Source organism: Oncorhynchus tshawytscha, linkage group LG19 (genome assembly GCF_018296145.1).
Source record: "Oncorhynchus tshawytscha isolate Ot180627B linkage group LG19, Otsh_v2.0, whole genome shotgun sequence".
In the NCBI taxonomy this organism is placed as follows: Eukaryota; Metazoa; Chordata; class Actinopteri; order Salmoniformes; family Salmonidae; genus Oncorhynchus; species Oncorhynchus tshawytscha.
The window spans coordinates 33405281-33466228 of record NC_056447.1 but is presented as its reverse complement, the minus strand read 5'-3'; the positions used below and the strand labels follow the sequence as shown (position 1 = coordinate 33466228).

The 60948-nt window shown below is 42.3% G+C and overlaps 4 protein-coding genes across 6 annotated transcripts in view; 2 read left to right on the top strand and 2 right to left on the bottom strand.

Moving 5' to 3' along the window:
- Positions 1-7467: 7467 nt before the first annotated feature.
- On the top strand, positions 7468-8313 carry LOC121840024 (putative uncharacterized protein DDB_G0271982; the record flags this gene model as incomplete). Its single annotated transcript, XM_042301168.1, has 1 exon — positions 7468-8313. A coding segment is annotated over exon 1 (672 nt), but the record flags the coding sequence as incomplete, so codon positions are not given.
- Positions 8314-8372: 59 nt separating this feature from the next.
- Positions 8373-13814, top strand: LOC112218984 (mucin-5AC). The gene is made up of 2 exons (XM_024380223.2): positions 8373-10990; positions 12241-13814. The coding sequence occupies exons 1-2, from the start codon at positions 8422-8424 to the stop codon at positions 12948-12950; spliced, it is 3279 nt and encodes a 1092-aa protein (XP_024235991.2). The 5' UTR covers positions 8373-8421; the 3' UTR covers positions 12951-13814.
- Positions 13815-26002: 12188 nt separating this feature from the next.
- On the bottom strand, positions 26003-57935 carry fbxl13 (F-box and leucine-rich repeat protein 13). 3 transcript variants are annotated; one of them, XM_042301611.1, is made up of 22 exons: positions 57896-57935; positions 56297-56597; positions 55995-56101; positions 55323-55416; positions 54987-55054; positions 48959-49113; positions 48122-48231; positions 47373-47477; positions 42116-42211; positions 41763-41898; positions 38526-38578; positions 33198-33298; positions 30360-30489; positions 29338-29439; positions 29073-29193; positions 28464-28626; positions 28250-28369; positions 28028-28154; positions 27858-27941; positions 27584-27718; positions 27348-27511; positions 26003-27233 (listed from the first exon to the last, which is right to left on the bottom strand). In XM_042301611.1, exons 2-22 carry the CDS (start codon positions 56369-56371, stop codon positions 27020-27022), a joined length of 2460 nt encoding a protein of 819 aa, XP_042157545.1. In that variant the 5' UTR covers positions 56372-56597; positions 57896-57935; the 3' UTR covers positions 26003-27019. The 3 variants fall into 3 exon arrangements, with proteins under 3 accessions (XP_042157545.1, XP_042157544.1, XP_024235421.1); XM_042301610.1 differs by having other exon boundaries at positions 56297-56600; positions 57896-57933; XM_024379653.2 differs by having other exon boundaries at positions 29338-29436; positions 56297-56600; positions 57896-57933.
- A 1646-nt stretch (positions 57936-59581) lies between these two features.
- The window catches only part of LOC112218983 (zona pellucida sperm-binding protein 4-like), a 5518-nt gene continuing 4151 nt past the window's right edge, over positions 59582-60948 (bottom strand). Inside the window, exons 6-8 of the mRNA XM_042301159.1 lie at positions 60462-60615; positions 60046-60118; positions 59582-59744 (exon numbers count right to left, since the gene is read on the bottom strand). Coding sequence (XP_042157093.1) covers positions 59647-59744; positions 60046-60118; positions 60462-60615 — 325 coding nt within the window. The 3' untranslated portion in view covers positions 59582-59646. The remainder of the gene's footprint in view (positions 59745-60045; positions 60119-60461; positions 60616-60948) is intronic.

The following is a 60948-nucleotide window of genomic DNA, read 5'->3' as shown; positions in this document are numbered from 1 at the left end:
CTCCAGCCACATGAGGTCTAGCATTGTCTTGCATTAGGAGGAACCCAGGGCCAACCGCACCAGCATATGGTCTCACAAGGGGTCTGAGGATCTCATCTCGGTACCTAATGGCAGTCAGGCTACCTCTGGCGAGCACATGGAGGGCTGTGCGGCCCCCCAAAGAAATGCCACCCCACACCATGACTGACCCACCGCCAAACCGGTCATGCTGGAGGATGTTGCAGGCAGCAGAACGTTCTCCACGGCATCTCCAGACTCTGTCACGTCTGTCACATGTGCTCAATGTGGACCTGCTTTCATCTGTGAAGAGCACAGGGCGCCAATGGCGAATTTGCCAAACTTGGTGTTCTCTGGCAAATGCCAAACGTCATGCACGGTGTTGGGCTGTAAGCACAACCCCCACCTGTGGACGTCGGGCCCTCATACCACCCTCATGGAGTCTGTTTCTGACTGTTTGAGCAGACACATGCACATTTGTGGCCTGCTGGAGGTCATTTTGCAGGGCTCTGGCAGTGCTCCTCCTGCTCCTCCTTGCACAAAGGCGGAGGTAGCGGTCCTGCTGCTGGGTTGTTGCCCTCCTACGGCCTCATCCACGTCTCCTGATGTACTGGCCTGTCTCCTGGTAGCGCCTCCATGCTCTGGACACTACACTGACAGACACAGCAAGGAAGCATAGGAACTGAGAAGTGGTCTGTGGTCACCACCTGCAGAACCACTCCTTTATTGGGGGTGTCTTGCTAATTGCCTATAATTTCCACCTGTTGTCTATTCCATTTGCACAACAGCATGTGAAATTTATTGTCAATCAGTGTTGCTTCCTAAGTTGACAGTTTGATTCCACAGAAGTGTGATTGACTTGGAGTTACATTGTGTTGTTTAAGTGTTCCCTTTATTTTTTTGAGCAGTGTATATATAGCATATAAGTTGTACACAATAAAGAAAATATATTACGGGTCAACATCTGAGAGTGCACAACTTGTAAATAGTTGCTTATGTCAGATACAGTGCCTTGCGAAAGTATTTGGCCCCCTTGAACTTTGCGACCTTTTGCCACATTTCAGGCTTCAAACATAAAGATATAAAACTGTATTTTTTTGTGAAGAATCAACAACAAGTGGGACACAATCATGAAGTGGAACGACATTTATTGGATATTTCAAACTTTTTTAACAAATCAAAAACTGAAAATTGGGCGTGCAAAATTATTCAGCCCCTTTACTTTCAGTGCAGCAAACTATCTCCAGAAGTTCCGTGAGGATCTCTGAATGACCCAATGTTGACCTAAATGACTAATGATGATAAATACAATCCACCTGTGTGTAATCAAGTCTCTGTATAAATGCACCTGCACTGTGATAGTCTCAGAGGTCCGTTAAAAGCGCAGAGAGCATCATGAAGAACAAGGAACACACCAGGCAGATCCGAGATACTGTTGCGAAGAAGTTTAAAGCCGGATTTGGCTACAAAAAGATTTCCCAAGCTTTAAACATCCCAAGGAGCACTGTGCAAGCGATAATATTGAAATGGAAGGAGTATCAGACCACTGCAAATCTACCAAGAGCTGGCCGTCCCTCTAAACCTTCAGCTCATACAAGGAGAAGACTGATCAGAGATGCAGCCAAGAGCCCATGATCACTCTGGATGAACTGCAGAGATCTACAGCTGAGGTGGGAGACTCTGTCCATAGGACAACAATCAGTCGTATATTGCACAAATCTGGCCTTTATGGAAGAGTGGCAAGAAGAAAGCCATTTCTTAAAGATATCCATAAAAAGTGTTGTTTAAAGTTTGCCACAAGCCACCTGGGAGACACACCAAACATGTGGAAGAAGGTGCTCTGGTCAGATGAAACCAAAATTGAACTTTTTGGCAACAATGCAAAACGTTATATTTGGCGTAAAAGCAACACAGCTCATCACCCTGAACACACCATCCCCACTGTCAAACATGGTGGTGGCAGCATCATGGTTTGGGCCTGCTTTTCTTCAGCAGGGACAGGGAAGATGGTTAAAATTGATGGGAAGATGGATGGAGCCAAATACAGGACCATTCTGGAAGAAAACCTGATGGAGTCTGCAAAAGACCTGAGACTGGGACGGAGATTTGTCTTCCAACAAGACAATGATCCAAAACATAAAGCAAAATCTACAATGGAATGGTTCAAAAATAAACATATCCAGGTGTTAGAATGGCCAAGTCAAAGTCCAGACCTGAATCCAATCGAGAATCTGTGGAAAGAACTGAAAACTGCTGTTCACAAATGCTCTCCATCCAACCTCACTGAGCTCGAGCTGTTTTGCAAGGAGGAATGGGAAAAAATTTCAGTCTCTCGATGTGCAAAACTGATAGAGACATACCCCAAGCGACTTACAGCTGTAATCGCAGCAAAAGGTGGCGCTACAAAGTATTAACTTAAGGGGGCTGAATAATTTTGCACGCCCAATTTTTCAGTTTTTGATTTGTTAAAAAAGTTTGAAATATCCAATAAATGTCGTTCCACTTCATGATTGTGTCCCACTTGTTGTTGATTCTTCACAAAAAAATACAGTTTTATATCTTTATGTTTGAAGCCTGAAATGTGGCAAAAGGTCGCAAAGTTCAAGGGGGCCGAATACTTTCGCAAGGCACTGTATGTCAGTCAATCAGGTGGCTAGCTGCCAACAGAGACTTCTATTGCAGCAACGTTGAAGGGGTCTCTGGCTAGTATTACTTAGCCAGCTAGAATGATGAAGGAAGTTAACATTTAACGGAGCCTACCTCAGCAGGAGCAAAAAATACACTAGACAGTTCTCATAATAATCTTGCTTTACAGAGTAGGCTACTGAGACAGTCAGAGATGTAACACTGAGGGGTGAGGCTGAGGCAGGCTGCAATGTATGCAGGAGGAAGCAAAGTAGACCGAGAGAGAGCGAGAGAGCTTAAGCAAGCAGATGTGTGGGGTCACCCAAGACAATATATACTAATCTTACCAGAACTTTGAAATTAGGAACTTATTAGGAACTTTAAAAAAAAGGACTTTCAATATGAACATCTCCACATGGCATATCTTCCCTATAGGCCTACATTAAAATGCAATCAAAAGGCAGAAAATACAGTTAAAAAAATATTATATGTTTTAGTTTCAACACTGATGCTACGTGTTAGTGTTAATAATGTATCATATTTTCCCCCTTTCAGAGGTATAACATTACAATTGTATAGCTAATAGGCTATGTGTTTGTAGATCGACTGAGGTGAATAAGCCTACAGCAGCCAAGGTGATAATGTCTGGGGTCATTTTTGTTTGTTTTTCGCTTTTCTCTAAATATCATTTAAATTTTTTTTAATTGTATAGAAATGCAGCAAATGAGCTTCAAACTCAAGTTCTGGTTACGGCCCTGTATGCACTATGAAACTAAATGGAGACATGCACAGTTGAACAATAACAGTTATACAGTATAGTGGTCCCTCAGGACACACAATGAGGATTATAAATATAGAATGTCCCGTTGTAAATTAGCTGGCAAACATAAAGGTACAGACACACTGTTTTCCAGGACACCTCTCCTTCAGGTGAAAAATATCAGGATTAGGATTATATCCATTTAAATTCAAGTCAATTCAGAAGTAAACCAATTTCAATTCCAAATGTTCCCATTTTTTTAGGTATTTAAACAGATTTGGAATTGGAATTTCAGTGTACTTCCTGAATTTATTGATATTGAAATTGAATTGACCCAACCCTGAAAAATATAAACTTTGTTTTATAAAGATTGTGTGGGTGGTTGAGTCAGTCCAATCCAGTCGTACGTTGAAGCCCACCAGACTCCCCTGGGTGAGAGGTGTTAGAACCAAACAACCCACTCTCTCTTTAAAGCACGTTTTCGAAACCCTGCATCGACTCAGGGAATCTTAGAAAGAATTTTCAAACCATGTGTTAATGAGGTCCAAGCTCTTGGAAATGGAAACAAAAATGACCTGACGTTATCTGTTTTTGATGCTGTGTAGGAAATTGAGCCCAGATGTGTGGGACTCTAGGTCCTCGCTTTCCCATTGGAAAAAAAATCTGTCCACTGACCAATGAATAATTGGAAAACTTTCACACCGACGAGCAGGAATCTATCAGTTACAGTATGTACAAAGGTTTGACTGTGACAGAGGCTGGGGAAGATATGAATTCATTATTACTGATTGTGTGTATGTGTGTGTGTTTTGTGGATACTAGTATAGTAATTAGTTGACAGCTCCTGTCAGAGTACTTAATCTCACCTTGTCCTATCTAGCCAGAACTCAGCTGATCAGCCTCAACAACAATTTCTAGACTGAACATAACCTCATGGCAATGACAGGTGACTTGTCATGCCTAATACTTCATTATATTACTGTGTTTATGCTATCAGATCCACAGACCAAGTGCTGCATTACAGGGGCATGGTGTCACAGACAGATGAGACTCTGGTTGGTTTGCTAAGGAAACTTAAGCATAGAGCCGGCATAACTGCCACTTCTCTCTATAGAGTTGGAGTGGCCTACCAGGAAGTATGGCATTACAGGGAAGTGGCATGGCGTCACAGACAGATATGTGACTTCAGCTCAGTCAGGAATAGGGCACTTACACACAGAAGGACATACAGGCCAGACGACCGTCACTTCTCTGCCCAGAGTGGATAGAGATGGAGAGGCTTGCCAGGAGGCCTGATCTATTAGTCTAGTCTAGGCAGCGAAGCCTCACTGATGGTCAGATGTTTATTTTAGCCGGTTTATGGAAAAAATACAGTGCTGCGTAGTGCTTACACAACCCAGGACAGAGAGTGGGCCAAGCCAGCTTACCAGGGGAATTCAAAACACTGTTCAGAGAGAGGGCACCCTGAAGATAAAAAAAAAAAAACTCCTGACCATACATGGCTACAGCCACAGCAGAGGGTATTAATGGCTTGGATATAAAAAATGATAAAGGAAATTGTCTGTGCAGTGTAGTGCTATCGCTCTGGGTAGAAATTGCCCTTAGGCACAGATCTAGAAGATCAACCTTCTCTTACCCAAATCCTAACCTGAGCCATTGGGTGAGGAATCTAGTCTAGGGTCTCAGGACAACTTAATTCTTCAACTATGTAGGCATTGTGAGTGTATACCAGGTTGTGTTATAAATAGTCTGTTCTTGGTTGTTAAATGAATACCCATCAGTCAAGGGATTAGGGTTAGTACGTACAGTTTTGTTAATTAATTCAACCATTTTAAAAAACAAGCAGACATAAAACTTGAAAAAGCCATACATGTACGTGAGTGTAAAATCATCGAGGAGAACACACAATAAAGTCTTGGACTTATTTCCATTATGGTCCTCTTGAGAAAAGATGGCTAGAGTGTAAACAGTTCTCTCACACCAATCCTTGAGAGACGGCTGGATTTGCTTTTAGCTTTTCAGCTAAGTGGTGGCAGGATAACTGGTCCTGGTTTGTGTCCTTGTCATGGCCACTTTGAAAGAGAGAATGCGGCCAAGCATCCCTTTTATGTATAGTTGTTTATTTGAAATGTACTACAGCATCAGTGAAGAGGAGTAAACCTTTATGGAACAGGAAGGCAGTGGTGGAAAAAAGTACCCAAATGTCATAAAAGTAAAAGATACCTGAATAGAAAATGACTCAAGTGAAAGTGAAAGTCACCCAGTAAAATACAACTTTAGTAAACGTCTCAAAGTATTTGGTTTTACATATACTTAAGTATCGAAAGTAAATGTAATTGCTAAAATATAGTTAAGTATTAAAAGTAAAAGTATAAATCATTTCAAATTCCTTATATTAAGCAAACCAGACGGCACCATTTTCTAGTTTTTGTTTTATTTATGTTTAGCCAAGTGCACAATCTAACACTCAGCCATGATTTACAAACCAAGCATGTGTGTTTAGTGAGTCTGCCAGATCAGAGGCAGTAGGAATGACCAGGGATGTTCTCTTAGATAAGTGCGTGAATTGGACTATTGTCCTGTCCTGCTAAGAATTCAAAATGTAACGAGTACTTTTGAGTGTCAGGGAAATGTATGGAGTAAAAAGTACATTATTTTCTCTAGGAATGTAGAGAAGTAAAAGTAAAAGTTGTCAAAAATATAATTAGTTAAGGAAACTACAGATACCCAAAAAATGACTTAAGTAGTACTTTAAAGTATTTTTACTTAAGTATTTTACACCACTGCAGTGTGCTGTAGTGCAATGGTTCAAATCCTGTTGTTGCATTCAATCACTATAATAAGTGATATATAGGATTGGAGGTTGATTACATGGCAAGAAATAGTGACACCACCAAAAAAGTATGTTTTTTAACACTTTAATTCATCACTATCATTTGACACATGAGCCTGTGATATCTTCAGATACTCCTTCTCTTTTCCCTACATCCCTCAATGTCTCTCTCCACACCATCACACTGTCCCTGTCAAACAAAAGGAAAATACAACTTCTGGTTGTCTTTGCTGAAACACATCTGAGAAGCATACTCTCCATCATCAAATAGCAGAGGTCAGTGAGAGCAAAGAGGTACAAAGTCATTGTTGTGTTATCACCAGGGGACAAACTGGGACTTTAAATGTGGTGAAACTCTAGGTCCAGGTAAAACCTACTCCTGGACTAAAAAGCTCAATGTTGAATCTTCAGAAATTGGCTTAATCTTGGACCAGGAAACCGGCCCAAAATGTATTGTTTTTCCATATTTATTTGTAAACAAAAATCAGAAGTACAGTATTGTATTTCACATTCCAAAGGCAATAAAACTATTTTATTTCCATGAATAGAATGTGTAATAATTGGCCTACAATTCTTCTAACTAAGACAAATCATTACCCATACACTGTATTTAGCAACCACAAACCCTCTGGGATAAATATGTGAAGATCAATTCTTGCCTGCGATTTCTTTGAAGCCTGAGAGAACCGAAGACAGAAAGATATGAGACATAGTATTAATGAACAGTAATGCAACAAACATTTGTCTTACCGCCCAGGATCTGACAAAGTTGTGCTTTAAATGTATATTTGGACCTGTCTCATCTGTCATTCACATGTGTGTCAGCCCTATTGTCAGGAAGCATGGGTAAATGCCAGCCAAAGCAACTGTCACATATGCATATTCACAGAAGTGATACACAAGGAAAGAAAACAATGTGTGCTTATCATTACAGCATGTAGTGAGAATCCATTGCGAATGGCCCTCATTAGATGTTTTGATTACGTTAAAGACCATGTGGAAAATAATAATAGGGATTACAATATGCTGTATTAATGCCTTTCACTTTTAAACATTTTCCGTGCCTTGTTCTTTTTAGGACCGATTTAGCTCTGTACCTGTTTGTTTGGTGACATGCTGAAGCAACCAAAGACTACTTTAATCCCCCAAAACTCTTTCCCTTCTCCTTTCCTGTCTCTCTCGCAGACATGGATACCCCCTTGAAGTGGACGCCCAATTCTTTATCCCTCATGTCCATTCCGTTTTTTTTTCTCTCTCTTTCTCCATCCCTCTCACATATGCAGACACCACTCTTAAGAAATCCCTCAGCCCCCTCCTCCTTATTCCCCTCCTTTCCTTCCTCCCCCTCTCTGTCACAGCTTCCCACACACCGAGGTGGGGCTTTCACCCTCTCACCCTCTCATCATTCTTATAACTCAGGATAGCGATGGGATTAGCTGTGCTTTACGTGTGCGGAGCCCTGCTGGCCATCTCCATGACCCCTGGGAACTATGCAAACCCCAGCGAGGGAAACTTCCAGTGGGGTACAGAATCTGGGAGCTGCCTAGTAACTCTAAAGCCTGCAGGGAAGTGTGGGGGAGAGGGGATAGAAGAGGAAGCATGCCCCTACCGATTTATCTTGCCTCCACTGGACATCATGCTGCCCTGGCAGCTCAGGGAGTTGGAGAGGACGGTGAAGGAGGTGCAAAGGCTAAAGGAGACTGTGGAGCAGCTGAAGAGAGCCTGCATGGAGTGCAAGATGAGCCAGAGGGAGAGAGAGAGAGAGAGGCTGGGGGACAGAAAGAGGGAGAAGGAGAAAGAAGAGAAGGAGAAGGTGAGATTGGGAGACAGAGAGAGGGAGAAGGAGAAAGAGGGGGAGAAGAAGTCAGAGAGACAAGGGGGCAGAGAAAGGAAGATGGAGATGGAGAAGGATGGAGTGGAAGAAAGGGCCATGGAGAATGAGAGAAATATTGTAGAGGAGAGAAAGAGAGAACGGGAGAAAGGGTGTGAGAACGAATGGGAAAGGGAAAAGGAGAGCGATAGGGAGGAAAACAAGGAATGGGAGATAGAGAGGGAGAGAAAAATAGAGGATGAGACTAAGAGAGAGGAAGAGGAGGACAGGGAGACAGAGATGGAGAAAGAGAGCATTTTAGAAGGGGAGAGGGGGAGAGGGGGTGAGATAGACAGGGGGAGTGAAAATGAAAGAGAGAGGTTATGGGAAACAAAGATGCAAACTGAGAAGGAGAGTCAGGGGGATAAGGTAAGGAAGAAGGAGCTGGAGACTGAGAGAAAGCGTGAGGGGGATAGAGAAAAAGAGGAGGAGAGAGGGAGGGGAAATAGAGAAGAGATCCAGAAGAAGGAAGAACATCAGGTGGTGATAGAGAGGGAGAGGAAGATGGAGAAGGAGAGGCAGAGTCAACATCCTTGGCAAGGGAAGGAAATAAAGAATGAGAAAAAGAAAGAGAGTGATCAAGAAAAGAAAGAAAGTGATCAAGAAGAGACCGGGAAGAAGATAGAGAAAGAGGTAGAAAAAACTGTCCAAAGTGTGCAGAGAGACAGCATAGGACCAGTGATGACAGATGATCAGGACACGACCTCACCCAGCCCAAGCACTGGTTTTAAACATGACTCAATCCCCAGACCTAACTCCTCAGGACCAGATCAAAAATCAAACTCCATCCCTAGACCTGCCACCAATCCCAGCCCAAGATCTAGCTCAGACACCAGCCGTGGATATATTTCAAGTCCTTCCTCCAACTCAACCTCTAGCCCCAGATCTTCCTCCATCTCCAGCACAAGGACAAGCTCAAGCCTTAACACAAGCTCCAGTCAAAGGACCATCTCCTCTTTACCTCACCAGGGAACCACCAGGTCTGACCCCATCACAACCCCAAGTTCAGGCACCAGCTACAGGACTGCCAGAACCAGCCCAAGTATCACAACAAGCACAAACCAAACAACCACCAGCTCATCAAAAAGGACTACTAGCCCAAGAAACAGACCTGTCCAGAAGCACAAGCCCAACCAAGCTAAACAGGCCATCAGACCCAGACTTAAGTCCAGACCACCCAGCCCAACTAGCTCCTCCAGTTCAACGGCCAGCTTCACTAGCCTCAGCTCATGGACAACCACCACCAGCTCCAGCCCTGCATGGACAAGGACAAAAACAACAACAGGACTCAGCACTAAACCTAAACTAAAACCTAAACCAGGCCAAAAGCCTATTCCAGGCCTAAGACCTAAACCTGGACCAGAACAAAGGCCTGTTCTAAAGCCCAGCCCAACCAGCTCGTCCAGCTTCAACTCTAAGACCACTCTCAGAACTGGCTCAACTTCAACCCCTACTTGTAGCCTTAGCCCTGCAATCAGCTTTACAAGACCCAGTCTACAGTCCACTAAGACAAGTACCAGCCAAATCAGCACCATGCTGGGACACTCTTCAGCCACCACCACTAGTCCTAGCTCAAAGATTACCAGCCCAAGCTACAGGACCACTAGTTCCAGCAGTAGCAGTAGCTCAACTCCAGGAACTACAACCACTGCTAGACCTAGCCCAAGGAACACCAGTCCAAGCTCCAGAATTGGGTCCCGGTGGACCCCCAGACCTGACCTAAAGCCAAAACCAGGCACAAGGCCTATTCCAGGCCCCAGACCCAAACCTGGATCAAAACCAAAGCCTGTCCTGAAGCTCAGACCATCAAGTCCAACTGGCTCCTCCAGCTCCATTCCAGAGGCCAATCCCAGAACTGGTTCTCCTCCAGCCACCACCATTAACCTTAGCCCACAGACCATCAGTTCAAGCATCCAGGCCAGCACTTCCAGCTCAAGTTCAACTCCAGAAACAACAACCACCACAAGCCCCAGCCCAAGGACTGGCTTCACTTCTCTCAGCTTAAGGTCCACTAGTACTAGCTCCAGCCCTGAGAGGACATATGTCCAAAACCCTGAACCCAACACAACGACTACCAGACCTAGGATTAAGCCCCGACCTGGCCTGCAGCCTAGACCTGACCTACAGCCCAAACCCGGCCTAAAACCTGAACTACAGCCCAAACCAGGCCCAAAGCCTATTCCAGGCTTAAGGACTAAACCTAGACCACAATCAAAGCTCATCTTAAAGCCCAGACCACCCAGCCCAACCAGCTTCAATCCAAAGACCAGTAACATAAATGATGCAACTTTAACCCCCACCACTAGCCTCAGCCCTGGGATCAGAAGCCACAGTCGTCAGACCATGACGACAAGCCAAAGTAGCACCACACCGGGCCACTCTCCAGGCACCACCCCAAAGATAACTAACCCAAGTTACAAGACCACTAGTTCCGGCCCTGGGGCCAACCTCAGCAGTAGCAGTACCCTAACTCCAGGAACTACTACCTCCGCTAGACCTAGCTCAAAGATCACCCGTCCAAGATCCAGAATTGGGTCCTGGTGGACTCGCAAACCCGGCTTAAAGCCCAAACCAGGCACAATAACAATTCCAGGACCCAGACCCAAACCTGGACCAAAGCTCAAACCTGCCTTTAAGCCCAGACCACCCAGTCCAACCAGCTCCTCCAAACCTGGCTCAACTCCAGACACCAACACTAGCCTCACCCCAAAGACCACCAGTCCAAGCTCCAGGACTACCAGCTCCAGCACAGGGATTAGCTTTACCCCCAGTCCAGGCAGTCTCAGCAGAACCACACCAAGTCAATCTCCATCAACCACCACTAGCTCTAGCTCAAAGATCACCAGTTCAAGGATCTGGATAGGCTCTTTCAGCTCAAGCATCATCACACTAAACCAAACCAAAGGTAAGATAAATCAATTTGACTTTACCTGCTATTGTCTGCTATTTAAATGGGTTATGATAATGACATTGCAGTTGATGAATACATACAGTGTAGTTTGAACTTAACGTTGGTTCATGTGCACTGTTCCTGTAAAAATACAAATAAACTGAAAGTCAATCTTTCTTAAGGCTTCACAGAATCAAGCCATATCAAAACATATTATGTACCATTTGTTACCAGGTAGGCTATAGTAGATAGCAAATGTGCTGACTTATTAATAGTAAGATAAAAACAATGTGTAAACTTTATATGATCAAGCTATAGAAATATGGCGATTAAAAATTCAGAATACTGTCCACGAAAACCCTATTGCTATCCTCAGTGGTTAAGATAAATTATAAAGTTCTATTGACACTCATTGCAAAGGTATTCAATACCTTTTGAATAACAAGGGCTGTTAAATATGATTGGTGTTTTCCTTGTTTACCATTTTGTTCTTTCTACTCCTGGTTGACCCTTCAAAGACCAGTGAAAACATAAAACAAAAGGTATACACCTCACACACATGGTTATGGGCTTAAAAAAAATAAGACACCTGTACCATGTCAGATATAGAGTTGAAATGTATTACATTTTGAGTTTGCATCCCAATATTACACTGTATATACATCACAGAAGACTGAAATATAACAAAACTGTTTGACATAGCATTTGTCTGTTTAAAAAAAAAAACATTCCACGCATGAGGCCAAATCTGGCACGTTCGGTCATTGACTGCAGGAAATGACCGAACGTAGGCCTACAGCAAGGCCTATAGTAAGAAAGGACTACAGTAAGGCCTATAGTAAGAAAGGCCTACAGTAAGGCATATAGTAAGGCCTATAGTAAGAAAGGACTACAGTAAGGCCTATAGAAAGAAAGGACTACAGTAAGGCCTATAGTAAGAAAGGACTACAGTAAGGCCTATAGTAAGAAAGGCCTACAGTAAGGCATATAGTAAGGCCTATAGTAAGAAAGGACTACAGTAAGGCCTATAGAAAGAAAGGACTACAGTAAGGCCTATAGAAAGAAAGGACTACAGTAAGGCCTATAGTAAGAAAGGCCTACAGCAAGGCCTATAGTAAGAAAGGCCTACAGCAAGGCCTATAGTAAGAAAGGACTACAGTAAGAACATTTGTGTTTGTGTTTACGCACCAAAGCACCTTTTTTCAGAAAGGATGACGGACTACTCTAAGCTTATTTTCTCATTCCATTATCCTTCCACTCAACAGTTACCATGGCACCCAGAGACTGCTCTGACCACATGGCCAAGGGGGAAAGGAACAGTGGGGTCTACCAAGTGACCCCTGACCCTAAGAATGTAACCATCGCAGTGTTCTGTGACATGGAGTCTCATGATGGAGGGTGGACCATCATTCAGCTCCGTCAGGACGGCAGTGTGAACTTCAACAGGACATGGGCTGAATACCGGACGGGCTTCGGTAACATGAGGGCTGGGGAGTTCTGGCTGGGCAATGACCACATCCATCTCCTGACCCGACACAGGGAGATGGTCCTCCGGGTGGAGCTGGAAGACTTTAACAGAGTGAGGGAGTACGCAGAGTACAGGCTCTTCCGTGTGGCTGGCGAACGGCTGCGGTACCGCCTGTCTGTGGGTGGGTACTCGGGCACGGCGGGAGATGCACTTCAATTCAGCAAGATTTACAACCACAACAACAGGTTCTTTACGACTCCTGACAGGGACTATGACCGCTACCCTTCAGGGAACTGTGGTGCGTACTACGACTCAGGCTGGTGGTTTGATGCCTGCATGGCTGCCAATCTCAATGGGAGATATTATGTGGGAAAGTACAAAGGGGTGAGGAATGGGATCTACTGGGGGACGTGGCATAATATATCTACAGAGTACTACCCAACAAATGACAGACAATCTTTCAAGACTGTCAGAATGATGATCAGGCCGAGAGGCTATGCAAAGTGAGCTAGACAGCTGGCTCTTCGTTTGGCGTACTCAGCTGTTGCAATTGTCAAACAGCGGGGCTGGGAAACCCTATAAGGCCTCAGCAATTTTTCAATGGGTCTGCGACATAAACAGGAAACATATGTATTTTTTTGGGAGGAGCACTGTGTATTAATGTGCAAATGCAGACATTCAGATTGTACTGCTGTTTCCTATTTTGGGTGTTTATAGTGGTTGTTATTTAACAAGCAGTTTGAATATATTGTATCTTATGTACTCTTTGAAATATTATAGTGGGTCAACCCCTACATCTTCTTGATTTCTTCACACAGTTTTTTCCCCCAATCGCTTTGGTGCTATTTTCTCAAGAATGTGGTACATTTTCTAAAAATTTTGAACAAAACTCCAAACTGCTAATACATATAACACAGCAAGTATTTTATTCAAAACCTTTTATTGTGCATTCATTTTGTTTGGAGACATCTTTCACCACACAACCATTGAGCCAAAATATAAGTTTACAGTGAAATACCATGATAACATTGATTTAATCACCAAAATACAACATAATGATATCTTCTCAATTTAGTTGTTTTAACGACCAGTTAATTAAATAGCAAAATATGCAAGATACATGGTCCAAAATTGCCCTTTGAATGTAATATGCTACAGTACTGTAAATGACAGTACGTTACACTGTTTTAGCAGAAGGTAATACATTTGCACTACCCATCACAATTTACAAAAAATCGAATTTCTATCATTTCTATCCAATGTGTGATCAAAAGTGTGATCAACTCTTCAAAATCATTGATGCAAAAAATAAATATATTGTTCGGATACAATTACAACATAAACTCAGCAAAAAAAGAAACGTCTCTTTTTCAGGACCATGTCTTTTAAACATAATTCGTAAAAATCCAAATAACTTCACAGATCTTCATTGTAAATGCTTTAAACACTGTTTCCCATGCTTATTCAATGAACCATAAACAATTAATGAACATGCACCTGTGGAACGGTCGTTAAGACACAAACAGCTTACAGACGGTAGGTAATTAAGATCACAGTTATGAAAACTTAGGACACTAAAGAGGCCTTTCTACTGACTCTGAAAAACACCAAAAGAAAGATGCCCAGGGTATTGCTCATCTGCGTGAACGTGTCTTGGACATGCTGCAAGGAGACATGAGGACTGCAGATGTGGCCAGGGAAATAAATTGCAATGTCTGTACTGTGAGACGCCTAAGACGGCGCTACAGGGAGACAGGACGGACAGCTGATCGTCTTCGCAGTGGCAGACCACGTGTAACAACACCTGCACAGTATCGGTACATCTGAACATCACACCTGCGGGACAGGTACAGAATGGCAACAACAACTTTCCGAGTTACACCAGGAATGCACAATCCCTCCATCAGTGCTCAGAGAGGGTGGACTGAGGGCTTGTAGGCCTGTTGTAAGGCAGGTCCTCACCAGACATCACCGGCAACATCGTCGCCTATGGGCACAAACCCACCGTCGCTGGACCAGACAGGACTGGCAAAAAGTGCTCTTCACTGACGAGTCACGGTTTTGTCTCACCAGGGGTGATGGTCGGATTCACGTTTATCTTCGAAGGAATGAGCGTTACACCGAGGGTCCGTCATGGTCTGGGGTGGTGTGTCACAGCATCATCGGACTGAGCTTGATGTCATTGCAGGCAATCTCAACGCTGTGCGTTACAGGGAAGACATCTTCCTCCCTCAGGTGGTACCCTTCCTGCAGGCTCATCCTGACATGCCCTCCAGCATGACAATGCCACCAGCCATACTGCTCATTCTGTGTGTGATTTCCTGCAAGACAGGAATGTCAGTGTTCTCTTGTAAGGAAGAGATGCACTGCAGTACTTCATACAGCTGGTGGCCACACCAGATACTGACTGTTTCTTTTGATTTTGACCCCCCCTTTGTTCAGGGACACATTCAATTTCTGTTAGTCACATGTCTGTGGAACTTGTTCAGTTTATGTCTCAGTTGTTGAATCTTATGTTCATACAAATATTTACACATGTTCAGCTTGCTGAAAATAAACACAGGTGACAGTGAGAGGACGTTTATTTTTTTTGCTGAGTTTAGGTGTACTGTAATCAAATTAAACAAATTCAATTAATTAAATAAACATGACATTTAACATAGACTAGTTTGCATCAAGGATGTCTTGAACGTTTGGCCAAAGGTTCTCATTGACATCCCAGTAAATGTCATCATTGTTAATCCACATGGGAAAAAACCTTTTGGCTTGGTGAATATAAGCCTGACATACACTACCGGTCAAAAGTTTTAGAACACCTACTCATTCCGGGGTTTTTCTTTATTTGACAATTTTCTACATTGTAGAGTAATAGTAAAGACATCAAAACTATTAAATAACACATATGGAATCATGTAGTAACCAAAAAAAGTGTTAAACAAATCAAAATATATTTTATATTTGAGATGATTCAAATACCCACCCTTAGCCTTGATGACAGCTTTGCATACTCTTGGCATTCTCTCAACCAGCTTCATGAGGTAGTCACCTGGAATGCATTTCAATTAACTGCTGTGCCTTCGTAAAAGTTAATTTGTGGAATTTCTTTCCTTCTTAATGCATTTGAGCCAACCAGTTGTGTTGTGACACGGTAGGGGGGTATACAGAAGATAGCCCTATTTGGTAAAAGACCAAGTCCATATTATATCAAGAACAGCTCAAATAAGCAAAGAGTAACAACAGTCAATCATTACTTTAAGACATGAAGGTCAGTTAATACGGAAAAATGTCAAGAACTGTTTAAGTTTCTTCAAGTGCAGTCGCAAAAACCATCAAGCGCTATGATGAAACTGGCTCTCATGAGGACCGCCACAGCAATGGAAGACCCAGAGTTATCTCTGCTGCAGAGGATAAGTTCATTAGAGTTACCAGCCTCAGATATTGCAGCCCAAATAAATGCTTCACAGAGTTCAAGTAACAGACACATCTCAACATCAACTGTTCAGAGGAAACTGTGAATCAAGCCTTCATGGTCGAATTGCTGCAAAGAAACCACTACTAAAGGACACCAATAAGAAGAAGAGACTTGCTTGGGCCAAGAAACACAAGCAATAGACATTAGACCGGTGGAAATTTGTCCTTTGGTCTGGAGTCCAATTTGTAGATTTTTGGTTGCAACCGTTGTGTCTTTGTGAGACGTGGTGTGGGTGAACTGATGATCTCTGCATGTGTATTTTCCATCGTAAAGCATGGAGGAGGTGTTATGGTGTGTGGGTGCTTTTCTGGTGACACGATCTGTGATTTATTTAGAATTCAAGGCACACTTGACCAGCATGGTTACCACAGCGTTACGCCATCCAATCTGGTTTGGGCTTAGTGGGACTATCATTTGTTTTTCAACAGGACAATGACCCAACACACCTCCATGCTGTGTGTGGGCTATTTTACCAAGAAGGAGAGTGATGGAGTGCTGCATCAGATGATCTGGTCTGCACAGTCCCCTGTCCTCAATCAAATTGAGATGGTTTGGGATGAGTTGGACTGCAGAGTGAAGGAAAAACAGCCAACAAGTGCTCAGCATATGTGGGAACTCCTTCAAGACTGTTGGAAAAGCATTCCAGGTGAAGCTGGTTGAGAGTGTGCAAAGCTGTCATCAAGGCAAAGGGTGGCTTTTGAAAAATCTAAAATCTCCAATATATTTTGATTTGTTTATCACTTTTCTGGTTACTACATGAGTCCATATGTGTTATTTCATAGTTTTGATGTCTTCACTATTATTCTACTATGTAGAAAATAGTACAAATAAAGAAAAACCCTTGAATGAATAGACCTTCTAAAACTTTTGAACGATAGCGCAGGTCTGGAGGGTGGACACTCATGGGGATGGTGATCATACACCTTCCTCCTGTATCGTAATCATATATTGTATTTTACTGTATTGTAGTCACTTTAGATAAAAACGTCTGCTACGTAAATGGCATATATTACTGAATTACAGTACTGTATTGGCCAATGCAATTTTAGTAAAGCAGTGTGAAACCCCCACACAAAAGTAGGCCAGTGATTTTGGAGCCATGTACTGTATAGGGGAATTTATTACATACAGCACATCTCTGAACTTGTCAATATAAAAATGTTTTAACCTACAGTGAAGTAAAATCATAATAGTTATCATCATAATAGTACATTACAGTATATCATATCATTACAGTATATATCACAAACATACATTTCCATTATGTAGTTCTCAAAATCTGTTGTAGACAAACCAGTGTAAAATCTATCGGTTTACCAATCGGTTAAGTGATTATCAATTCATAAGAGCAGTCGGATTGAGTAATAGTAAAATGTATTTCATAAAATGAGAAGGCAAATCATATCAAAAGTAATGTGAGCATTGCATTATGAAAAGCAATTACTTTATATGAACATGTATTGCAATATGTAACATGTATTACTAGATTAAACATTGATTAAGTTGACTAAATTATTTTGTGTGTTGTACTTAGGGAATTTAAAATGTGCTTAGAGTTTTGAAAAAACGGCCTTTTTAAGTATCTGTTTTGACATTTGTACTAAGCGTTGTGAAAATTTACCACATACTTGTGAAAATTGCACAGAAGGGATTGAATTCTTTTTATCATTGGGTTTCGGAAAAGCCTGCTTTGTTGGTACAATACTGCCACATAGTGTTCTGAAATGAACCCACTTTTTTATGGATTAAAATGGGACAATTTTAATCTGTGGAAAAGATGTAGAGTTCCTGAAGTAATATATTATAAGATACCTTATTATCTATGGTATGTAAGGTTACTGTGTGAAAGTATTGTTGGAAAGCGGTTTCGTAGAAGTCTTTCGCCTGTGACGAGAAAGGAAAATACTCAGAGGGTGGTCCTGTATGGCTCAGCTGTTAAAGAATGACACTTGTACTGCCAGGGTTGTGGGTTAGATTCCCAGGACCACATCAAATGTATGCATGCATTGCTGTAACTCGCTTTGGATAAAAGTCACTGCTAAATGGCATATATTCTTGCAATGAAAAGATGTAGAAAGACTTGTTCATTTTACTGGAATGATTGATGATTCTCAGTCATTTTTACAGGGGGAAAATGTAATGCGGTCAAAAAAACATAACTTATTTTTCTTTTTTGATGTGTTCAGTCTCTTGACTTTCTATACAAACATGTTTGAACTAAGCCCAGGAAATGAAGTATACCTATTAATCTTCTGATTCAAATACCTACTATACAGTGTGAATTTTAGCATGTAAATCTTGGTGGGGCAAAAAAAGAAAATGTGGGATGCATGCCAGCAAAGCTACACTACACAACACTAAACAAATCATGAACTGCACTATAACGGTGACAAACGGTGCACACAAACTGTTTGGGCCTATATAAAGCTGTCCCAACAGCAGAGTCTCAACAGCAGTAACAACACCTTACCACTGCTACACCTTGCTATCAGCAGAGCCTTGTCTGGCAGCGAAACAGTTCATTCAGACTCATTTATTGAGACTCATTTATTTAAAAACCATAGCTGATATGGCTGACTTGCTTAAACAAATGTGGTTTCTACTGTCAATTGAGATGTTCAAGCTATGGCATAAGGGGACAGCAAGTAGATAAGAGGCAATCTGTCATTTCAATTAAGACATTAATGAGCGAGCTAGGACGGATGTAGTCAATATAACTAAACTATTTGTTCAGCACTTTTGAAATGTACAGTGACAGAATTCAGAACATGGGCCATTCTTACAATGTTCTCCCTGTACACCAAGTCAGAACCATAGGATAAATAAAGGGGTCATATAAGCAGACAAAGAAATCTCTTACAATACTCGATGATTACATCTCTCAAAAACAGGTTGCAGGCTACACGTGCACCACCAAGTCAGAACAGCAGGCGAAATTAAGAGGTGAAAATAGACCAAATTATTATGGTGAGGCACATGGGCTACTAACAGCTTACTACACAACATACACTTAGTATTACTTTCTTAGCTACAGTATACATATCTACCTGGCATATTACATCATTTATACAGCAGCATACAAGACATTGTTGAACTCACCTTGTTGTGCTGTGCTCACTTGAACAGGAAGGTGGCACTGTCTGTGAATTCTGTCATCATACTTTGTCATCAAAGTCTAGCATTCTCTGGATTTATGGTATCACGGCTCCTCCTCTGCAGTGCAGGGGCGGTTCCTCCTCTGCAGTGCAGGGGCGGTTCCTCCTGCAGGCAGAGGGTCCTTAGTGATTGGAGTCACCTGGGCTCAAAGTATTTAAACTGTTTCACTAATCACTCTTGTCTCTCTCTCTGCTCCTCCAGGTATGATCCTGTTTTGTTTGTTCCTTTGTAGTTGATCCTATTTTGTTTGTTCCTTTGCATAGTTTTCACTCAGTCATTCACACACAGATTCATGCATCCCTGCACTTTACATACACCTTACATTATGATACTTTCACACCTCATTCCTTTTTCTTTGTTTAAAGTTAATAGTTTTGGTTTACAATAAAGAACCTTTTTGATTGGCCTATACCTGTTGTTCGCGTCCCCTCATTTTTGCCACAGGCTATGAGTCGGCCTGTGACAATGGTGCTTTCAAGACTGGGAACTTGAAAGCATAAAAAAAAGGTTGAATCATGATGATGTCAGTGATCTTCAGGTCCTAGCTCTAGAAAGAGGCAGAGATTCCGCGTTAGATGAAAGTTCAAAATGTATTTTCCCAGTCATACCTAATTTTTCCCGAGTTCCCAGTTGTCTTGCATTCACTAAAGTCAGATTTTGCAGTTCCGAATTAACAGTTGTTTTGAGTGCATCACAAATCATGCTCCATTGGCAGCATGGCCAATGTTGAATGTTTATCATTTAAACTCGGAAATGAGACCCGTAATCTTATACATGGGACCACACAGCCACTCCACTGAATAGCAGACTAATGGTTGCTTTGCAATGCTTGCAGTTAGCCACTGATTCCTCCCAAACCATTCATTGTTGAATTTGCGATTTCCAACTTGTGTAATGGACGATGAGCATTGATACGTTTTATCTGTAATTTCTCTTCATGAGGAGGATTAAAAAAGGATTTGCCAGTAGATTGTCACCTTTATTCATGATGATGACTGCTAGCTAAGATTTTCAGTCCAATCAAAGCTACTGTAGATATACTGTGATTTGACTTCATTTTATTTGTGACCAATGACCTTGAGCCTTCTTGGATGGGCACTTCTAATGTAACTCTTTGGCAGCACCCAATGGGCTAGAATTCTTTTGCTTTACCCTTAGACTTGGCGGTGACGTTGTATCCCCATGAGTGACAGAACACTGAGCCAATCACAGCGCAACGCTCCATATTTTCTGCTGGCTTGCCCCACCACCATTGAAAGCACTGAGCTATGCTGAAACACCTCCATTTTGGAGCTGCCTTGTTCAAGAAAACAAAAGAGACCAACTTTGTATGCGGCTCAATTGTATATATATTTTGACATTGTTTGCAAACTGATATGTATTAATGCAAAACAGGCAAGCTATAAATGTGGCGTTCAGAGCCCCAGCTGCCCTGAACGACGGGTCGCCCCTGCTACTATATATACACTTCTCTAAACACTATCACACTTGTTACATTCCCCAGATTATGTGTTGTAGTTTGTGTATTTGCATGTGTTTATTTCAGGAAATGGCTTCCTGAAATCCCTCAAGCAGCTGATTGGTCGACTCCAGGGCTAATTGGAGAGCTGACCCCGCCCCCTCGTCAAGACACAGCTGTCTCCAATTACCCATTCCTTCAGAAGCTATATAAAAGCCAGTGTTCTGTTCAGGAGGTCTTTTTGTAGAGGATTTTGCTGGAGGTAGATTTGCTAGAGAGATTTGCTAGAGAGATTTGCTGGGAGGTCATTGTAGAGATTTTGCTAGAGGTTGATTTTGCTGAGAGTTGGTATGTTTTGTGAGTTTGTTGCTCAGATAGAACTTATTTGATGTCCTTTTGTCTCTTAGTTTGTTTGTGAAATTGTTTAATATTCTGTTTCATTTGTTCCCAGGGGGGAAGGGGAAGGCACCTAGGGAGTGCTTAGGCAAGAGGCCCGCGGGCATACATATACCCGTAGCATATTCGCTGTCTAGGCACACTAGGTAAGACCTGGGCGGACCACCCCTTGTATTTTGGTTAGGGCACCAGGTGGTGCTAAATTAGGTAAGTAGTGGGTAGGCAGGTAAGATAGGAGAGGGGGGGGCTTTGAGATTTACTTTCTTTGCTTTGGTTCCGTCCAGCCCCTTTTCCCCATATTACCGTGTAAAGGAATAAAGTCCTTGTAAACGGTACCACATTCTGCTTGTTGTCATTTTTTACTCGCACCTACAGTGCATACCTTTTTCGCTTCACAGAGAGTTTAGTTGTAGCAGGGTGTTGCATTCCCTCTTCATAGAGGCGTGCGTAACAACACTATCCAAATGTGTCTCTGTGTGAGAAGCCAAACAGTCTCTACCAAGAGGTCTGGCTGCACCCTATAACCATAGTCCCAAATCCTGCGATTCCCTCTCAATCACAACATTGGTGGCAGCAGTGGGATAATATCTCAGGTCTTCTTTGTTCGTCTTAATTTGGAACTAAGTTAATTAACATTTACAAAGTGAAAGTCTTAGGGCAATGAGTCTGCAGTAACGAATAGGTAAAGGAGCCACTGGATGGCAATGTTCACGCCATCTTTCAATTATCTGGGACTACATTTCCAAACACCCGGAGATATTTTAGTGAGCCTCCTGGCCCATTCACTAGACGTTTTTGATAGGACAAGGGCGTATTCATTAGACGATTCTGTTTCACAATGGTAGCATACTGAACGAAACTGGGAGGGACTTACATGAATGTGTCCAAAAGAAACGTGCAACTGTTTGGACTAATGATTACACCCCAGGGCTAGAAGATTACCTAGTAAAGGAGTTGGAACCTTTTACAGTCTATGGTTGGAACCTGTCCTTGACCAAAATAGTCTTGTCTTTCCGCAGGACGTGGAGCGCATCAAATGGTTTCATATTTCTACTCAACTCCACAGTAAGCACCCCTCGTGCGATGTTTATGTTCAGGATTGTTTATGGTCGGTGACCATGTTGTTCTGCGAACCAATGTGTCGGTCTCTGACTTTTACGTTGGTGGTCCCTGGCAGCATGTCCAAATGTTCTCGACCTCTCCCTGCGCTTCAACCACGAAAGAGGTGAATAAGCACTCGAAGCAGTGGACTCTAGTTGTTAACCCCTTTAGCAAAGTGCGGGTTCAGCGCCAATGTAACATCTCCATACGACGTATAGACCCGCACGCTTTTCCCGAGGCGAACCGGGCCTTCATCACCATTCACGGTACCAAACTGTACTAGGATCAGACTGTCAGCTGATGCTCATAATTACATCATTGATCTGATGACCCGTAACCAAGCACTTCCCCTAACTCTTATAAAACCAGTGATCAGATAGATATCACATGTCCTACTCTGTGTGTGTGTGTGTGTGTGTGTGTGTGTGTCAGACCTTTACATCACCACTCAAGGAGAGGGCAATGTGCGTGTCAAGAAGATGGAGTGTGATACCTGAAGGTTGAAGACAGAGTGGAAACTGTGCTGCACGCAGTCAAAATAAATATGAATGGGATTAAAGCTGTACTGTCAAGATAAATATGAATACGATTATGTGACTAAAACTACAGCCACGTCGTCTTGTTATAATGCCGGAGCCCCTTCTCCCTCTGTGAATGCAAGTATAAGGAGGAGACAGCTGAGCATAAGAAATAATGATGGCCCCACCCAAAGTCAAATGGTTCTGGCCTCATGTAGCTTTCTGTGATGACATGCTTTAACCCCTTACCTATATCCCAAGGCTCTTATAGATGTGAAAAGATTAGATACCAATAAATTCAAAGTTAGAAACTCCTAGCCTATCCGTGGGCAACATACACTACATTGTCAAAAGTATATGGACATTCCAAAATCATGGGCATTAATATGGAGTTGTTCCCCCCTTTGCTGCTATAACAGCCTCCACTCTTCTGGAAAGGTTTTCCACTAGATGTTGGAACATTGCTGGGGGACTTATTCCATTCAGCCACAAGAGCATTAGTGAGGTCGGACACTGCGATTAGGCCTGGCTCACAATCGGCGTTCCAATTCATCCCAAAATTGTTCAATGGGGTTGTGGTCAGAGCTCTGTGCAGGCCAGCCCAGTTTTTCCATACTGATCTCAACAAACCATGGTGATCTTAGGCTTGTGTGCGGTTGCTCGGCCATGGAAACCCATTTCATGAAGCTCCCGACAAACAGTTATTGTGTTGACGTTGCTTCCAGAGGCAGTTTGGCACTCGCTAGTGAGTGTTGCAAACAAGGACAGACGATTTTTACGTACTTCAGCACTCAACAGTCCCGTTCTGTGAGCTTGTGTGGCCTACCACTTCGCGTCTGACCTGTTGTTGCTCCTAGATGTTTCCACTTCACAATAACAGCACTTACAGTTGACTGGGGCAGCTCTAGCAAGGCAGACATTTGATGAACTGACTTGTTGGACAGGTGGTATCCAATGACGCTTCCACGTTGTAAGTCACATAGCTCTTCAGGAAGGCCATTCTACTGCCAATGTTTGTCTATGGAGATTGCATGGCGGTGTGCTCGATTTTATACACTTGTCAGCAACGGGTGTGGCTGAAATAGTCGAATCCACAAATTTGAAGGGGTGTCAACATACTTTTGTATATATAGTGTACAGTTGAATTCATAAGTTAACATAACACTTGTTTTAGCCAAATATATTTATACTCAGTTTTTCGTAATTCCTGACATTTAATCAGAGTAAAAATGTCCTGTGTTAGGTCAGTTGCTATCACCACTTATTTTAAGAATGTGAAATGTCAGAATAATAATAGAGAGAATTATTTATTTAATATTTTATTTCTTTCATCACATTCCTAGTGGGTCAGAAGTTTACATACACTCAATTAGTATTTGGTAGCATTGCCTTTACATTTTTTACTTGGGTCAAATATTTCAGGTAGGCTTCCACAAGCTTCCCACAATAAGTTGGGTGAATTTTGGCCCATTCCTCCTGACAGAGCTGGTGTAACTGAGTCAGGTTTGTAGGCCTCCTCGCTTGCACTCTTTTTCAGCTCTGCCCACAATTTTTCAATCTTTACTAACGACATGCCACTAACTTTGAGTAAAGCCAGAGTTTCTATGTATGCGAATGACTATACACGTCAGCTACTACAGCGACGGAAATGACTGCAACACTCAACAAAGAGCTGCAGTTAGTTTCAGAGTGGGTGGCAAGGAATAAGTTTGCCCTAAATATTTCTAAAACTAAAAGCATTGTATTTGGAACAAAACACTCACTAAACCATTAACCTCAACTAAATCTTGTAATAAATAATGTGAAAATTGAACAAGATGAGATGACTAAACTGCTTGGAGTAACCCTAGATTGTAAACCGTTATGGCCAATGTCACGCCCTGGCCATAGAGCGGCTTTTATTCTCTATTTTGGTTACGCCAGGGTGTGACTAGGGTGGGCATTCTAGTTTCTTTATTTCTATGTTTTCTGTTTCTATGTTTTGGCCGGGTATGGTTCTCAATCAGGGACAGCTGTCTATCGTTGTCTCTGATTGGGAATCATACATAGGCAGCCTGTTTTTCCACCTTAGTTGTGGGTAGTTGTCTTTTTTAGTGGCCTGTATAGTCGAAGTAAGCTTCACGGTCGTGTCATTATTCTTTGTTTTGTTGGCGACATTTATAAATAAATGCTGCACCTTGGTCCGGTCTTTTCCACCATGACGATCGTGACAGTCAAAACATTGATGCAGTAGTAGCTAAGATGGGGAGAAGTCTATAATAAAGCGATGCTCTGCCTTCTTAACACTACTATCAACAAGGCAGGTCCTACAGGCCCTAGTTTTGTCACACCTCGACTACCGTTCAGTCGTGTGGTCAGGTGCCACAAAAAAGGACTTAGGAAAATTGCCGTTGGATCAGAACAGAGCAGTACGGCTGGCCCTTGAATGTATAGAGAGAGCTAATATTAATAATATGCATTCATCACTACTTTTATTTATGAGAGGTATTGACATGTATAAGACATACCACAAGAGGTCTCTTCACAGTCCTCAAATCCATAACAGACTATGGGAGGCACACAGTGCTAAATAGAGCCATGAATTCATGGAACTCAATTCCACATCAAGTAACTAATGCCACCAGTAAAATGATATTTAAAAAACTGATGAACACAAACATTGGCACACACACACACACACACGATATACATACACATGGATTTAGTATGTAGATATGTGGTAGTGGTGGACTAGGGGCCTGAGGGCACACAGTGTGTGGTGAAATCTGTGAATGTATTGTAAGGTTTTAAAAATGGTATAAACTGCCTTAATTTTGCTGGACCCCATGAAGAGTAGCTGCTGGATCCATAATAAATACAAATCCAAATAGTCATAAATATTCACGATTCATTCAGGATTATCTGTAATCATGGTAACATCCACATTTAATGTAGAAGTGTTTAGAAACATATTCTTACTTATAATAAAAGTGACTCCAAAATGACACATTATTTACCATTAATTTCTTCTGGGCACAAAATAATCTGAAACACAACCAAAACTAACTGCAAATGCATCCAACAAGATTGTAGAGTCACAAGCTTGATGTAGTCATTGCATGCTAGGGATATGGGACCCAATACTAAACTTTTGACTACTTTATTCATAAGAGGTGTCAATAATTTTGACACCTACCCTTTTGAGGAAAACTATTACTTGTTAAACAAAATCTCTTTCTCTGAGAAATTGTATTAGTATAACATATTAATTTCCCCCCAAAATATTACATACAATATCACTCAGTATTTGATTTATTTTATGACAAGGAAAAATCTGTTATTTTGCCCCTGACCAAGGCAGTTAACCCATTGTTCCCCTGGCGCCGAAGACGTGGATGTCGATTAAGGCAGCTCCCCCGTACCTCTGATTCAGAGGGGTTGGGTTAAATGCGGAAGACACATTTCAGTTGAAGGCATTCAGTTGTACAACTGACTAGGTATCCCCCTTTCCCTTCAGTTATTATTGCTCATCTTTATCAAGGGTGCCAATTTCTTACCCAAGCAAACGGTCTACAATTGATTTCTGTTCTCAATCTATTGTTTTAGAAGTGAATAACATGCCTGAAAGTAAAGGCTATGATACATATGTGATAACGGAAACTGCAGGCTATATTATATGTCTATATACAGTTGTAGCACATGATCATGGTTAGAGTAGAGGTAACTCAGTCATGTTTCTGTTTTAGCCAACTGTTGTTGTCACGAGAGGGCTCAAGCAGAAATATAGTGGCATGCTGGCAGCCAGGCTAGTTCAGTCATTGTCTTTGTGGTCATCAGCAGAGCTCTTAGATTGAAACACTGAACAACATTCAGGTCTCACATATTCAGTTTCAGTATTGAGCTTGAAGTCTAACTGGACTTTTGAGAAGTTCAGAGACTGCTGTGGTTAGTGTGTGTGCAACAGGCAATGCAAGAAGAACTCTAAAGACTTTCTTAGCACAGAGAGGAAACTGCAAAATGTATAAAATAGGCTTGGGGGGATCAATTTACTGCAAATAAAAAAAACTGGGAAAAGTGTTGACAATGACAAATAAATCTAATCATATTGAGGACATTTTTTAATGATTATTTCCAAGCTAAAATTGATGTAATTATGAAATTCAATCATCTGTCTTGTGTTGCAATGCATAGAAGAAAGCTTTGAAACAGTATGATGCAGAAGCTTTGCATAAATGTATATTCTGTATAAACTGCATAAATGTATATACTGTATATACTGCATTGATTCTCAGATACAAAATATTGTTTTATGGTTATTAATCTTTGGCCATTCCTTTCCGTTGCTTGATATCTGAGCTAGAGTTAATGTAAGGTGCAGTGTATGTGTTAGGGATTTGATTTACCGTAGATTGTGAGGCGGTGTGTGTGTACTGTATAAACTAAGTCGTTGTGTGTTTGTTTATCTTCATGGACTGTGTGTGTATTCATGCTGTATTCATTCGTAGTCCTCTCCACAGGCCTTTATCAAATTCCTCTTTTTGTTGTTTCTTGGTGCTGGCTCCTCTTCCTCCCAGGTATCCTGGATCTTGTCAGGTCGTCCAATTGGCTGCAGCAGCTGGCCAAGACTGTCATAGCCGAACCAGTAGGGGGCGTCATCGTTACTGTGCTCCCACTTCTCAACACAGGGCTGGAGCCTCAGAGCCGCCTGCCTACACACACACACACACACACACACACACACACACTGCTACTGTGCTCCCAGTGTTACATCTTTAGTTTCTAAACATTTCATTTCAGTTGAAGTGTGTGTATGCGTGTCTTACTTGGATATTCCCCTGCAGTAGACCATGTTGATGGTGTTGAGCTGTGGGCAGCCTGTCTGTAGGAAGCGTGGTGTGCGATCAGTCAACAGAACACAGCCACTCACGTCCAGCTCTCTCAGGAAGTGACGCCCTACTGTCAGGTACTGTACCGCCAGGTCTGTCATCTGATAGGGGAAGTGCATAGACAATAGGCAAGATATTTTGGTAATATTGTTTGTTTGTGTGTGTGTGAATACCTTTGGGCAGCCAGGCATGCGTAACGTGACTATAGTCCTGCAGTAGAAGGACAGAGCCTTGATGGCCTGGTCAGATAGAGCTACACAGTGAGACACGTCAATATACTCCAGACCTCTCGCCTGCCTGCAGAACTTCTGCTTTCACAGGGAGAACAGGAGAGAGAAGAGGAGGAGGGTTACTTTAAGAAGTGAATTCCTTTAACACTCTTTCAATGAGGTGTCACAGACAGTCAAAAGGTACTGTGCAGACTGCAGAACACAAAGTAAACAGTACCTCTATGCCAATGTCAGTGATCCAGACACACTCAGAGGCAACCAGCTTCTTCAGGCCAGGGTTCCCACCTAGAGCAATCAACCCCTGAAAACATAAGTTGTGTTGTTGGAGTGTTTTAGATAGCTAACTGTAATACGACACACCTACACGGCAACGTATGGGAGCATTACCTGGTCCATGATGTTGCAGCCACTGATGTCCAGAGAGAGGAGAGAGGAACAGCTACTGAGCCACTCCAGACCAGAATTAGACAGGTTATCACAGTAAGACACACTCAGGTGGTTCAGCTTACTGCACCTGTACACACACACACACACCACGCCAGTCTGTCAGTGTGTACAGTACTTGTGTGTAATATATGCGTGTGTGCGTGAGTTTTTATATGACCTTACTTTTGAGCCACCCTCATGATAGCTAAGTCGTTGATGCGGCTGCAGTTGCTCAGATTCAGCTCCCTCAGTTTAGAGGCAGAAGGCCCCTCAGTCAGGTACCGCAGCCCCATGTCACTCACCCTACGAACACACACGAGCGCACACACAAGCAGTCAGGTAGCACAGCCCGATATCATCTAACGTAGAGAAACAGACCACACGTGCACACACACACCTGCTGCAGTGTGAGATGTTGAGGTAGACCAGGTTTTTGAGGGCGCCCATAGACTTTAGGCTGGAGTCAGTCATTCTAGGGCAGTCAGCAGCATGGAGTCTCGTAAGGCCTGGAGAGCTACGACACAGAGCCCTCCAACTGATGTCTGACATACGACTGTTACCTACAAAAACACACGGACAACTGTAATAACACGCACCATAACAAACAAAGTGTGTGTGTTGATACTGCCCCTGAACCATTTGTCTTACATGACTAATCACATCCTCAGAAACAAACTGACCATCTCCTTTGGCTGAAGAGCTATAATGATTGGCTAATCACTTAAGTGACTTGTGCCAGATACAGAACTGTATAAGGCCAAGAGTTAGAGGATAGCAAAAGTTTCAGGGTTGACCAACTACATGACCTGCTGGCGGCTGCATCATGGTTTGATGTCACAGACCAATCACATGAAATGAGGCCTAGCGCCTCACTCAGTTACCCAATCAGAGCTCCTGTAGACGTCACCCTGGGAACAAGACTCACCACAATGATTGTTGCCAAGACAAATAAAGAACACTAATAGATAGACATGGAACATGACACAACTCAGGCACACACACTCACCATCAACACTGAACTTGGAGAGGTTGGCCACCTCAGCGATGGCTTTGAAGGCGGAGTCTGAGAGATGGGGCGTGTCCCATAGGGAGATGGCAGACAGAGAGTGACACTTAGAGGCCAGCTCCTATTGCAAGAAACCAGACTAAGTGACAGGCAGAGGTCCATTCACTCATTAATGACAGGTAGCCAATGGAGGTTAAAAATATGGTCTTACTCCCAATCATTTTGTCCAGAGCCTAAATGAGTTGTCTGGTAGCTCCATACGTACCAGCACACAGCTGTCTGACAGAGTAGGCATGTCATTGAAGACTATCTGCTGGAGCAGAGGGCAGCCCGCTGCTATGTACCTGAAACCTTCCACTGAGATCTGCTGGGACAAAACACCACACACAGAGTACATTAGAGAGTAGGTGGGTGAGAGAAAGATGGAGGGCCAGTGTGTACACTTTGTAATTTAAAACAAACAGGTTGGCTGCAGTCTCTCTCTCTCTCAATTCAATGGGCTTTATTGGCATGGGAAACGTGTTACCATTGCCAAAGCAAGTGAGGTAGATAATATACAAAAGTGAAATAAACAATCAAAATGAACAGTAAACATTTTTCAAAACAATAAAGACATTACAAATGTCATTATGTATATATACAGTGTTGTAACAATGTACAAATGTTTAAGTACATAAGGGAAAATAAATAAGCATAAATATGGGTTGTATTTACAATTGTGTTTGTTCTTCACTCGTTGCCCTTTTCTTGTGGCAACAGGTCACACATCTTGCTGCTGTGATGGCACACTGTGGTATTTCATCCAGTAGATATGGGAGTTTATCAAAATTGGATTTGTTTTCAAATTCTTTGTGGATCTGTGTAATCTGAGGGAAATATGTGTCTCTAATATGGTCATACATTGGGCAGGAGGTTAGGAAGTGCAGCTCAGTTTCCACCTCATTTTGTGGGCAGTGTGACCATTCTCTCTCTCTCTCTGCAGAGTACAAACACTCAACCAGCTGGAGTTGGACCAATGCTGGCTCTGGTGACTGTTGCAATCTAAAACCAGTGTGTTAGCTGTAGCCACGTCCTTCTCTCTTAGAGTCAGAGAGAGAACCTCTCTCAAATCCCAGTATCAACCTACATACTTGTAAATGAGAGGAGCACGCAAACTGACTTCAGTACAGCAGGGTAGCAGAGGACACAGACGTGTTGGAGAAGAGAGGAGCATACAAACTGATCTGGATATAGTTGAAGCAGATGGAAGAGGAGACATACAGATCAGAGAGGACCATAGGAACTGACCTGAGTGCAGCCAGAGAGGTCAAGGTGGATGAGCTTGTGGCAGCCCTTCCCTGAGGCCAGGTACTGTAAGCCTTTATCAGTGAACCTACGGCAGCATGCTAAACTCAGGAACTGCAGGTTCAGACAGCTCCTGGACAGACAGACAGGGGGGGGGTTAAGATCTATATGTGGGCAGTACTGGGCAACAACTGGCTGTGTATTAGCCTCATATCCATACTGGATGTGCTTAAGGCACCTCTAAAAGTTCCATGATTTGTATTGGAAAAGTAATACTCCAGAGTATTTCTAAAGCCAATGTGCACCTGCAGTCTGTTATCAGCCTGATTTCACTAGTTCTCACAATCTTCAGTTTGTGAAGGTGTGGGGGTTGGATAGTGAGGATATGAATGATTATTTGACATCTGGCCGGGTTGCAGCAGTTGAACGACCAAGGTAGGATGTCAGGAAAGGGGTTGAGAGGGTTGGTGAGACGTGAGGTTGGCAGAGTTGTCAATTGACTGTGGCATCTGATTGGGAGAATCTTTTCTTTCGAAACCTAAGTTTAGACATTGTTAATCAAGAGAAATCCCACAAGAACAGCAGAGATGAAGGGTGGACAAAGAGACAGAGAGGAGGAGAGAAGGGAACTGCCATAGAGAGAGAATGGCGTGTAGGAATGTGTTGACAGCAGCAGCTGAGGGTTGAAAGTCTTTGCAATTGAACTGAAATAAGACTATTTCTCCAGGTTAATTCTCAGCCAGGTCTGTGAAGCATTTTCACACTGCTAGGTTCCAATGATTTCTAGTCTATAAACTCATGAGGTTTAAAAGAAAACTGAGCCTATGGAATTGCTTTCAGGTGTAACATTCTTTGGATACAAAGGATACAAATAAACATGGTCAAGGTCCTGCATGCGCTCACACAAACATTTACTTTCCCTATTTCTCATTCTGTTTCTCTCTCTGTTCCTCTCAGTATTTCTGTTTCATCGTGCCACATCATTCCACTACATCACTGGGATAACAGTGTTGGGTAATTCTTATGACATGAATAATAGCTGTGGCCTGGGATTTAAGTGACTATTTTCCATTCAGAAGAGAGAGAAAGAGAGAGAGAGAGAGAGAGCCAAATGGTTAAGATTAGGAGATGAGAGAGAGAGAGCCAAATGGTTAAGACTAGGAGATGAGAGAGAGAGAGCCAAATGGTTAAGACTAGGAGATGAGAGAGAGAGCCAAATGGTTAAGACTAGGAGATGAGAGAGAGAGAGCCAAATGGTTAAGATTAGGAGATGAGAGAGAGAGAGCCAAATGGTTAAGATAGGAGATGAGAGAGAGAGCCAAATGGTTAAGATTAGGAGATGAGAGAGAGAGAGCCAAATGGTTAAGATTAGGAGATGAGAGAGAGAGAGCCAAATGGTTAAGATTAAGATGGAGAGCCAAATGGTTAAGATTAGGAGATGAGAGAGAGAGAGCCAAATGGTTAAGATTAGGAGATGAGAGAGAGAGAGCCAAATGGTTAAGATTAGGAGATAGGAGAGAGAGAGAGAGCCAAATGGTTAAGATTAGGAGATGAGAGAGAGAGAGCCAAATGGTTAAGAGAGAGAGAGAGCCAAATGGTTAAGATTAGGAGATAGAGCCAAATGGTTAAGATTAAGATGAGAGAGAGAGAGCCAAATGGTTAAGATTAGGAGAGAGAGAGAGAGCCAAATGGTTAAGATTAGGAGAGAGAGAGAGAGCCAAATGGTTAAGATTAGGAGATGAGAGAGAGAGAGCCAAATGGTTAAGATTAGGAGATGAGAGAGAGAGAGCCAAATGGTTAAGATTAGGAGATGAGAGAGAGAGAGCCAAATGGTTAAGATTAGAGAGATGAGAGAGAGAGAGCCAAATAGGAGATGAGAGAGAGAGAGCCAAATGGTTAAGATTAGGAGATGAGAGAGAGAGAGCCAAATGGTTAAGATTAGGAGATGAGAGAGAGAGAGCCAAATGGTTAAGATTAGGAGATGAGAGAGAGAGAGCCAAATGGTTAAGATTAGGTTAAGATGAGAGAGAGAGAGCCAAATGGTTAAGATTAGGAGATGAGAGAGAGAGAGCCAAATGGTTAAGATTAGGAGATGAGAGAGAGAGAGCCAAATGGTTAAGATTAGGAGATGAGAGAGAGAGCCAAATGGTTAAGATTAGGAGATGAGAGAGAGAGCCAAATGGTTAAGATTAGGAGATGAGAGAGACCCAAATGGTTTAGATTAGGAGATGAGCGATAGACCCAAATGGTTAAGATTAGGAGATGAGAGAGAGACCCAAATGGTTTAGATTAGGAGATGAGCGATAGACCCAAATGGTTAAGATTAGGAGATGAGAGAGAGACCCAAATGGTTAAGATTAGGAGATGAGAGAGCAAGAGAACGAGAGAGAGAGAGACAGAAGGAAAGAGACAGACAGACATGCAAAGACAGAGATAGACACAGTACAGGCTCTGTCTGCTTGGGCCAATGGGTACTTCAGCACAGAGGGAACAATAACAGGCCCTTATAATGGCTTTGCTGACAAGAGGTGGTAAAAGCAGCAACTGACATTAACCCAACAGGTGTTTGGGACATGAAACAATAACTGCAGCCCAAATAAGTGCTTCACAGAGTTCAAGTAACAGATACATCTCAACATCAACTGTTCAGAGACTGTGTTAATCAGGCCTTCATGGTCAAATTGTTGCAAAGAAACCACAGGACACCAATAAGAAGAAGAGACTTGCTTAGGCCAAGAAACACGAGCAATAGACATTATACCGGTCGTGTTCTACCTTGTGTTCTAATGAAATGGGAAACATTTTCCATCACTGGAGTAGCTGTGGTCTATGGGTGTTTACCTGGAGAGCTCTCTGAGAGTCCCATTGGCCACATATGAGAAGGACAGGTTCAGGTAGAGCAGAGTGGGGCAGCCTTCTAGAATCATACACACCATCTCATCCTGGTGAAAGACAACACAAGGTTACATTTTATTCATACCATCTCTGTATTTACATTTATAGTGCCTCTGGTCCTATCACATATCACACATATTATAGCATTATATGACTATATAAGCATGCATAACAGCCCATAGCACATTACAAATGAGCCCTCAGAGTTCTTTATATGTCTCATAGACAGTGTTATCCAATCTAATCTAAAAACAAACAAGGCCACCATTTTTCATGGTACTCAGCTGTGGCCAAAGGCATGTAAAGAAAATCCCCAACAGCTGCAACCACCTAGATGAGCCTGGTACCCCTTGACTTATTCCACATTTTGTTGTATTACAGCCTGATTAAATATATATATTTTTATCTCACCAATATACACGCAATACTCCATAATGACAAAGGGAAAACATGTTTTCAGAATTGTTTTCACATTTATTGAAAATGAAATACATAAATATCTAATTTACATACACGACAGTTCAAAAGTTTGGGTTCACTTAGAAATGTCCATGTTTTTGAAAGAAAAGCTTTTTTTTTACCATTAAAATAATATCAATATGATCAGAAATGCAGTGTAGATACTGTTAATGTTGTAAATGACTATTGTAGCTGTAGCTATTGAGTACAGAGGCCCATTATCAGCAACCACCACTCCTGTGTTCCAATGGCACATTGTGTTAACTAATCCAAGTGTATCATTTTAAAAGGCTAACTGATCATTAGAAAACCCTTTTGCAATTATGTTAGCACAGCTGAAAACTGTTCTAATTAAAGAAGCAATAAAACTGGCCTTCTTTAGACTAGTTGAGTATCTTGAGCGTCAGCATTTGTGGGTTTGATTACAGGTTCAAAATGGCCAGAAACAAATAACTTTAGTCTGAAACTCGTCAATCAATTCTTATTCTGAAAAATGAAGGCTATTCCACGGGAGAAATTGCCAAGAAACTGAAAATCTCGTACAACGCTGTGTACTACTCCCTTCACAGAAGAGAGCAGACTGTCTCTAACCAGAATAGAAAGAGGAGTTGGAGGCCCCGGTGCACAATTGAGCAGGAGGACAAGTACATTAGTTTACATTAGTCCTCAACTGGCAGCTTCATTAAATAGTACCTGCAAAACACCAGTCTCAACGTCAACAGTGAAGAGGCGGCTCCGGGATGCTGGCCTTCTAGGCAGAGTTGCAAAGGAAAAGCCATATCTCAGAATGGTCAATAAAAATAAAAGATTAAGATGCCTTGTTGATAGTGTTGTTAAGAAGACAGAGCAGCTATTTATTATAGAAGACTTATCCCTATCTTAGCTACTGTTGTATCAACATGTTTTGACCATGACAATTTAAAATCCAAGCAGGTTAGTCACAACTTGCTAAATTTTCAACACTGGAGATCCCCAGGGGTGCGTGTTCAGTCCCCTCCTGTACTCCCTGTTCACCCACGACTGCATGGCCAGGCACGACTCCAACACAATCATTAAGTTTGCAGACGACACAACAGTGGTAGGCCTAGACATCTGCTCTGGAGAATTCCTGATTCTACCTGGATTATGTTGTTCCAGACTTCCATTAAAGAACACCCTCTGTGTTTTATTAGACAGGTAACTCTTTATCCACCATATAGCAGGGGTTGTAAAGCAATAACACATATGTTTTTTCAGCAGCAGACTACGATCAATAATGTCAAAAGCCCCAATGAAGTCTAACAAAACAGCTCCCACAATCTTCTTTATTATCAATTTCTCTCAGCCAATCATCAGTCATTTGTGTAAGTGCTGTGCTTGTTGAATGTTCTTCCCTGTAAGCGTACTGAAAGTCTGTTGTCAATTTGTTTATTGTAAAATAGTATTATCTGGTCAAACACAATATTTTCCTAAAGTTTACGAAGGGTTGGTAACAGGCTGATTGGTCGGCTATTTGAGCCAGTAAAGGGGCCTTTTATTATTCTTAGGTAACGGAATGTCTTGAGCTTCCCTCCAAGCCCGAGGGCACACACTTTCTAGTAGGCTCTGATTGAAGATATGGCAAATAGGAGTGGCAATATCGTCCGCTATTATCCTCGGTAATTTTTCATCCAAGTTGTCATAGGAATCAATACAAAACTTATTGTATGTCTTCTTATATACTATATATATATGGCCTAGCCTTTGGAACTTTGGTTTTCCTAGATGTGGCTACTATATTGTGATCAAACCATCAAAACAACAAGGCTATATATGCTTAGTTGAATACACTGAAAACAAACTTGAAGATACCAAAAACTATTCAGTCCAATCAATGTTGCTAAATATCATGTGGCTGTCCATGGTACTGATTTATGTGTGTGTGTGTGTGTGTGTGTGTGTGTGGGCGGTGGGTGCACAAGTATTATTATTTTTTGACTCACCTTACTTGTAGACTAGTTGAACGGCAATGCCATCCTCCTCTCTTTCATGTTGGCAAAACGGTCTATGGCTCTGTCATACAGTACGCTTTTAGTTTTGTTGTCATAGGCTACCTCGCTAAAATCCTTGATAGCCTAACTTCCTAGCATGGGCAACAATGCACCAGGTAAGTTAGCTAGCTAATTAACGTGAGTCTAAAATGGCCAGGCTACAAATTGAACTTCAATCGTCTCAGGCCAGTGGCACACCATATTCATTTATGGTTAGATCAGAATTGCTGTCATAATCATTGGCCTGTCCAGAGAATTAAGTCAAAACCACAAGTCCAAATCCCCCCCATGGCTTAGGAAAGGGACAATTTAGCAAGCTAGTTATTGCAGGACATCAACACAAACATACCAGAAACTAAAATGATGTTTTGCTTAGGATGTGATTTGATTGGTGTGAAGCCAAATCCAAACTGGCCTCACTTGGGGGTGTTTTGCAGCACCAGGACAACCCACAGTTGAGCTTAGCTCAATTCTGATTGGCTAATCATTTTATAATTTGTTTATCAAGGGAAGCCAAATGCTTGCTGGCATCAATCAAACAAACACCACGGCCGCAATATGTCATACTCTTTTAGCCCAGCATCAGACACATGGGCTACACATACTGAGAGAGAGGGGCGCTGTTTACCTCGCTCGGATGATTTCTCCAGTGAGATTCAGCCACTTGTGAATTGATGGAAAATTATGAAAACACAGAAAGATAAGTGATTATATAATTATTGGTATTTATTGGTCACATATTTGGGGAAGCCTGGCTTCCCTTGGTACCCATGAATACACACCACTGCCATAACAAAGGGGTTGAATACTTATTAACTCAAGACATTTCAGCTTTATATTTTGTATTAATTTGTAAAAATTTCTAAAAACATAATTACACTTTGAAATTATGGGGTATTGTGTGTAGGCCAGTGACACAACATCTCAATTTAATACATTTTAAATGCAGGCTGTAACACAACAAAATGTGGAAAAAGTCAAAGGTGTGAATACTTTCTGAAGTGAAGGCACTGTATGTTGACAAAATGTTTAATGTAGAAAATGTTCATATTATTATGATAGGCATTTTGTTATTTAAAGAATGTTGTGTAATCAGTAGAGATGAATCGTAACTGTAAATCACAATATACGAGAAGCAACTGCACCCTCCACCTGAGCCCTGATTTCATAATCTGACTTCAACTCTCTCTTTATGAGTGGTGATGAGCTTCAGAACAGTGCCATTCCATCACTGCTATGGAGATAATTAATGAAAAGCATATCAACTAAAGATGAAAGGGAGATTTGGTGAATTTTTTCCTTCTGTTCTACAGTTGAGTTTTATTTCACTTCTGGAAGATAAAATAAGAGGGTAGTTTGTACCCGTGAGTAGACCTGACCATTACTCACTTTAAAACGTCTTAGGGCTGCAATTCCGTTAACGGGATCAATATGACAACAGCCAGTGAAAGTGCAGGGCGCCAAATTCAAAACAACAGAAATCTCATAATTAAAATTCCTCAAACATACATGTATCTTGTACCGTTTTAAAGGTAATCTTGTTGTTAATCCCACCACAGTGTCCGATTTCAAATAGGCTTTACAGCGAAAGCACCACAAACGATTATGTTAGGTCACCACCAAGCCACAGAAAAACACAGCCATTTTTCCAGCCAAAGATAGGAGTCACAAAAAGCACAAGAGATAAAATGAATCACTAACCTTTGATGATCTTCATCAGATGACACTCATAGGACTTCATGTTACACAATACATGTATGTTGTTTGATAAAGTTCATATTTATATAAAAAAATTGGAGTTTACATTGGCACGTTACGTTCAGTAGTTCCAAAACCATCCAGTGATTTTGCATAGCCACATCAATTTTACAGAAATACTCATCATAAATGTTGTTGAAAATACAAGCGTTACACATGGAATTATAGATATACCTCTCCTTAATGCAACCGCTGTGCCAGATTTCAAAAAAGCTTTATGGAAAAAGCAAACCATGCAATAATCTGAGAACGGCGCTCAGAAGAAAAAAATGTATCCGCCATGTTGGGAGTCAACAGAAATCAGAAATAACATTATAAATATTCCCTTACCTTTGATGACCTTCATCAGAATGCACTCCCAGGAATCCTAGTTCCACAAGAAATGTTTGTTTTGTTCGATAATGTCCATTATTTATGTCCAAGTAGCTACTTTTGTTCGGGCGTTTAGCACACAAAACCAAACGCTCGTGCAGGTCCAGCTGAACGTCGGACGAAAAGTTAAAAAAGTTATATTACAGGTTGTAGAAACATTTCATACTAAGTATAGAATCAATCTTTAGGGTGTTTTATCATAAATCTTCAATAACGTTTCAACCGGAGAATTCCATTGTCTGTAGAAAAGCCATGGAACGCAGGTCGCTCTCATGTGAAATGCGTGTGACCAGGACCTGGCTCTCTGCCAGACCACTAACTCAAAGAGCTCTCATCCGGCCCCACATCACAGTAGAAGCCTCATGCAAGTTTCTAAAGACGGTTGACATCTAGTGGAAGCCTTAGGAAGTGCAACATAACCAATATCCCACTGTGTATTCGATAGGGCTGAGTTCAAAAACTACAAACCTCAGATTTCCCACTTCCTGTTTGGATTTTTTTCTCAGGTGTTTGCTTGCCATATGAGTTCTGTTTTACTCACAGACATCATTCAAACGGTTTTAGAAACGTCAGATTGTTTTCTATTCAAATGTACTATTAATGTATTCAAATGTACTATTAATATATAAGACAAGAGGGTCGTTTGTACCCGTGAGTAGACCTGGCCATTACTCACTTTAATGTTGAAACACTCTGAAAGGTTCAGCTCCTGTAGGTTTCTGCATTCACCTGGGAAAGAGAGGGATACAAAGGTACAACCTTCTTAGAACAATTTCATATAGCTTATATAGCCCCCTCCCACCCCTCCCCCGGCTTAGACAGGGCTTAGACTGTAGAGGGTTATTAAAGGTTTATGTCTCTGAGCATGTTTTTGTCTAGCCTCATGTTTGTGTTTCTCTGAAAATTCCCTTCAGATATGGATTACCATAATTACATCAATTTACTTAGTTGGCAAGCAGGTTAGAACTAATACACGAGTAAGTGTGTGTACATGTGAGTTTGTGTGACAGATATGCTTTTTTATCTCATAGGCCACGTCACGCCAACGGAATGACAAACCCCCATTCCTCCGAAAGGAGTCTTTTCAATTTTTTTTTACATTTAACCTTTATTTAACTTGGCAAGTCAGATAAGAAAAAAAACTTATTTACAATAACAACCTACCCCAGCCAAACCTGGATGACGCTGGGCCAATTGTGGCTGCATTATGGGACCAGATGTTATACAGCCTAGATTTGAACCCGGGACTGTAGTGACGTCTCTTGCACTGAGATGCAGTGCATTAGACCGCTGCGCCACTCGACAGAGCTAGAGACATTAACTCTCTTCCCCCACTCTCACTCTGTATACACTCAGTGGCCAGTTTATTAGACACACACACCCCCCCCGTTCACAAAAATGGTGTGCTACTGCAGACAGTGAGTCACATGGCCGTGGCTTGCTATATAAAGCAGGCAGACAGGCATCAAGGCATTCAGGTAGTTTCAATTGAATGTTAGAATAGGCAAATTGTATAATGCTCATCCACAGTACAGTTTTAGAAGTACTTAAAAAGGGAAGAAATTATTAATTTGACCTTACTATTGATGATAAAATTGATTTCCTCTCCCTCAGCCCGTCTGGCCTCCTCCACCTCCGTGAGTTTGACCAGTACAACAACAGCCTGCACTTCTTCAACTATGGCGTTCTAGAAGACCTCTATTTCATATCCCTGCTAAGGCTGGGGGGAAACCCCTGGGTCTGTAACTACAGGTGGGTAGTACTACTATTAACATTAGCTAAATACTAACCCATTATGGGTACAATGCATTTGACCATTCAATGTGTCAATGTTTCAAAATCCCCTGTCTCTCGTAAATAAACCATGAAATAAATAAATCAACATTCCAGCATCCACTACCTGGTGTACTGGCTACGCCTGCACCCAGGGGTGACCCACTCTGGCCTGCTGTGCCACCCCCCTTCCAAGCTTGGAGGAAAGAGTGTGGAGGACTACGTCCACTCCTACAACAGAGCCTGCGGCCAGACAGAACACAATCAGACACAATACGGCCCAAAAGATTACAGCCAGACAGATCCGGAGTTGTGGAACACTGCTATGGTGTTGCAGGGGGAGCTAGAGGAGGAGGAGGTGGAGCCGGCACATCTGAAAGGACCGCCGAAATACTGCATCACTAGATTGAATTAAACAACCACCGAAGGATGGAATGACTGACATCTTAAACATCTTTAAAGAGCGACTGCCTTTAAAAAGCAATGAATCCATTTGAAAATTACATTGATATGAATCAGAAACAGTTATTCTAGTGTCAAACTTGACTACAAAGTGTAAATAGGAACATTTTGGTCATAAAGTCTTGTCGAAAGCGGAGTTTGGAAAATCCATGCGTTACAACAGGTAAATTAAGTTTGGGTTTTGATTTGACAATGTCTATTTGTCCACTAACATGGGGTGAACAACTGTGGTGATTGCTCTCTATCCAATATAATAGACAGACCTGCTCAGCAGTGCCGACTGTTTACATAAGACAACATGTCCTGCATTGTTTTACTTGAGAAATACTGCACCAAACACCTTAGTTACAGTTGAAGTTTACATACACCTTAGCCAAATACATTTAAACTCAGTTTTTCACAATTCCTGACATTTAATCCTAGTAAAAAGTCCCCGTCTTAGGTCAGTTAGGATCACCACTTTATTTTAAGAATGTGAAATGTCAGAATAATAGTAGAGAATGATTTATTTCAGCTTTTATTTCTTTCATCACATTCCCAGTGGGTCAGAAGTTTACATACACTCATTTAGTATTTGGTAGCATTGCCTTTAAATTGTTTAACTTGGGCCATACGTTTCGGGTAGCCTTCCACAAGCTTCCCAGAATAATTTGGGTGAATTTCGGCCCATTCCTCCTGACAGAGCTGGTGTAACTGAATCAGGTTTATAATCCTCCTTGCTCGCACACACCTTTTCAGTTCTGCCCACACATTTTCTATGGGATTGAGGTCAGGGCTTTGTGATGGCCACTCCAATACCTTGACTTTGTTGTCCTTAAGCCATTTTGCCACAACTTGGAAGTATGCTTTGGGTCATTGTCCATTTGGAAGACCCATTTGCGACCAAGCTTTAATTTTCTGACTGATGTCTTGAGATGTTGCTTCAATATATCCATATAGTTTTCCTGCCTCATGATGCCATCTATTTTGTGAAGTGAACCAGTCCCTCCTGCAGCAAAGCACCCCCGGCTTGCAAGCCTCCCCCTTTTCCTCCAAACATAACGATAGTCATTATGGCCAAACAGTTCTATTTTTTTTATTTTTATGACTCCAATCTAAGTGTATGCAAACTTCTGACTTCAACTGTAGATGTAAAATTGCGCAACTAAAACATCCCCGGCAAAAACATTAAATTATTTTCAGATTTTTGAGAGTTATCTTACATTCATTCTGGGGATTTTGAAGACGTGAAATAGGGCTGGGGGAATAACATAATTAACCAAACACGGAATCGGGCTAGAAACACCTCCAAGACTGAAATCCTGTTTTTCTAATGAGCAACAGAAAAACACATGTGCCAATCAGTGTGTTCAGTGGCTCTTTAAATACTTTTTAGTCTTATTTTATAGATAATTTAAATTTAGTCTGTATCAGATGGTGAAACTAACTTTGTTTTAATATTGTTGTTCCTGCTTTGTCAGGGTTGTCTCAATCAGATGATTTAGAGATGACAGAAATGTTATATTGGTAGAGTCATTTGAATGTACATGTAGCTGTGAAATGAAACACAATCACATTTACGTAATTGTGCATTTTTGTTGTATGTGTGTTAGTGTGTGTGCATACGCTTCCATGCAGGTATGTAATCTTTACACCCATGCGTGTGTGTGTATGTCTGTATGTGTATGCTAGTACTCACTGATACATTTGAAGCTGGGCCACTGTAGAGAGGTGCAGCCACGCATGTTAAGGTGAACTACAAATGGCCGGTACTTCTGTAGGATCTGTTCCACGATGCGGTCTGTGATCCAGTCCCTCTCCACAGAGAAACTGATCTGTCATTCAGAGACAAATGTTGGAGGAAACATTACAGGACACATCCGGACTCAACAGGTAACAAGGGATATATTAGACCTGAAAGCACCGTGGAACATTCTGTAGACATGCTGTAGACATAAGAGTTAAATCACTGACAACAATTAGTTAATGTTACATTAAATGTTTATGTTAATTTCAGTACCTGTCATTGTGGTGTGTGTGAGCTATACTGACCCGACTCCACAGTGAGCAGGTCTGAGCGATGGCCTTCCAGGTCCGACACACTTCTGCACATTTCAGCAGGTCTCCTACGTCTAGTCTCTGGAAGACCTGACCAAACAGAATACTATGATGGAACAGTTGTCACCAACCCAACCCTGCACAGGTTGAAGATAGACATATTTTTACGACCTAGCTTGTAGCTCTCCAGGACCTGCATTAGTGACCACTGCCATAGCAACTGTTTAGTCAATCTGGTGTTTAAAGATGTTATGCATGGCTGCATCTGAAAGTATACCCTATTTCCCAACAAATTAACTACAAGGCTATTGGGTGTCATTTCAGAACAATGTCAAATTTGACCAAAACATCTGATGACACATCTACCACTTTTCATTCGCAACACAACACTTCAACATAGGCCTTGATTTACTGCAAGTCAATTCAAACGTTTCACCCATACCGTTTATGCCCTTTGCAATGCGATTGTGAGTTCATCTGAATCTATTTCATAAGAAGAAAACACTGCAGAACAATCTCTCTGCCCCCATTCCTCTTGCTATTTTCCCACAATTATTTTGATTTTACCTTTACAAACAGACAAAAAAATACTGAATGTCAACAAAGCATTTAGGAGCTGTGCTCCTTTCCGAAACATAGTCATGTCCCAGTAATATATCTTGGGCAAGATTTTTGACAAAAACAGCATAGTAATCACTGCCAAGAAATAAGCCATAACTGCTAGATGCCTACAGGGGTGGTCCCAGACAAAACAGTCCTGTATAGCATGTAATAGGCTCACTTTTTTCTATATAGGAACCATACTAAGAACAGATACAGTCCTTGGTTCACCCCAGACCTGACTGCCCTCGACCAGCACAAAAACATCCTGTGCCGGACTGCAATAGCATCGAATAGTCCCCGTGATATGCAACTGTTCAGGGAAGTCCGGAACCAATACACGCAGTCAGTCAGGAAAGCTATGGCCAGCTTCTTCAGGCAGAAGTTTGCATCCTGTAGCTCCAACTCCAAAAAGTTCTGGGACACTGTGAAGTCCATGGAGAACAAGAGCACCTCCTCCCAGCTGCCCACTGCACTGAGGCTAGGTAACACGGTCACCACCGATAAATCCATGATTATCGAAAACTTCAATAAGCATTTCTCAACGGCTGGCCATGCCTTCCGCCTGGCTACTCCAACCTCGGCCAACAGCTCCCTCCCCCGGCAGCTCCTCGCCCAAGCCTCTCCAAGTTCTCCTTTACCCAAATCCAGATAGCAGATGTTCTGAAAGAGCTGCAAAACCTGGACCCGTACAAATCAGCTGGGCTTGACAATCTGGACCCCCTATTTCTGAAACTATCCGCCGCCATTGTCGCAACCCCTATTACCAGCCTGTTCAACCTCTCTTTCATATCGTCTGAGATCCCCAAGGATTGGAAAGCTGCCGCAGTCATCCCCCTCTTCAAAGGGGAGACACCCTGGACCCAAACTGTTACAGACCTATATCCATCCTGCCCTGCCTATCTAAGGTCTTCGAAAGCCAAGTCAACAAACAGGTCACTGACCATCTCGAATCCCACCGTACCTTCTCCGCTGTGCAATCTGGCTTCCGAGCCGGTCACGGGTGCACCTCAGCCACACTCAAGGTACTAAACGATATCATAACCGCCATCGATAAAAGACAGTACTGTGCAGCCGTCTTCATCGACCTTGCCAAGGCTTTCGACTCTGTCAATCACCATATTCTCATCGGCAGACTCAGTAGCCTCGGTTTTCGGATGACTGCCTTGCCTGGTTCACCAATTACTTTGCAGACAGAGTTCAGTGTGTCAAATCGGAGGGCATGCTGTCCGGTCCTCTGGCAGTCTCTATGGGGGTGCCACAGGGTTCAATTCTCGGGCCGACTCTTTTCTCTGTGTATATCAATGATGTTGCTCTTGCTGCGGGCGATTCCCTGATCCACCTCTACGCAGACGACACCATTCTATATACTTTCGGCCCGTCATTGGACACTGTGCTATCTAACCTCCAAACAAGCTTCAATGCCATACAACACTCCTTCCGTGGCCTCCAACTGCTCTTAAACGCTAGTAAAACCAAATGCATGCTTTTCAACCGATCGCTGCCTGCACCCGCATGCCCGACTAGCATCACCACCCTGGATGGTTCCGACCTTGAATATGTGGACATCTATAAGTACCTAGGTGTCTGGCTAGACTGCAAACTCTCCTTCCAGACTCATATCAAACATCTCCAATCAAAAATCAAATCAAGAGTCGGCTTTCTATTCCGCAACAAAGCCTCCTTCACTCACGCCGCCAAGCTTACCCTAGTAAAACTGACTATCCTACCAATCCTCGACTTCGGCGATGTCATCTACAAAATGGCTTCCAACACTCTACTCAGCAAACTGGATGCAGTATATCACAGTGCCATCCGTTTTGTCACTAAAGCACCTTATACCACCCACCACTGCGACTTGTATGCTCCTCGCTACATATTCGTCGCCAGACCCACTGGCTCCAGGTCATCTACAAGTCCATGCTAGGTAAAGCTCCGCCTTATCTCAGTTCACTGGTCACGATGGCAACACCCATCCGTAGCACGCGCTCCAGCAGGTGTATCTCACTGATCATCCCTAAAGCCAACACCTCATTTGGCCGCCTTTCGTTCCAGTACTCTGCTGCCTGTGACTGGAACGAATTGCAAAAATCGCTGAAGTTGGAGACTTTTATCTCCCTCACCAACTTCAAACATCAGCTATCTGAGCAGCTAACCGATTGCTGCAGCTGTACATAGTCTATTGGTAAATAGCCCACCCATTTTCACCTACCTCATCCCCATACTGTTTTTATTTACTTACTTTTCTGCTCTTTTGCACACCAATATCTCTACCTGTACATGACCATCTGATCATTTATCACTCCAGTGTTAATCTGCAAAATTTTAACTATTCGTCTACCTCCTCATGCCTTTTGCACACATTGTATATAGACTCCCCCTTTGTTTTCTACTGTGTTATTGACTTGTTAATTGTTTATTCCATGTGTAACTCTGTGTTGTCTGCTCACACTGCTATGCTTTATCTTGGCCAGGTAGCAGTTGTAAATGAGAACTTGTTCTCAACTAGCCTACCTGGTTAAATAAAGGTGAAATAAATAAAAAAAATATCCTAGCATTTCCCCTCACACTAAACATGAACCCCTGCTGATTACAAAATCCCCGCTGCCACTCCAAACTCAAAACAAGTCTTGCTTGGCCAGAAGACTAAATATACAGGGGAACATGTTTTTATTGAGTAACAACTCTCAGAAATGGGTCCAATAACACTATCATCCAGAGGGAGAGAGAGTCATTCGACACACACACACACACACACACACACACACACACACACACACACACACACACACACACACACACACACACACACACACACACACACACACACACACACACACACACACACAAACTGCAATGGCAACCGATAATAGAGCATAATAGATTGTAAAGTTCCAATGCAGCCATTTCTAGCTCGATATCAAATCAATTCAGGGGTAACAATTAAGTTACCTTCTTTCTTAGCAAAGAGCAATTTTTCAAGCAAGAATTTTGCTAGGACTGTCTGGGAGTGGTCTGAGTAGGGAGGGGGAAACTGAAAACTAGCTGTTAGTGGCAGAGAGGTTTGGAACTCTCTTTCTTATTAGTCTATTAACTAATATTCCGCCTGGTGATGTCACCAGGCAGGCCAAAACTCCATCCCACCAAAACAGGCCGAAATTTCAGGCAGTCTTTTCAAACAGCTCTTACACTAAAATAGCAGTATCATAATTTTCAAAATGTCACAATATTAGTCCAACCTCAGTGTGAAAACATCAAACACGGGTAAATCAAGTTTGACTGCACTGGGCCTTTAACGAAACCTTTCGAACATGTATGCCCATTCTAGAAGTGGTCAGAAAGTGACGTTTTGGACCTGAAAGCCTAAACATTCAGGAGTAGAGGTGCTCAAAGTTGACCCATTATGCATACCCCACCCTACCATGAGACTTCCATGTCTTCATCACTGAAAAATATAAAGGGTTGAGTTTGATACCATTTGAAAGCTTACAAACAGGGTTGTTAATTAAGCTATTTAATAATTTATTTAATTTGTATTTATTTTTTATTTATAAAAATGAAGTAATTTCTTAACCTTTAACATAAATTCTCTTAACACGGGTAAACTCAGATCTTTTTTTCATTTACACATATGTTGTAGTATAGACCCCATTTTACATTGTCTGAAGTGTTTGTGTTATGCTCGTCATTGGTTGAGACACAGCATTCTCTTGAATACAGGGTGGGTGTCATTTCAATCATAGAAGCTAAATTCAAGAGAATGGACCTATCCCTTCAGACCACTGCAATTTAGCTGGTACACCATTGGAGAAACAATGTTGTGTACATGTTTTGTTCTAGTAGAAATACATCTACAGTATAACATGCTCTGTTCTATCCTGTATTTCTATATGATATTATTACATGTAGTGGCACTTTTGGGTACTTTAGATTACCACAGGTGTCTGTAATTACATTTGACTCACTGCTCAGCTATAATTAAAATATATTTGGTAGTGTGCAGAGACTTTTTCCTGTTTCTCCAGTTGTCTTTTGCCTACAGCACCGTCACAAATCAGTTTTGGGTGTGCGGTAGATTCTGCCTATCAGCTCGTACACCACTGATATTTAAATTTAAGTTTCAATTACTACCAGAAATATGGCCGCCAGTCCACCCACCATTGAATGTCAACTTGAATGGGAATGTCTATTCTTTTATCTATACTTCTATGATTTCAATAGGTTTCCTATGGAAGACTGACAGTTTAATTCAAAACAATGTGTATTCCCATTCAAGTCAACATTCTCTGATGTGTGGACCTTCAACCATCTTTCTGGTTCTACCATGGACAAACATGTAGGGAAGGTTTCGTTCAAATCATAAGGGGTGCAGTCAGAAAGTGACTGAAATCATATGGAATGACCCTCATGTGGCCTTAGAAGGGACAAGGACTGGGGTCATCATAAGTCATGATGCATGCAATAGAGGTGACCTCAGGGTTAACTGCCCATGAAGGCTAGGAATCTTCACAAACAATTAATCTGACAGTTAAAGAAGAAAACTCAGGATACCTGGGGTGAACATGTGACTCATAAGAATGTAGGGTGAGAAAGAAGAGGAGGCAAGTTTAGCGAGTGAGCATGAGGGAGACAGTAAGAGCGAGAGGAGTACCTTTATTGAGAGCTTGCAAGGTAGCAGTGAGAGTCCGTCATGTCCCTCTCCAATGGCAACGTCAGAGTCCTTACTGCTCATCTCCAACAGACCATTCTCCAGTTTCTGACAACACACACATTACATTGTCTATATGAATGCAGCTGCAACTGTATTGAATCCATGGGATGCAGTTTATTATAGCACACTACGCTTTATTACGGGCGATAGGTTCAGTACACATCACTGCATTCTGTATCAGAAAGTAGACTGGCCCTCTCTGAAGTCTCGTAGACCAATGCATTGCACTCTGTTTGTTTATCAAGTCCTCCGGTTTAAACTTCCGCCGTACCTTACCTTGTTAACTTATATATGCAAGAGATACCAGACCTGGTCTCAGGGATAGCTAACTCTGGTAGATCTGCTTTTAGTTATTTTGCACCTTGTGTGGAATGATCTACAAATAGGAATAATTGTACCCTCTAAGGCTGTTAGGAGACCATTTTACTGAAGAAGGTGTTGTTTTTTATGATTGTGTTTTGCTTTTCATGTATTGAGCATAATAATGTGTATTTGAATGTTAATATTGATATGTAATTTAATGGGTATATTGTATTTTGATGTGTATTGTTGTTGTGCTAAACAGGGCTCATCTGGAAAAGAGACCTTGGTCTCAGCACTGACACCAAGTCAAAATAAAGGTACAATTTTAAAAATTGTATAATTGGTATACCGTAAATACTAATCAGATGAATCTTGTCTAGTCATACCTCAAAGTACTCCTTTGTCCGTTTTGAGTCCTGCACCACATAGCGCCAAGCACCTATGACAATCTTACAGTGGATAGCATTCCACACTCGCTGGATCTTCTTCATGGCATCTAAGAGGAAAACACACAAGCATTATACATGTCCTGCATGAAAATGTGAATAATATACTGTTGAAAAATGATATATTTGTGGAATTTTTTTGTTGTTGTAGAAACATGGATGTTGCAACTGTATTTTATGCCAACACTTTAACACAATAAGCATAACTGAGTCACTGACCCAAGGGAAAAATGATCTGTATACAGTCATTCATAATGCAAAACATCCTGACAGCTTTTTAAAAGACAACAGTCATGATACAGAGTACTATAAATAGTCATAGTTAGTCAAAGCATAAATCAGTTAAACTAACATCAGAGACTAGTCTGCATATATAGTATTGGCTAATGACTTTCAGCTGACCCACTTAACATAACTGACCAAAAACAAGCCATGCTGTTTTCAGAACTATGTTCTCATACTGTATTCTGAAGCTTTGCAAAAGACAGGTGATTCACATGGATACTAAAGCATAACTTAGTTGTTTTTTTTCTGTACTGAAGCACATGAATGAACTGAGGTCAGACAAGTAATGCTCTGACAGTAATGCATAAATGTGCATTCGAGTCATAGATTGGCCTACAGGTTGGTAAACTATTTTAACCAAAATTGAAATATCTTTTAAGGTGCCAAAATTGCACCCATTAATATTCCAGATGCTTAAACTGTACTTTCCCTACAGTAACTCTGTAGGCTATATCAATGACTCTGCAACACATGCCAATAGTAGTTGCCTACCGTTCTGCCTTCTCTTGCAGACCTGTACCCACTCCACCCACTTGCAGAGTGCGACCCTCAGGCCCCTCTGTATGTAGTGCCTCTCAGCTGTCTCCATCTTCAGCGTCAACTCCCTGGCCTCCTTCCGCTTATTCCAGATGAACCTTTTCCACGCCCTGCCGGCACCCACAAAACACAACCATCATTAATTCAGTGAGCTGGCAGGTAGGACTGATCCTGTACACCTTCATTCATTCAGCAGGGCAGAACATGAACCAAGGATGTTTTCATTCAATAGGGGTAAGAATAGACCTACAGTATATGTGCCTCAGTTATCTTGTTGAATTGAAGTCTTTGATTGTTCTATACAGTATATTTATATCTGCAACACCTTAAAAGGTTTCACTTCCTCAATGAGCTATTCCCCCCAGATACTCAGCTATTCAGAAAGCAGCATATGTTTCCTAGACAAAAGCTGTCAGTGATACTAGATACTGATATCATCCTCCCAGGGCCTGTACTACCTGCAACAGTGGGAGGTGAAAAGAAATACAGAGTACAGTGTCCCAGCTAACCCCCAGCTTGTTCACCAGTGACCCAGGGAGAAGATCTGGACTTTCAATCACACATCTTAAGTTATTGGCTGCCACTCTTCATAGACAAAAGTGTGTGTTAATAAAATTAGAATTATTAACTGTCAACTGCATTGTAGGCCTATTTTTGAAACAGTATCTAAGCTTCATATTGATGTCTAAGCTGATGATTTACTTTGGAACTGACTAATCAATTGGAAGAGTGGTGTTCTATTGGTGCTTTCAAGACAACTGAGAACCCCCCCCCCCAAAAAACGAGGTCATATCATGACATCAGTGATCTTCAGGAGATGTTCCCAGTTTAATTTAGTCAATGAGGTCAATGAGAGAATGCCGAATTTGCTACTTGAGGCTTATTTGATCAAATAGAAGCTTCGTAGTGGTTAGGTTTTTTACGAAAGCACTGATATAAGTGGACGCACATGGCATTTCTGAAACTTTGAAAAAAACGACTTTATAATCAGACTTGTGCCTGTTTTTAACACACAGGAAAAATTGTGGACAGATGTGTTGTTCACACAAATCCAATCAAATTTAATTTGTCACATGCCGAATGCAACAGTGAAATGCTTACTTACAAGCCCTTAACCAACAATGCAGTTTTAAGAAAATCCCTAAAAAAAAAGTAAGAGATAAGAATAACAAATAATTAAAGAGCAGCAGTAAATAACTATAGGAGGGCTATATACAGGGGGTACCGGCACAGAGTCAATGTGCGGGGGCACCGTTGTCGAGGTAATTGGGGTAATTGTGTACATGTCGGTAGAGTAATCAAAGTGGCTATACAAAGAAAATAACAGAGAGTAGCAGCAGCGTGGGGGGAGGGGGGGGCAATGCAAATAGTCTGGGTAGCCATTTGACCAGATGTTCAGGAGTCTTATGGCTTGGAGGTAGAAGATGTTTAGAAGCCTCTTGGACCTAGACTTGGTGCTCTGGTACCGCTTGCCGTGCAGTAGCAGAGAGAAAAGTCTATGACTAGGGTGGCTGGAGTCTTTGACAATATTTAGGGCCTTCCTCTGACACCGTCTGGTTTAGAGGTCCTGGATGGCAGGAAGCTTGGCCCAGTGATGTACTGGGCCGTACGCACTACCCTCTGTAGTGCCTTGCGGTCAGAGTCCGAGCAGATGCCATACCAGGCAGTGATGGAACCAGTCAGGATGCTCTTGATGGTGCAGCTGTAGAATCTTTTGAGGATCTGAGGACCCATGCCAAATCTTTTCAGTCTCCTGAGGGGGAATAGGCTTTGTCAGACCCTCTTCACGACTGTCTTAGTGTGTTTGGACCATGATAGTTTGTTGGTGATGTAGACACCAAGGAACTTGAAGCTCTCAACCTGCCCCACTGCAGCCCCGTCAATGAGAATGGGGGCGGGGCCTCCCGGGTGGCACAGTGGTTAAGGGAGCTGTACTGCAGCGCCAGCTGTGCCATCAGAGACCCTGGGTTCTCGCAAAGGCACTGTCGTAACCGGCCGCGACGTCGCACAATTGGCCTAGCGTCGTCCGGGTTAGGGAGGGCTTGGTCGGTAGGGATGTCCTTGTCTCATCGCACACCAGCGACTCCTGTGGCGGGCCGGGCGCAGTGCGCGCTAACCAAGGTTGCCAGGTGCACGGTGTTTCCTCCGACACATTGGTGCGGCTGGCTTCCGGGTTGGATGCGCGTGTTAAGCAGTGCGGCTAGGTTGGGTTGTGTATCGGAGGACGCATGACTTTCAACCTTCGTCTCTCCCGAGCCCGTACGGGAGTTGTAGCGATGAGACAAGATAGTAGCTACTACAATAATTGGACACTACGAAATTGGGGAGAAAAAGGGGTAAAATTCCCCCCCAAAAAAACAACAAAAAAGAGAAGGGTGGCGTGCTGGGTCCTCCTTTTCCTGTAGTCCACAATCATCTCCTTTGTCTTGATCACGTTGAGGGTGAAGTTAATATCCTGGCATCACACGGCCAGGTCTCTGACCTCCTCCCATATAGGCTGTCTCATCGTTGTTGGTGATCAGGCCTACTACCACTGTGTCATCGGCAAACTTGATGACGGTGTTGGAGTCGTGCCTGCCATGCAGTCATGAGTGAACAGGGAGTTCCGGAGGGGACTGAGCACGCACCCCTGAGGGGCCCCCGTGTTGAGGATCAGCGAGGCGGATGTGTTGTTACCTACCCTTACCATCTGGGGGCGGCCCATCAGGAAGTCCAGGATCCAGTCGCAGAGGGAGATGTTTAGTCCCAGGGTCCTTTGCTTTGAGGGCGCTATGGTGTTGAACGCTGAGCTGTAGTCAATGAATAACATTCTCACATAGGTGTTCCTTTTGTCCAGGTGGGAAAGGGCAGTGTTGAGTGCAATAGAGATTGCATCATCTGTGGATCTGTTGGGGCGGTATGCAAATTGGAGTGGGTCAATGGTTTCGGGGATAGTGTTGTTGATGTGAGCCATGACCAGCCTTTCAAAGCACAAAGCGCTCGTTGGCTTCAGACGTGAGTGCTACGGGTCGGTAGTCATTTAGGCAGGTTACCTTAGTGTTCTTAGGCATAGGGACTATGGTGGTCTGCTTGAAACATGTTGGTATTACAGACTCAGTCAGAGACAGGTTGAAAATGTCAGTGAAGACATTTGCCAGTTGGTCATCGCATGCTCGGAGTACACGTCCCGGTAATCTGTCTGGCCCTGTGGCCTTGTAAATGTTGATGTGAGTAAGACCTGTTTAAAGGTCTTACTCACATCAGCTACGGAGAGCGTGATACAATGATGTGTCCTATGTGTCTATCTCTCTATGTGTCACACCCATATTGACCAGCGCTAACTTTTTTCCTGCCCAAAAAGTTGAGAATTCTGTCCCGTTTGGTGATAAGCATGTCTTGCATATTGACCTGAATAGCATAATGTTCTTGAAAATATTAGACTCAACCTTACACCCTGTGTATGTCCTTAGGAATCCCTTTTCTGCGTGGATATCCATTCAGTACACATCTACGGAGGTCTACGGAGCACCTTATGTGCAGTGTATAACATCAGAACATCTGCTTTCCCAAGGCTCGATACTAGGCCCCACGCTCTTCTCAATTTACATAAACAACATAGCTCAGGGAGTAGGAAGCTCTCTCATCCATGTAAATGCAGATAATACGGTCTTATACTCAGCTGGCCCCTCCCCATAAAATGCTCTACAACAAAGCTTTATTAGTGTCCAACAAGCTTTCTCTTCCCTTAACCTTGTTCTGAACACCTCCAAAACAAAGGTCATGTGGTTTATTAAGAAGAATGCCCCTCTCCCCACAGGTGTGATTACTACCTCTGAGGGTTTAGAGCTTGAGGTAGTCACCTCATACAAGTACTTGGGGGTATGGCTAGATGGTACACTGTTCTTCTCTCAGCACATATCAAAGCTACAGGCTAAAGTTAAATCTAGACTTGGGTTTCCTCTATCGTAATCGCTCTTCTTTCACCCCATCTGCCAAACTAACCCTAATTCAGATGACCATCCTACTCATGCTAGATTACGGAGATGTAATTTATAGATCGGCAGGTAAGGGTGCTCTCAACCAGCTAGATGTTCTTTACCATTCGGCCATCAGATTTGCCGCCAATGCTCCTTATAGGACACATCACTGCACTCTATACTCCTCTATAAACGGGTCATCTCTGTATACCCGTCACAAGACCCACTGGTTGATGCTCTTAGGCCTCACTCCCTCCTATCTGAGATATCTACTGCAGCCCTCATCACATACAACACCCGTTCTGCGAGTCACAATCTGTTAAAGGTCCCCAAAGCACACACACCCCTGGTTCACTCGTCTTTTCAGTTCGCTGCAGCTAGCGACTGGAACGAGCTGCAACAAACACTCAAACTGGAGAGTTTTATTTAAATCTCTTCATTCAAAGCCTGAATCATGGACACTCTTGCTGACAGTTGTGGCTTCTTTGTGTGATGTATTGTTGTCTCTACCTTCTTGCCCTTTGTGCTGTTGTCTGTGCCCAATAATGTTTGTACCATGTTTTGTGCTGCCACCATGTTGTGCTGCTGCCATGTTGTGTTGCTATCATGTTGTTGTTGTGTTGCTACCATACTGTGTTGTCATGTGATGCTGCCTTGCTATGTTGTTGTCTTAGATCTCTCTGTATGTAGTGTTGTCTCTCTTGTCGTGATGTGTATTTTGTCCTATATTTATTTATTATCTTTATTAGCCCCCGTCCCCTTTGTTCTTGACTGCCTTGCCTCGTTAAAAAGGGTAAAATAAATCAAATAGAAAATTAGAGATGCCTCAGGCCTCTTGAAATCTAGAGGCTTCTCAGGGCCTGGTCCAGACTCTGGCTCTGCAGACACCAGCTACCAGTCCAGTGGAAGGAAACCATCCCCCAGCTTTGTCTCTATGCAGAGAGAACCTGTCCACCCAATCCCAGGAATCTGGGCAGTTCACACAACTTGTCTCCACTCCAACTGAACCAAGGCCAATGCCCAAGGGTGGAACTGTCACAAGCGAGTATGAGTCAAGATAAACTGTGGAGCAGGTCAACTACCCCAGTCACTCCAGTGTTTATGGGGATCATGTTTCTAGCCATTCTGGCTCTGCCCAGATCGGAATCTCCGCACGGCATGAGCCCAATGAGTTCATCCCAGCTCTCTCCAGCACCTTTGTTCGAGAGTCTGAACATGCTAGCACTGGTAATGATGTCCAAACTCCCTACAACCCTTTACATGATAGCCAAGCACTTAGTAACATTGTCAAGGATGTCAGTGTCACAACCATTCATGATTTAAAACAATTTGTGAAGTCTATGAGGAACACCTTTTTTAAGTCAGGTAGATCTTTCCAAAAAACCTTGGACACTGTGTAGAATGAACATGTCCCCCGTATTCAGCTGCCAAGGCAAATATCACAAACTATCCATGTCCCTATTGAGAAAGGGCTTGCCCAAAATGACTGCAGTTCAACCCAGAGTTTGAGAGAGCCAGCCTACAGCCTCATGAGCCTGTCCAAAGCCCAATTGCAAGGACACAGTCCCTGATCCTATAATCTCTACCCAAGGTCCAGCCTCTCCCAATGGTTATGGCAGTAAAGGCCCTAATTCTGTTCCCTTGTATCATTCTAACCAAGTCCCTGCAGGATAATCTGTTTCAAAGAGCTATGGAAGTATTTGTAATTCTGGCTCAAGCTTTAGAAATGATGGTGGTGCTTATAACAGTTTTGATGTCCAGAGTGAACAAATCCCTAATGTCAAGCAGCCATTCAAAGTGTCTCAAACTGGCTATGCCCCTACAGTACAAAGGCCTTTTCCCTTCCAGTTCTTCCTCCAGACAGGATGGACAAGCTTTGTCTTCCAACAGTGGTGGCTACCAGAGTGCCCCAAGACTCAAACCCCTCGCCCATCCATCCTCTCGGTATCCCAACTAAACATGGTTCTCAAAATGGGACACCATTTTTGTATTCAATAGGTGAGCTTTAGATAACAGGGGTTACTTACTTGAAGCACATATTTGTTAAACTTATTCTGTAACAGGAGTAGGCCTTCTCAAACAAATGGGAGAGAAACTGTTGAGGGAAGGAAAGAAGTAAAGGTGAGATCATTTTCAAAATGTTCATGTACAGCATGTATGTAGGAAACCACTAAACCTTACCAACCAAAACAAACTGCAAATGCATCCAACAACTTTGTAAAGCCACAAGCTTGATGTAGTCATTGAGTGCAATGAATATGGGACCAAATTCTAAACTTCTGACTACTTTAATACAGTGTAAGTGAATTTGTCCAAATACTTATGACTTGTTCAACGAAAAGTGCTTTTATTTATAAATTTACCAGTGTATCATCTCGTTTCCCAAAGATGTCATGCACCATGCTTCCTGCCAGTGAGGTCACGGCGACTTGTTCTGGATCATCAACACATGTATGCCTAGAGACAGTGCTTTGTTAACATTTTCTGCAATTCACTGCAGCTTTTATCAACCTGGTATCATAAAGTTTTGAGTTTAGCTATGATTCTAAATTCTAATCCCTCTTGCATTTCAAACATGGCAATGAAACTATCACTGTCATCATACTCAGACCAAACTGCATTCATTGTGCTGTGGGCCTTGCACTGCAGTGTTCAGGAGTGTTGATAAGTAAAGCAAGTGGGTACCCAAATTGAACCTTTATCAATCAATCAATCAATTGTATTTATAAAGCCCTTTTTACATCAGCAGATGTCACCCCAAACAGCAAGCAATGCAGATGTAGAAGCACCGTGGCTAAGAAAAACTCCCTAGAAAGGCAGAAACCTAGGAAGAAACCTAGAGAGGAACCAGGCTCTGAGGGGTGGCCAGTTCCGGTTGTGCCGGGAAATATTTCATTTTTGAAAATGCACATGTGCAGTGACTTACTCCCTACACCGCTTTTCATAAAGTGGAAGTTTTGAGATGTTTTTATTTATAGGTCACAACCATTTTATATAGACCATTCAGAAGTAGGATACTGTAACAGGTTACTCACCAATCAATCTCAGCAGTGTCCCGGTTTTCCTGAATAGACACAATCTTCCTTTCCAGAAAATGTAATGGACTTTCAGGACACGACACACATAAACCTGTTAATAATGCCTGTTGAAACACAACACGAGTATTGTACATATTACGGGACAAATGTAGCTATATAACGTTAGCTAATTAAGTTAACTACCAACTGCTATATGGCTCTTTAACTCGCTAACGTTAGCTACTGTAGCTAGCTAGCTATTTTATGTTAGGGTCACGAGAGTTGGCATGGCAAAATTTGTGACATTGTATAAATCTCACCTGAAATATTTGGGGCAAGGAATGCTTCAGTATATATTCCCTCAACGCCGGGTCAGCATTTTGTAAAGAAGCCATATCAAAACTCCATCCCAAAGTAGGTAATATAACGTTAACTAGCTAAATAGAAAATTATCAAAATATTTGTCAACACAGAAGTTTGCGAGCAGGCCCCGGTCTGTTCTCTGATTGGACACTTCCCATGTACAGTTTACCGTTACCTAGTAACCAAGATTCCATGTTGTGTGGGGTGTACGGCAAAATCTCATCTGGGTCCTTGGGATGTCCGAACTCTGACCTAACCCTACTGAAGTTGACATTTAAAACGGTTAAAGTGGAATTGGCATATATGAAACAAACAGACTGTCATAATATCAGTCAAAAATGTGACATTCCTAGTTATGCTACAAAAACAACTTACAAAAAAAAAAAAATTAAAAATAGGTTCTATTTGACTCAAAATTCCATGACATACAGTAAGGCATTGTTGCTAGAATAGATGGATGCGGTTCAATGCATAATTCATATTTTGGTAGTCTAAAAATATTGCCATCAGGTTGTAAATCATAGCTTGCCTGGTACGTTGTTTTCTGCCTCCACGGGATGCAGTTTCTTACAATAACTCAATATTATGATGCAGTTTCTTACAACTCAATATTTTGAACAAAAACTGACTACTGTAACTAATGGTGGGAATGTCGATACAATCCAACTAGCAAGGGCAATGATCACAAGTCAGTCATAACGTGGCTAAAAGGCAAGCGTATGTGTCAAACACAAGTCCTGCAGGCCGAATAGGACGCGAGTCAACAGTTGAGTCATCTACGCTCACATCTGTGAATTCAATTTCAATTGATCTGCTTTACTTTATCCTGCTTACAAAAAAACGTGCAACAAAGCGCCATGCAAAGGAGAAACATGCAGGCCTATTACAGCAACATTTGAGAAGTAGCCTAGGCTGGCTACTCAACTACAAGACATTTGAGAAGTAGCCTAGGCTGGCTACTCAACTACAAGACATTTTGAGTGCACCTTACAGCAATGCTGCATTCAACCCACCGGTAGTCCATCAAGTGCAAAAACATGTTTTAAGGTTAAATGTTACAACAACCTATAGCTACGTTTTTCTGAATGATTACCAGGAGGAAATGGGAGGGTCATGCTTTTTCATTTTCAGTAGGGGAAGAGTTTAGTATTGTAATGAAACAGGCAGGGAGCATGTCTCGAACCCTCGACATTAGCGTGGTCTCAATAACATGATCCATAGCATATACCAGCCATTCACAAAGACGCTGGTGCGTGGAGGAATACTTGTCGGTCTGCAGCATATTTGTCTTGAATATGATTGAGTTTTTTTGTGCTCTGCGGCATATTTGACTTGAACAAATAATTATAGTAGGCCTATTTGAGCAATGCGCTGAACTATGTATGCCGTGGTAAACAAATTGTGTTGGCATGACTAAGTACAGCTTCACCAAACACACACATACACAAGCTAGCCCTCGCTGGAATTGTTTCAAATAGCAGCTGCCTGCCAAAATCAGTCTGTATATTATATTATCACGAGCATCCTTTTGGGGCACAGTCGATAGCGCGCCGTACCTCGGGCTAGAAGATCGAGGGTTCGAGACCTGTGTAACCGATGTGAAACGGCTAGCTAGTTAGCGGTGGTGCGAGCTAAATAGCGTTTCAATCGGTGACGTCACTTGCTCTGAGACCTTGAGGTAGTGGTTCCCCTTGCTCTGCAAGGACCGCGGTTTTTGTGGAGCGATGGGTAACGATGCTTCGTGTGTGACTGTTGTTGTGTGCAGAGGGTCCCTGGTTTGCGCCCGGGTATGGGCGAGGGTGACGGTCTAAAGTTATACTGTTACACCTGCACCCTGCTGTTTCATTACAATATATACAAAAGTATGTGGATACCCCTTCAAATTAGTGGATTCGACTATTTCAGCCAAACCCGTTGCTGACAGGTGTATCGTCGGTAGCAACACTCACTACCGAGTTCCAAACTTCCTCTGGAAGCAACGTCAGCACAAGAACTGTTCGTTGGGAGCTTCATGAAATAGGTTTCCATGATCCAGCAGCCGAACACAAGCCTAAGATCACCATGCACAATGCCAAGCGTCAGCTGGAGTGGTGTAAAGCTCACCGCCATTGATCTCTGGAGCAGTGGAAACGTGTTCTCTGGAGTGATAAATCACACGTCACCATTTGGCAGTCCAACGGACAAATCTGGGTTTGGCGGATGCCAGGAGATGCTACCTTCCCCAATGCATAGTGCCAACTGTAAAGTTTGGTGGAGGAGGAATAATGGTCTGGGGCTGTTTTTCATGGTTCGGGGTAGGCCAATTAGTTCCAGTGAAGGGACATCTTAATGCTACAGCACACAATGACATTCTTGACAATTCTGTGCTTCCAACTTTGTGGCAACAGTTTGGGGAAGGCCCTTTCCTGTTCCAGCATGACAATGCCCTCATGCACAAAGCGAGGTCCATACAGAAATGGTTTGTCAAGATTGCCGTGGAAGCCCTTGACTGGCCTGCACAGAGCCCTGACCTCAACCATATCGAACACCTTTGGGATGAATTGGAATGCAAACTATGAGCTAGGCCTAATAGCCCAACATCAATGTCGACCTCACTAATGCTCTTGTGGCTGAATGGAAGTCCCTGCAGCAATTTTCCAACATCTAGTGGAAACCTTTCTAGAAGAGTGGAGGCTGTTATAGCAGCAAAGGGGGGACCAACTCCATATTAATGCCTATGATTTTGGAATGAGATGTTCGATGAGCAGGTGTCCACATACTTTTGGTCATGTAGTATTGATACCAACAGTATCACCCCCTTGTGTAAAGCTTATTTACTACAGTACAGTTATTCAGGAAATATTTATTTTGATTATGAAATTGTTTGTCTTGTTTTGGCCTTTACAATTTACAGATTTGTTTTTGTTTTCTTTATATATTAATAAAAATGTTTTGTTAATTTAAAGGGGACTGTCTCCGTGCCTCATTATTTTAGCATGTCATAAAAGAAAAGTTGAGGTTCTCCAGCATTGCGTGTTTTCAGTAAAATACTCTGTGCAATATCCCTGCCTGGGGGACTAAGCCCTCTAGTGTTGAAGCTGGGAAGTGGTTCAAAGCCAGCATATTATCAGGGCCCTGCCTCGGTTTCTCTGACCATGTGAGGGGAAAAGGTTTGAAGGTTTTTCGCTGACCACAAAGTCCCCAACACACAACAAAAGTTTTGTAACTTAACCTTTTCATAACTCTTTCCACAAAAAAAGCAATGAGATGTCTCATCTTTTATTGTCAAGTCAGACCATATAAATGAGGAGCATTTAACACATTTGATTTAATCATAAAAACGTGGGTCAATCATGATGACTTTTTGACTGGAAACCACAACTTCTCCTTTAGTCTTCTTTTGGCCTTGAGCAGAAAGATCTCTCCCTGAAGAGAAAAGACAGTCAGACCACAGACAAAGACTCCAAACTAAAGATTCAAATAAACCACTCTCCAGTGGAGGCTGCTGAGTGTAGGACATAATAATGGCTGGAATGGAGCGAATAGAATGGCATCAAATGCATAGAAACCATGTGTTTGATACCATTCCACTAATTCTGCTCCAGTCATTACCACGAGCCCATCCTCCCCAATTAAGGTGCCACCAACCCCCTGTGCCAATAAAAACATACTCCAAACTGTTGCACAGTGTAAACATGACAGCCTGGTCCTTATGCGCACCACTCACTTTGCCTGTGGCACCTTTGTTCACAGGAGCCTGCTAGAGCGTGGCACACTGTTGCACTACAGTGGATGTACACCTGGTGAGACAGAAATTAAATCAGCTACATCTCTGGAGCTGGTCGACAGAGCCTTGTCTACATTGATTTGTACCATGGTTATGTCTATATCTATGTTAGGTATTCCTTCACCTGATTGTGATGTTTTTATTTATGTTTAAAGCACTATAGGCGTATGAGGAAGCATTCTACAATATGTATAAAATAGGTACATGTTCAAGCAATATGGTAATAGCTACACATTGGTCTAGGGGATGTTAGGTGGAATCTTAACCATCATCTTTACATCTATGCAACACTTTCAGATCTACACAAGTGTCTCTATGGGTTCTGATGTGATTTAGGATTGAACTGCATTCATTACGTTCTCCTGCAGGGGGATCATAGATGTCGGATCTACAAAGGTGAACATCTTGAAGAGGAAGCGCTTGTAGTGGGAGAAGAATTGTCCCGGAGGGAAATAGGAGCTGTCCGAGCGGATGGGCACGGTCAGGTAACGGTCATCCTGGTAGGGACACCTGGGGGGAGATAAATGCACAGAGAGAGAGAGAGTCATGGTGAGGAGCACCAGAGACCACCTAGGACAGAAACTGGGGGGAAATTGATCAATCAGAGTACTGTATCGTTCACAAACTTCAAAAAGAATAGCTGGAGTTAGAAGTTTATTTAAATTACTTGCTTTTAATTTTGAACACACACACACACATATATATATATATATATATATATATATATATATATATATATATATATATATATATATATATAGTGGGGCAAAAAAGTATTTAGTCAGCCACCAATTGTGCAAGTTCTCCCACTTAAAAAGATGAGGCCTGTAATTTTCATCATAG

Excerpts from the sequence above, each read along its gene's own strand:
- LOC112218984 (XM_024380223.2), top strand. The coding sequence starts at position 8,422 with ATGCAAACTGAGAAGGAGAGTCAGGGGGATAAGGTAAGGAAGAAGGAG. Across the intron at positions 10,991-12,240 it reads CACACTAAACCAAACCAAAG|TTACCATGGCACCCAGAGAC; the intron begins GTAAGATAAATC and ends TCCACTCAACAG.
- fbxl13 (XM_042301611.1), bottom strand. The coding sequence starts at position 56,371 with ATGGCTTCTTTACAAAATGCTGACCCGGCGTTGAGGGAATATATACTG. Across the intron at positions 55,055-55,322 it reads GGAAACGAGATGATACACTG|TTTCTCTCCCATTTGTTTGA; the intron begins GTAAATTTATAA and ends TTCCCTCAACAG. Across the intron at positions 33,299-38,525 it reads CAGAGTGTTTCAACATTAAA|GATGAGATGGTGTGTATGAT; the intron begins GTGAGTAATGGC and ends GTCTTTCACCAG.